This window comes from Populus trichocarpa, chromosome 6 (assembly GCF_000002775.5).
Source record: "Populus trichocarpa isolate Nisqually-1 chromosome 6, P.trichocarpa_v4.1, whole genome shotgun sequence".
NCBI lineage: Eukaryota > Viridiplantae > Streptophyta > Magnoliopsida > Malpighiales > Salicaceae > Populus > Populus trichocarpa.
The window spans coordinates 12,649,065-12,706,907 of record NC_037290.2 but is presented as its reverse complement, the minus strand read 5'-3'; the positions used below and the strand labels follow the sequence as shown (position 1 = coordinate 12,706,907).

Sequence of the window (57,843 nt, the reverse complement as noted above, 5' to 3'; positions counted from 1 at the left end):
GGGATTGGGTTTCGTGGTTTTTTTCTCTTTCCTTTTATATGAGTTTATCTCAATCTCATGTCTAGGGTTGTGGGCTTAGTGGGTTAACCCGGGTTGACTCGAGTCCGTTTTTTCGTTGCTTTGTTTTTAGATTGAATTTTTTTAATTTCACCCTTCAACATTGAGTTGTCTAAGATTTGAGCTTCGTTGTTTTATTCAATTTGTTTTTTATGAGATTATCCCGATCTCATAATTAGATTACATATTTGGCATGTTGACTCGGTGGACTTGCATCGATTTTTTTATCCTTTTCTTTATTTTTTTATCAATTTCATCTTTCAACATTTGATTTGTTAAAAATTGAGCTTCTAGTTTTTTTCATGTGTGTATATAGAGATTTTAAGGCGTCGAGACAATGTTTTGTCGCTCGATTAATTCCTGATTATGCAAAATAAATTTTAATTTAATTGATTTAAAATAATTTATGCATCAAGAACCAAATTTAAAGCTTAAAGAAATATTTAGTTTTTTTTTTCCAACATCATGAACTGATTTGCATAGTCAAGAGAGAAGTTCATGTCCCTTTGATCCCTCAACTTTTTTCAATTTGATCTATTTGCATTGGATTTATTTGAAATTTAACTTTATAATTTGTTTTGGTTACCTTGGTACGAGGATCTTGCAATATTGAGGGAAATTCTTGGCGCTTGGTTGGTTCTCGATTTTGCAAAATAAAACAAAATTCAACTAATATAAAATAATTATGTGTTAAGGGGCCAAAATTGAAAATAAGACAATTATTGGGACTTTGGTGAATGGATAGGGAAAATAGGCTAGTGTGTACAATACATGCGCTTGATGACGGGCGGTGTCAACAATATTCAAGCAGCGCATGATAAGTCTTTTGGCTGCCAAACTAAAGCGTTTGCAATGGCATTGAAAGCCTTGCAACCCACTCTTCCAAGTGGTACGCCACGTGTTGGTGGAGGCGCGACAGTTGGACTTTAACAAGCTTTTTCCTTCTCCTTTCTCATCTCCTTGAGAATTGTATTGGCCTAACAAAATTTTCATGTCATTTTTTTTTTGTATTGGTCATCATTTTTTTTATTGTTATTTATTTTGTTTTGAATTCTTCATTTGATTGATTTTTTTTTTCAATTTCATTCTTTAGCATTTGGTTTCATTTAATTCTTATATCAAAGTTGATGTTTATTTTTTTGATTGCTATTATTTTTTTTCTTTTTCAATTTCATCCCTAAGCATTTTGTTTTATTTTATTTTACTTTTATCAAATTTGATCATCGTTCTTTTGATTATAATTTGTTTTGTTTTTCATACTTTTTTTATTGAGATTTTTTCCAATCTCATCCCTCAATATTTTATTGAATAGGAATTTGGTTTCATGATTTTTTCAGGTGTGGTTTCTAAGGGGTTACTCACGGCCTTATGACCTGGATCATGAATTTTAAAGATTAGCATGGGGTGACTTTAGTATTTTTTAAATCTTTTTTAAAATTAATTTTTTAAAATTTTATATATAATATTAAAACTTATTTTAAAAGTAAATAAATATCAGCACTAAAAAACAATTAACATATCCAAATGAATTAAATCTCCCCCCCCCCCCTCTCTCTCTCTGTAGTGTCATGAATTATTGAGTGACTTATTTAGAAAATTTATAACGTATATAATGTAATTCTAACTTCCAAGAGGATAAAAATCCTTTTATTTAATTTGTAATTTTAGAAAAGAAATTCACAGACATTTAGATAGTCTTTCGTTTTCTTTTGTAGTCTTTGTAAAAAAACATAAACAAAGTGTTATTTTTAATTAAAATTAGGAAACATGCCACATAATGTCATATTGGTCTGAGAATAAAAATAAAAATAATAATAATAACACCATCTTCTTCTTCTTCTTCTTCTTATCGTGATGAATTCCAATGCCACTAATAATGGACTGAACCAAAGATTACATGGATAAGAACGCTGCTCAAGTTATTTATTATCTGATTGCAACCTAGGGACAGGGCGTACCTGTGGTAAGTGTTTTTGCTTTATGATTCATTCTCTATGCTAAGAGAGGTGGTGACTTGATTTAGGAGCAAAACAATCATTTTTTATTTATTTAAAGACTTTCAAATATTTAAATTAGTATTTTTATAGAAAGATTATGTAATAAATATGCAAAAAAATCATTAAATACTAAAAACAAGGTTATTTGTTCTTGTTTTGGAATGTAAGAAATGCTTTACAAGAGAAAATGATGTTATATATATATATATATATATATATATATATATTGAAAATGAAAAAATTATGAACTTTTTATATGAGTGGTTTAAGCAATACTTATACCTCTTGAGTATTGTCATTTTTCTTGAATAAAGAGGTTGAAAAACTATTTCGTCCTAGTAATATTAATAAGAAATAAATATTCTTTATATTTGCATTTATGAATGATAAATATTTCTTATACATGCATTAATGAAGGATAAATGTAGTAGACCATAAGAGACTTTTATACATCTCGGAGTATAACTAAGTATAAACTTGTCGAGTAAGTCCCTTAGCATTTTGGATTCAGGCTAAAAAGCACGTGCTAAGTAAAAAAATCTCAAAGAGTCAGGTGTTCAGCCTTGGCCCCAAGACTAGGCCCAAACAATGGCGAGAATGCACCCAAAGCACAACACATGGTCCAAGGGGCGCTAGGCCTTGCACTCAGGGCATCAGGCTACGTGTTCGATGCCTAGGCCTGGGTGCGCAGTATAGGCCCAAGAGGAGCCAAGCCCGATGCTTAGCATGCAGGGTAATAGACTGGTGTATGACAACTATGCCCACGCATATGGCTTGAGCCCAAACTTATTTGCAGACCCTTCTAAGAATATGACCATTATTAAAATAGGCTTTGACCAGCCAAAATTATTTTTTAAAAAATATTGATAAACCATGTTGCATTAATTTCCATTATATTATAAACTTACTAGTTTGAGTTTTTTTATATTATTATTAACACTAGTATTTAAAGCTTAGGACCCTCATTGCTATACTTATGTACCAATTAAAAAAACCTTACCAACTATTTTAACTTAAATTTAAAATAACAAATGTTGACTACAAATCAGTTCTTCCTTTTTAACCTTGATGTCAAATCAGTCCCTAGAGTTTGAAACGAATCCCTCTAGCTATATTTGGTACATAATGTAAGTCTTTATTTGAATAAGAGCTAGAGTAGTTCTAATCTTAAAAAAAGTGGTAAAATTGATTGATATTGTTTAGCAAAACAAAATGAAAATACTAGAGGCTTGAAAGCACAAATTTTGTTGTGTTCTTTCTGTTTGACACAAATTGAAGTGTTTATTTATCTAATTTTATCTAAAATTTGAGTATTTGAGATTTTTTTTTTTTATCAATTAGATGAACATTCTATGCACCAATTCTCAACTATGTCCCCGTACAAATGAGTTATCTTTCTCAATTAAAGTGTTTATTTATCTAATAAAAAAAAAACTTCCCTTTTTAAAAAATTTAGGTGGCATTTGATATAAATCATTCTTATATATTTTCTTGCAATGTGATTGTTGAAAATTAATATTTGTATTTGATTTAAAATAAAAAATTTCTTAAGAATTTATGAACAAATTTACCATTCAACTTTAAAACTCTCAGTATCTAAATTTGAAATTTTGTTTTTTTATTTAAACAAGTAAACATACATGTTGCAATGTAATTATAATCTAAATATCATGATTATAATATTATAATTAATAATTAATAATTAATAAACAAAACTAAACTAATATCTTTTTACTATTCAAAAAAGTACTATTCACCTCACTCATACAAACTTTGTTCATTCAATGTGCACTTTTATCTTATTTTATTTTTGTCTTTGTATTTTACAATGTTTCTCATTAGATCACTTGACTTTATTTCTTTTTTATTCCATCATTTCAAGTTATGTTTTGATGGTTTTTTTTATGTGCTTAAGGCCGTATTTGTTTCATGAAAAATAGTTTATTGAAAACTATTTTTTAAAATTTTTCATGTTTGTTTACCATTAGAAATATTGGTTAATGAAAAACAATTTTCAGACATAGAAAAATTTAACTTGGTTTCAAGAAAAATATTTTCCTTTTATTTTGGATGGAATACACTTTCAGAAAATTGTAAAAAATTCAAAAATATTATGTTATTTGTTGATTATATCAAATTTAATCCTTAATCTTTTAAATGCTATATATTTTGTTCTGGATTCTTTTTTTATTTTTTTATTATAAAAAAACTAAGGGTCATCAGTAAAACATTGTAAAGCAAGACTCATTGCACTGTAGATTGCTACAGTATAATGATGTTTTTGCCCTCCATGGTACAAGCCACGGAAGCATAAATTGGGGGGGTAAAATGATCTTTTCACAAGGTTCAATTGTTATTATCAAATTGAATGGGGGTACATCTGTCTCTTCACATTTTTGTTGCTTATTGAAATTACTATTTACCCTTAAAATAAGTTAAAAAAATAACTAGGTGCCAAAGGGCTTTTTTGACTTTTTCTTTTTTTTTGCACATTATAATACTTAACTACCTTTGAGATTTTATTTTCATAAACTTGCATCCTGGGATATTTTAGTCATTTCATTATGTTTTTTTTTTTGTAATTATCAAATAGACTCAAGAGCAATTAGGTATTTTAACATATATAAATTATATTTTAAAGGAAAAAGTCACGCGCCAAGGAGTTGGAGGAGCCCACGCCTTTCAAGTAGCACATGCGGGCTCATCCATCGGTCAAACATCGCTTTCCATGATGGTGTTAGGAGCGGCGCATTGAGATCTTACCAATGATGGGGTGCGTTCCGACGGAGGACCGACGGTGTGGCTCCGATCGACTTTTTTTATCCTCCCCCTTTTCTCTTTCTTCTTCTTGGTAAAATACAAAAAATTCATTTTATTTGTTTTTTATATACAATTTGGTTCTCATTCTTTTGGTTGTTACTTTTTTTTTTGTCTTTTATAAATTAGTTTTTCTCTTTAATTATGTCCCTCATCATTTGATTTCATTTGATTCTTATATCAAATTTAATCTTTATTTTTTTAATTTCTATTTATTTCATTTTTATCCTTTTTCTAATTGAATTTTGTTTTTAATTTCATTCCTCAACATTTGATTTTTATTTATTTTTATATCAAATTTGATCCTCTTTCTTTTTATTTATATTTTCATCCTTCTTTTTCTTTTCTTCTTTTCCATTTAATTCCTTATTATCTTGTGATTGAGAATTTTGTTTCATTATTTTTTCATGTTAGCCTTCTATGGAGTAGTTCTGGGCTCAGGATTAGGGTTACAAGTTTATAATATTAACACGGGTTGAGTTTGGTCTTTTTTATGTTCTTTATTATTTTTTTTTTCAATCTCATCCTTCAACATTTAATTTATTAGGAATTGATCTTCAAGCTTTTTGTTTTTCACTTTCCTCTCAATGGGGTTATCTCAGTCTTATGTTTACGTCGCGAGGTCAACGACATTACCTAGGCTGTAATAGATCTTTAATTTTTAGTTTTTTCTTAAATTGATTTTTTTTCGGTTTTTCTCTTCAACATTAGGTTATTTAATAATTGAGCTTCATTGGTTTCTTCAATTTTCTTTCGACGAGGTTACCCTGACATCACAATTCACAACCATGTCGCGGATTCAACATGCTAACCCTGATGGGCTCAAATTATTATTTTTTACCTTTTTTTAGTTTCACTATTGTCGTTGCATTTTTTATTCATATTATTAAAATTAAGCTAGTTTATTAAACCCAGTCAAATTAATAATCCAAGTCTCGATTTTTTTACTTCTTTAAGAACTCTTGCTTCTCCTTAGCATCCTTTTTTTACGATGGAAAGAATTTGGCTCGGCACGTAGCGTAGCGCGGGATACCTATCTACTACTCTTATAACATTTAGTTATAAGAAATATTACAATCTTATAAAAAATCAAACTAAAATTTGAATTGCATTTAAAAAAATAACATTCAAAATAAAATTTTAATTAATTGATTTTAATAAATCATAATTAAAATAAAAATAAAAATAAAAATAAAAAAAGCTGAAAAGAAGCCCGACGTCTAGGCCTGAGTAGGCTAGTGCACTTGGCCTATTATAAAAAAAAAAAAATAAGTGCATCAATTCTAATTTTCACATCCTTGAGTTAGATTACATTTTTACAAAGACTCGAGCTTATTCTTATTGTAATCTTCTCTTCTTATAAGGAGTAATCGTTCTCTTGTGAGAGAAATCAAGTTGTGAAAGTATAAGTGACACTTGAACTATTTTAGTATATTATTTGGTTGTGAGCCAAAAAGAGGTTTACAATCTTGAGTCTTGAAAAAGATTATGTGTAAGATTTTCTAGTCTTAAGCTAGTAAAAAGATTAGGTGATAGGTTTGATCCTTAACCCGTAAAGAAATTGGGTTTAATATTGAGCCTGAAAAAAATATTGGAATATATCTCAATTTACTTGTACATTGATTGATTGTGTATTATTGTTGCCAAATTTGAAGAGACGAAATTATTCCTAAATATTGTTTGTCTATTTAAACATTCTTGAAGTAATTAAAGATTGATATTTAAAGTGATATAATTTTGAATAAAGCCATAATTCACCCTTTTTTAGGCCTTTTTTTTTCCATGTCTTTCACAAATTAAGCAACAACAACAAGAATAATTAATCAAAGCACAAGAGAATCAAATCTTTCGGATTACACAATCTTTTTATAGATTCAAGATTTAAACCCAATTCCTTTACGGGTTTAGAATCAAATCTTTCACAATAATCTTTTTATTGATTCAAGATTTAAACCCAATCCATTTACGGGATAATGATCAGACCTAACTTAACAATCTTTTCAAGGAAAAGATTAGAGCCTCTTTTTAGCTCACAACCAAATAATTACCTAAGTAGTTTCAAGTGACACTTACATTTTCACAAATGGTTTATCTCTCACAAGAGAATAATCACACCTTACTCAAGAAAAGATTGCAAAGATTTAGCTCAAGTCTTTATAGGAATCTAACCTAACTCACAAATGTGAAAGATAGATTTGATGCAATGTAGGATTCAAAGTTTTATAAGAGAATACGAAGATGAATTAAAGTTTTTTAGAATAAAAGAAATTCAAAGCATCTTGTATATAAGATTGTACAAGATTAGGAGTATGCAAGAGTTCTTACATGAAATCAATTGGGTATTTATAGTGAAAAACCCATTATAACCGTTACACACACAAAGAAAAATGATAATTTTTTTTTTTGTGTTCTCTAATTAGAGAGAAACTGCTAAGACTTGTTTTTGAAAGAAAAGGAGTTTTTGGAAAAAGCATGCTAAAAAGGTAAGTTAAAATCTTAGGTATAAATAGTTCTTGAGTGTTTAGTCCATTTTTTAAAAATTACAACATTGCCACTTAACTAAAAATAGATAGTTTTTTAACAACAAGTGGACATTAAAAATATTTTAGAGGACAAGGGCACATACTAAAGATTATGCTTTTCATTTAATAGAAAGTATCAAAATATAGGATGAAATAATTTTTCATGAGGTATTTTTCACTATATAATTTTTTATGCACTTAAAATATATTTGGATGGAAATTCAGCAATAAAATATTTTATGATGAAAATCATTTTTGTGATGCCAAATTAATACTTATAAAGACTTGATTATATATATTGAACTTAGGCATCTTCAAGTTCATATAACATTCAAGGAGCCTATATAACATCCAAACCAGCCTATTATCATGAGCTACGTTGCATTTCATATTAGAGTTTTGAGCAAAAAAAAACAAGAAGATATCTAGGCATTGATAATGTGTCTTCTAAATTTTTTTGATTTAAACCATGAATTAAATGATATTATGATCTAATATTGAGATGAAAAAACATTTGATCCATTTTGGTTAACTTGGGTAAACCTGTGAAACTTACGAGGATAATCTTGAGAAAAAAATTTGGAAAGCTCAATCTTTAATTAATTCACTGTTGAATGATGAAATCAATTGAAAAAACATCTGATAAAAAAAAAGAATAAACTCGAGTCAACCAAGCAAACTCACAATGAATGTTATACACATTACCAGATTCAATAAATTTTTTATCCCAAATATTATTTTTCATTTAATCACACGACAATAAAGAACATGATTTTTTTATGTGTGAAACAATATATTTGTTTAAAAGTAAAAACAATCATGATAGGCACATGGGTCTAAAATAGTGAAGGTAAATAATTGAAAACAAAATGTGAAATTGCATTCTTTTAGGTTCGAGTTAAATAAAAAAATGCATCATCAATAACAAAGGGTGAAATTGTATTTTTTTAATTAAGGGACACAAAAAGCATTAAACAAAAAAAAAATAATACCCTGGATGCCACATATTAACCCCTTAAATTGCTACCGGATAATGGATTCAGGGTTCAATGATTTGTTTTATCAGTTTTCTTAAACCAAATATAAAATAGGAAAAAAAAAGGGCGAGCCCAACCTCGTGGACCTGGGCATAAAAAAACAGCCCAACTAGCGCAAATGTGCTTTTTTTTTTTTAATTTCTTAAAGGGATAGGCCATTTAAAAAAGACAACAGACAACGCATCACCTATTTTCTACAGTTTGTTGGAAAATCAAGGAATCAACTTTTTTCAATTTAAAACTCATTCTTGACTCAAAGTACACATAACACATTGTAAACACCTTGATAAATCTGTTTATGGCCACTAAAAAGCATCTCAACCAATCGAAATATATCCAAAGCCAAAATAATTCCTGTGGTTAGATCTACTTCCTCTAGCAAGGAGAAGAACAAAAAACCTATCCTTATGAAATGAAACCCATTAAGACCAAAATGACATTTAGGCCAGCCCATTATCCCGCCCTACAAAAAAAAAAGACCAAATGAAAAGAAAAATCTAGGTATTGGTAACATGTATTTAAAATAAATGAAAATATTTTATTCATAAATTTAAAAATAGTTGTATATTAGATGATATTTTTATCTAACATTGAGAAGGAAACACATTGGATCAATTAAGGTTATTCCGGGTTAACATGCGAAAGTTACGAGGATAATCTTGAAATAAAAAAAATTAGAACCTAATCTCAAATTAGTTCAATGTTGAAGGATAAAATTGATAAGAAAAAAAAACCCAATTTGTTTTTTGAGAAAAACCCAAGAGAACTTGAGTTCACCAACCAAACTTTTGAAGCAAGTTATGTACTTCATTGAATTCATTGTTTTTTTTAGAAAAACCCAAGAGAACTTGAGTTCACCAACCAAACTTTTGAAGCAAGTTATATACGTCATTGAATTCATTAAATTTTTTATTTCAAAGATTATCTTTTATTTAATAGATTTACATAATAATAAAGCAAATATGATATTTTCTAATGATATATTTTTGAAAAAGAAAACAAATACATGACAGACATGTGACTGAGATGGCGAAAGCAAATCGTTGATAACAAAGGATAAAACATCATTTTTTTTATTTTAAGTTAATTAAAAAAATAGATAATCAATAATAAAGAATGAAATTGCATTTTAAAAATAATAATTTGAGGTATTAAAAGTGCATTAAAAAAAAAACAATTGACTGGATATTATGACTTAACTTGTCAAACTTGCGATCCGTTTTATGGCACTAATCGGGTTAAATTTTTTTATGTATTTAAAAAAAAAGGCCAAAAAAGCCTAACAATGTTGGCCTATGGCCTAATGCACTAGGCCTCTAAAAGGAATAACCCAGGCATGTGGGCCTTTCAGCCGAGGCCCGTACACGTGGTCTTGTATTTTTTTCTTATTTATAGGGGTACATCGCCCCTTTTTATTTATTTTATTTAAAATATGAAGACAACACATCACCCATCAACGTCATCTCCCAGCCCAGATTTCATCCATTACTGTGGTGGCCGAAAAATGAGGGTTATGGGTTTTTAACTGACCAAACCCATTTCCCAACCCATTTAAAGCCGAAAACACCTGAAAATAAATCCTAGGACATGTAGAAACCAATTTAGCAACCTATTAAAGCCAAAAAAATAACTCAAATCACAAAACCAAACCGAATAAATTTTCTCTTCCTCGACTTAGATATGTTTTTAGGTAAAATAGGTGCTTAAAACAACCTCTATAAGACTCCCCTCACCAAATATAACTCATTGACACCAATTTCAACTATTTTGGTGGTCAAAATAAGTATAAACGGTGATTTTCTCTCTTTAAGCTAGAATATGATGAACTTTTTTTTTTCCTCTAACAGAAAAAAACTGAAAAATAAGATAAATGAACTTTGGTACCAAAATTGAATTTGTGAAAAGTAAAGGGACCGATCACCTATATGCCAAAAAATTAGGGACTATATTAAACTTCTTGTATGAAATTCATAGACACCACCTATATTACCCCCCTCACTTTAATCCTCTTATTTTTAATCCAACCCTTCCTCCAAAAAAAATATGCATTTGAGTACAAATTTAGGCTAAAAAGGCTCAATTATGAAAAAAAAAGTTTAAAGACCAAATTAATTTTTTTAAAAAATTGACTATTCCAATTCATTGTGATTTGTGAGAGAATGTGTAGTGAAAATGATTATAGTAAAAACCCCACATGTTTTATCTTTTTAGTTAATGATGTGTAGAAATTTCTACAATATTAAATACTTGGACAAGTATAATAAATTTATTAATTTTTTTTATTATCAAAACAAATAAGCCATGAGTGATTAAAGATCTTTGGGCTAGCATACAATGCACATTCGTTTGTTTATATATATATATATATATTTCATAGTAAGCCTATATATAATTATTAAAACATTCATAACAAATATAACAATAAAAGCTCTAATCTTATTTAAATAAAAAAATATATCATAATTTGATTTTAAATAGTATGGTAATCATTAATATAAAAAATAATTTTTTTAAAACTAAAAAAGTTTTTTGGCCTAGAAAACTAAACTCGCACGCTCAGCCTCTAAATAAGCCCTAGGCATATCTAGACTTGAACCAAGCCCACATGCCTAACACCTTTTTTGTTATAATGAGTGGACTATGCATCATCCACTCAATATTAAAATTACAGTAAATAATGTGTTGTCTATTGAAATAATTTTTCAACTATCTCTTGTAGTGACGAAAAGAACAAGTCCTAATTTCTTAACCCTCTAAGCTCTTTTTTCAGCCTATTTTGACTAGTAAATATCTCTAAAACAATACTTGAAACCTAAATTATCCATTCCAATTCACCCTAAAAATCAAAAATCAAAATGCAATCCTAAAACCTTTTAGGGACTTTATATGGCATGGTTAATGAGAAAAACTACTATCATTGAGCTTCCATATCAAAGACAAACTCATTTACACTGATATTGATCTTTTTTATGGCCAAAATGTGGTCGAGCAAATTCTCCGGTCAACGGAAAACACTTTCCGGTCAATGGAAAACACTTTCCAGTCAAAGAAAAATTTGACTTGGTTTCCAGGATAATGTTTTCCTTTTATTTTGGGCGGAGAACACTTTCTGGAAGTTGTGAAAAATTTAAAAATGTCATATTATTTGTTGATTATATCAAATTTAGTCCTCAAACTTTTGATTGCTATATATATATATATATTTTGTTTTGAATATTTTTTTTTCAATTTTATCCCTTAGAATTTAATTTTTCTATTAATTCTGGTCCTTATTTTTATAATTGTTATTTGCTTTTCCCTTATCATTTTTTAATTGAAATTTTTTATCTATCAAATTTGGTCCTCATTCTTTTGATTGTTGCTTATTTTATTTGAAATAATTTATGAAATGTTAATTATTATTATTATTTTAATTTCTTCATCTTTTAATTTTTTTTATTTTTTAGATTTGATCTCTATTATTTTGATTATTATTTATTTTATTTTAGATAATTTATGAAATTAATTTTTTTTCAATTTCATTCTCATTCAACTTTTTTAATTTGTAAGATTTGTTCCTCATTATTTTAATAAACTTGAAAAAAATAAAACATTAGCTCATTTTCCAGCTTATTTTCTATGACATAACCAAATACTGGAAAGTGTTTTCCAACTTATTTTTCATTACACTACCAAACATCGGAAAATAATTCACTTTTCCAGAATTCACTTTCCAAAAGAAAACTACTTTCCAGCAAACAAATGAGGCCTAAAACAATACTTGAAACCTAAATTATCCATTCCAGTTCACCCTAAAAATCAAAAATCAAAAATCAAAAATCAAAATTCAATCCTAAAACCTTTTAAGGACTTTATCTAGCATGGTTAATGGGAAAAACTACTATCATTGAACTTCCATATCAAAGACGAACTTATTGACACCGATATTGATCTTTTTTATGGTCAAAATGTGGTCGAGCAAATTCTCTCTCTCTCCTCTTCGTTTCTCTACGACTTTCTCTCTAATATCTCATAATATAAGGATTGAAACATAATGACAGTATATTCATAAAATCATAAAACTCTAGGGTCTAGATTGAAAAAATGAAAACTCTAGAGGCCAAAGTGAACTTTTACCACGATTCCCTTACAGTGATGTCCATATTGCGTTTGTGAGTAGAGGAACATGAAAAGTATATTTTATAATATAATTATAACCAGTGAAAAACTAATTCGTGGATAAAAATGTAAAATGTAAAAAAAAAAAAAAAAAAAACCCTCTAAGGTTATAAACCTCAAAAATATCATACACTGTATATATAGGTAGTCTTAATATTACTATCAAATAATTTCTTATTATTTTTAAAATATAAAAAATTCTCAATTAAAGTTTTTCATCATTTGAAAGATTTTCCATTCAAATTATATATTTTTTTATTTCTATAAAAAACAACAGTATTTGTAGCAATTTATAATAGCAGCAGCACTAATAAAATTATACAAGAACGTGTATGACCGAAGCCATTACCAAAAGCTTGTTGACTGTCCAATAAAAAGAGCGCAAAAAAAATAAGAATCCTAGTGTGAATATATTTATAATAGCAATGTCGTGTTTTTTGAACGAAAAACATTGCAAACTTGAGCTTTCCATGTTTGACCAAGCATATTGTAGCCATTACCAAAAGCTTGTCTCCCTTTCTGTTTGTTTTTTCAAACTTTCATACGTGATGGTGATCATGTTCGTGTAAAAGTCCCAGATGAGCACGAAGGGTAAGGTGAAGAAGAACAGGAGCCTCTAGCTATATATATAATGATGTGCAGAAACCAAAAGAGGAATGAAAAACGTCAAGCTTTGAATTCATCAAAGCACACGTGGTTGTTGACTTGAACTTCGAGATTAAAATAGTAACTAGCTTTGAATTTGAATGAATGAATGATATTTCTACCACGTTATTGATATTTCTATTCAAACCCCTTTAATCTCTTCTTGATTTTCTTCGGAGAATTCGACGACTGCTGTAACTTCTGAAGCTTGCTTCTACTGAATTTATTTATATATGACGTAAGAGCACGGGGGGGTCAAGAATGTCACACATAATATCCTGCAGTCGCAGCCTCACAGATCATGATAGCCTCCACTTTACTTTATTAAAATATTAGTGAGATTTGATGATATGTCTTTGCTTTTTTTAAAAAAAAAAATTAGATGGGATCGAGTATATATATGACTGTGAATGTTTGATTCTGTGAAGTGTCCCATTTTATGCAGCCTTCAGAAAGAGAACAAGTAGCGATCTAAAAGATCAAATATTTTCAATTTATTTCAATTTTATATTCAGAAACACTTTTCTGAATAACTTTGATCAGGTCCCAGATTGCCTTCGATCATAAAAGCAAAGTGCATCCATTGGTGTCTGACAGTGTATGGGTTTATCGCTTTCCTTGTTATCCTCAGCCTGGAAAGAGATTGTAAGGCACAGCATGTTTGCTTTGGCCTACGACATGTGTTTGAGCCCTAAACGTGATGGTGTAACTTCGAGATCACATAGCTTTAAGCTAATAAATACAGAAACCACGACCAAGCCGATAAAGTCTAATACGAATAACATTAAGAATTCAAGAAAGTTGAAGTACTGTGCACCTGTAACAGTATCGCTGGAGCAATCTTTGTCATTCAAGAGTTATCTAGTTCAAGACAAGGGGGAATTGGGTTTAAATAGTTTCAATGGAAGAGATGGATTGCTGCAGAAACAAGTGCCTGAATTTTATTTTTCACCGAGACCAGTAAGGGAGCTTGAAGCTGCTGCAGTTAAAGTTCAGAAGGTTTATAAGAGCTACCGGACTAGAAGAAATCTTGCAGATTGTGCGGTTGTGGTTGAGGAGCTCTGGTTAGTCCTTGGATAATCTGCAATTGCCAAGAAATTGCTTAAATCTTGATGTTTCTTGTTTTTGGTGGATGGTTGTAATTGGTTTGTTTGATACATTGCAGGTGGAAGGCCTTGGATTTTGCTGCTCTTGAGCGGAGTTCTGTGTCATTCTTTAATGATGAGAAACCAGAAACTGCTGTTTCAAGGTGGGCAAGGGCTAGAACAAGGGCTGCCAAGGTACCTTCTTACCATTTCTGGTTTCAACAGATTAATGTTTTATATTTCCATAGAGAAACTGAAACATTTCGTTTCTTTCTTCCGACAATCAAGTAGATATTTAAGGAAGTGATCTCTCATTGCAGGTGGGAAAAGGTTTATCAAAGGATGAGAAAGCTCAGAAGCTAGCCCTGCAACATTGGCTTGAAGCTGTAAGTTGTTTTCAACACTTCAATGTGAAACTGTAACAATGCCAAGTGGGCTTAATTGGAAACCATTCCTATCAACATTAAGCAGAAGCTTGGGCATTTCTTTTGCAACATGATAACAGTGGTCTAACGCAAATTTACTCTGCTTTTTGTTATGGATAATAGATTGATACACGCCATCGATATGGTCATAATCTGCACTTTTACTATGATGTCTGGTTCAAAAGCGAGAGCAGCCAACCTTTTTTCTACTGGTAAGTACTTTCTCAAACTGCTGTCTGGTAAAATTGATACTTGGAAGTTCGATATAAGATTAACAGAATTCGAAACAACGAATATTGTGGCTTTCAGAAAGTCCTTTCTGCAATGGGATAACTAATATCACACAACTACATTTCAGCCCTCTTTCTTCCTTTTTGACTGACAATGTCCTGTGCAATGAAATGAAGGTTGGATGTTGGAGACGGCAAAGAAGTAAATCTAGATAAATGTCCCAGGCCCACTCTACTCCTTCAATGCATCAAATATCTTGGACCGGTAAGCTACATGACAATTCCATACTAATCTTCAGCACACAAGATTCATTAATCTGATGTTCTTATGTTCCAGAAAGAAAGGCAAGCGTATGAAGTAATAGTTGAAAATGGGAAGCTTGTTTACAAGAAAAGCGGAATGCCAGTGGATACACATGAAGGTTCCAAGTGGATATTTGTGCTTAGCACGGCGAGGGCCTTGTATGTAGGGCAAAAGAAAAAGGGTAGGTTTCAACACTCTAGTTTTCTCGCCGGCGGCGCGACAACAGCCGCTGGAAGATTGGTTGCACACGATGGGATTCTTGAGGTAAATTTTCATTATTACCATGCTCGTACACACGCTTGTTGATTTAATTTGTATCTCCAGTCTCCGGCACTACTTTAATTAATTCGTCAAGGACCTGAACAAGCTCGTCTCTAATGTTACGCAGGCTATATGGCCATACAGTGGACATTACCACCCAACAGAAGAAAACTTCAAGGAATTCATAAGCTTTCTCCAGGAAAACCATGTCGATCTTACCAACGTTAAGGTATGCTGATGTTCCTGTATATTTGTCCACAACATTAGACACAGCTATCTTACATATGCGGCACATGTTCCTGTATATTTGGTTGAACATGTCTAATTTGTGCTTTGAAATTAGTTTCAGTACAGAATAGCTGATGAGTGGTGTTGTTCCCTCTTATCATTTTGTAAACAGAGGTGTGCAATTGATGACGACAGTCCTTCAATAAAGGCGACTGAAGAGGAACAGAAACCAGAGTCTATGTCGGGCCCCGCTGATGTCTCACAGTTGAACGATGCAAATGCAACCGATCATCTAGACGCTGCCGCCATCATAACCGTTGATCTAGCAGACAACACCATCACTAACAGTTCCAATCCACCGGCTACTGTGTTTGACTTGACCGAACGATTGTCATGCAATTGGACCACTGGGACTGGGGCCCGGATTGGGTGTGTGCGGGACTATCCCAAAGGACTACAATCGAGAGCACTTGAACAGGTCAACCTGTCGCCTCGTGTGGCTCCTGGGCATCTGGCTAACTATGGTCCGGTCCCTTCTCCACGCCCTAGCCCTAAGGTCAGGGTCTCACCTAGGCTTGCATACATGGGAATTCCCAGTCCAAGGACCCCAATTGCTGTAGCTAACTAGGGCCTCATTTCATGTTCACCGAAGAAGAAGATGACGGAGGGGATTGAGGGGCTAACCGTATTCTTTAGTCTCCAAGTTTTGGGGATTTAATCTTTCTTGATTTATTACTTCATTTTGTTCCCCCTTCTTCTTTGATGGCTTACTTGGGCCACGTTTTAAGTGTTTGGGTTTTGTATGTCTTGTAATCAAAGAGTTGGTGTAGTATTTTTCATTTTTTTTAGATGCATATAATCAATTCAATTTATGATTTATTTATTTATTTATTTTACTGTCTCGTTTGGCAGTGTTGTTGGTTTTTTACTATACAGGATAATTGTAACCATATCATGAGAAACCGCACCCTCCATTCCAATGATTCTGTTTGTTTTCACGGTTGCTTCTGTGTTTAAACCCAATTATAAAAACAAATGTTTGGTAACGGCTGAAAACTTAATTCATTGTGCATTAGCCCCATCAATATATACATTAAAAATATAGGATCATTGAAAGCAGCACAATATTGCTTTCAGCAGTTGAGAGTGACTCCACTGTTCACGTGAACAGTTGTGCATGTCTCTACTGTTCCGGCTGGACCGGATCCGGTCCAAAGCTAAATGCATTGAACCGGGTCCGACCCAGTAAAAAAAATTTATTTTATTTTTAATTTTTAATTGTGTTTTATTGATGAAGTAGTATTTGCACAATTTGATCGCAATCTCAATTTTGTTCCTGATTATATTTTACCTGATGTTGTTGCGCGCTTAAAAAACCAAGAAAACTGTAGTCCTTGTCGAATGTATTTCATACGTGATGGAATTGTAGATAGTTTAATTGAACAATACAAAATATTATATATAAAGTATTATTTATTTCATGATGTAATAGCAATAGTTAAATCTACAATAATTAAATTAAAAACCATTAATATTAATATATATTTTTTAAAATTATTTTATAACCTTAATTTCAAAAGCATTTTTATATAACTAAATATATTAAATTATTTTTTGATCAACCTCAATTTCAACTACAGTTTTAACCAAACATATATAAATATCAAACCAACCTCAACTAAAAGTACTTTTTAAAAAATAATTTTTTTCAAACCACAATCACAAAAGTTATCACAATACCAAACACATATTTTTAATATTTCCAATGTCGCTGTCAGTTTTTTTTATTATTATTTACAACTTTATATTTTTGTTTTTTCAGAAAATATAATTCATTAATATTAAAAAACAAATATGAATACATTATAATTTTCACAGGCCCCATACGGAAAACAACAAATATGAAAGTTAAGTCTATTAGTGGTATCTCGTGCTTATCGTTTCGTAGACTTCAAGGCTATTTGAATTTGCAGTGTAACCTGCATTTTATAATTTTTCCCTGTTTGGGAACGTGTATTTTAAATTAAAAAAAAATATTTTTAATTTTTTTAATATAATAATATTAAAAATACATTTTAAAAAATAAAAAAAATATTTTAATATATTTCTAAATAAAAAAAATCACCACCGTTAATATAATAAAAAACACTTTAAATTATTGTTTCGCTTTAAAAAACACAGATCACATATCATTTGTCACGTAACAGAAAAGATTGGCCGCCAGTGCTCTCAAACCTGCGACACTCGCCACGTGTTAATCAAGTCAGCTACGGAGATGTTATCAAATGATTAAAATAATAGCTTCGATGTTCGTATCAACAGTTAAGCAGACACAAATCTTTTTTATCTGTGTCGGACCCTCACAGTATTCATTCGCATGCTTTATTTCCTATATTAAGAAGATTGTAAAAGAGATGTTTTACTGTGGAGATGGGACTGTATAAGAGCGAGATGTTGCGGACAATATTCATATAAACATTTTATTAAGTGATCAAATAAATTTTTATAAAAAAACAAAAAAATAGAAATAAAAAAAATTATAACTAAATTAGAAAATATAATATATGAAAAATTAAGATTAAAAAATAAAATTAAAAACAAATAAAATATTTTAAAAAAATCAAGAATAAAAATTAAAATTAAAAAGAATAAGAACTAAATTTACAAAGAGAACCAAATTATTTTTTTAGGAATGAGGGAGGATCGAAAGGGAAAAAAAGCTCATCGACGACAAACCGACCAACCAACACTAACACACATCACTTAAAAGGAACCAATGTCTTTCACTTGTTGGCGTTGCCCACACATGCATCATCTACTTTTTATTTTTTTATGAAAAGACTTAATTGTTCTTTTGATAACCTAATAATAACAAAAAAAGCATTTATAAAAAGATAAAAGAATCCTTTAAGAGCATCTCCAACAGGGAAGGTAAAAGAACATGCAAAAGGAAAATATTGTACTTTTAGCTTTTTTATTTGTTTTTGTCCACTCCAACCGGTCAGCTAAATTGATAGTTAAAATAGTTGTTGAACACAGTAAATGCTATTTCTACATTTCTTTGTAGCAAAAGAAAAATGTAAATAACAGTGCTGGCTATCGTTTTTTTCTCTGTTGATTTATATCTGTTGGCCAATATCTTTATTTTGTATTCGTTGGCCAACGTTAATTTTTTTCATTTAAAAGCAGAACGAACAGAAGGAAGAAAACAACATTTAAGCAAAACAGAAGGAAAAAAACTTGCCTGCAAATTTCACCTTCTCTCTAATTTAGAAAAACAAGAATCAATTATTCTCCGGTTAATTAATAACATCGATTGTGTTAATTAGCTGAAATCAAAAGGTATGTTTGCTTAAAGACTTTTTTTTTGCATCTCTTGATTTTTATTTGCTATTTGTAATGATTTTTATTTCTTTGTTATTTTATGTTTTTGATATGGGTTAAGGAAGATAATTTTTATTTATATTGTTATCTTTGACAAAATTGAAAGGAAGTAATAATGGTAGCTGATATTGATAAAAACATGAAGTGACATATCTTAAATTTATTTTTGATTGCCTATTTTAATTTGAGGTCAATAATATTTTGTCTTGTTAAAAATACAACTAAACCAAGTTATTAGATTAATTGTATGATTAGATTAATGTTAGAACAAGTAGAAGACAATTTTTATTATTAATTCACATGTATGGAAACTACAAATTTGCTAGACAATGAATGTGAGCTTCGTTTACACCCTTTTATAAGGTTTTAACTTGAGTTTTTTTTTTTTTTTAATGTAGATGGATTCAAATTTTCCAAGCTCTTTTACCAACTTTCTTATAAGCGAGTCAGAAGATATTCTCTCTCAACCAAGTGATTCTAATCAATTAATTAATGACTTAACATACTCGAATTTAAATGTCCATACAATAAAAAAATCACAAAGAAGTAAAAACTTCTCACCAGAAGAAGATTGTTTACTTATCTCTGCATGGTTAAATACAAGTAAGGATCCAATTACAGAAATTGAACAACAAATAAAACAATTATGGGCTCGCGTACATGCTTACTTTGTAGAGAATGGAGGAAACTTGAATAATCGTTCCCAAATAAGCATCTCAAGTAGATGGCAAGAAATAAATAGAGAAGTCGGTAAATTTGTTGGATTTGTTACTCAAATTGAAAATCGTCAGCAAAGTGAAATGACCGAAGAATCAAGGGTAATTTTAATATTCATTTCCATGTTAAATTATTTAACACATATTTTAACATTATTGAATTTCTTTAATTTTTTACCAGATTAATTATGCTTGGCAAATGTATGCTTCTTGCGTTGGCAAACGATTTCAACTAGAATATTGTTGGGTTATCTTAAGAAAAGAACCCAAATGACAATTTGAGTGTGCAAGTCAACATCAAAGGTCAAACAAGAAACAAAAAAGTCATGTCAATGCAAGTCCGACTTCATTAACTCCATTTACCCCTGATGCTGTTTGTTTAGGAGAAGATAGTGAACCATTGATTTATCAAGATAGACCAATCAGTCAGAAGGCTGCAAAGGAATGACTTAAACGTAGACAAGGAAAAGATTAAGTTGGGGAGGTAACTGTAACAAATCTCTTACAACAATTCAGGGATACTCTAGTTGAAATTGAGGATTAGAAGAAACAGGACAGGAAAATTATGTTAGAGCAACAAGCCATGATGATTCAACAAAGTCAAGAGAAACAATAATTGGACAGGATTGAGAAAGAAGAACAAATTATGAAAATAAATATTTCTAATTTGGATCAAATTTCTGCAGCGTATTTTCAAAATAGAAAGTTAGAAATTATGCAAAAGAGGGGTTTTAATTTTTAATTAACTGACACGACCAAAAGATTGATGTCTTCTCCCAAGTGCAGGAGTGTCGAAGTAATAAATAACCCGGTAAGACCGGGGTCGAACCACAGGGAGGTTAATTGTATAAATTATAGACAACAACAACAACAACAATAACAACAATAATAATAATAGTGAAGAAGAAGAGGAAGAAGTTGATGAGGACTTTGAGATGGAAGATTAACGTAAGGATTAAACAATGATAACAACAAATGTCAAGGTTAGAGGATCCACTAATGGTATTTCAAACAAGTATAGTATAAACTTTTTTTATTCAATTGGAAACCACACACAAAGGAGGTTCCAATCAGATTATAAATTGTTAACATGATTACATTAGTTATCTTATTCGAATAATGCTAATACTTGTAAATGTTGTCAGGCATTCATGATTATAACTTATGTTAACAACAAATCATGTTCCTTTCATAGCTCAGGTGTCGGTTATACCATACAGTATGGGCTATGAAAGTGCCAAGTATTTGTTGTACCAAGTGTTATACAACATAAATCTAGATTAACCATTTAACAAGCAAAGTATTAAAAGTGAACAAGATAACAAATATAAAGCATGTTAGTATCCAACATTAAGGTCCATGTTAAGTTTATATTATACTTATTATTACACCATTAGTGTACCCTTTTCACCTTGACATAATTAACTTAGCAACACATAATGAAAGAAAGAAACATAAATAAACAAGGAAAGGAAATGAAAAGCATAAGCAAGAAATTAATATAAGCAAAACTTAAGCATTACAAAATATAAAGAGAGAGCAAGAGCATGATCTTGATCTAAACACCAAGATGCCTAAATACATGGCAAATGCCTCCTTTTATAGGCCAAAATTCGGAACTATTGATTTGTTGACTAATTGATGAGTGGGTGGCCACATCTTGACTTGGTGACAATTCTTATCTTCTTGTCTGCCAAAAACGTCATTGATGACGTCATAATTTGAACAAACTTAAATCATGAAAGTTCTAGGGTATTGTCTCATCTTTCCAGGATAAAAATTTGAGATCATTTGGACTTCTAGAACTCGAGATATGGGCTGAACACTGAACAGTGTCTGGGTTGCAGGACAGATTCGGGCTTCTTTATTGTTGCTACAATTTGGACTCGAAAACGGCCTTATTAAATCTTGGGCTCCGCATGAAAGTTGTAGGCCTATGTCTTACCTTTCCATCCATATAAAGTAGACCTAAATCCGAGATCTACAGCTCCAGATATAGCCCGATTACCGAACAATGTTCCAGTTTGGACTGCACCAACATCTCTTTTCTAAGTTTGGCCATCTCTTTGTCCTTTCAATTTCAGTACTTCAACTCATCAATCAATTCTTTCATTTATGTGATAGGCCTGCATTTAAGATGAACATTTACCATAAATTAAAGGTATCTTATATTATTAGATACGTTATTATAAAACATGCTTTAGTTAAGGAGTTATTGATACTTCAAGTGCAAAATAATGATATAAAACCTTGATAAAAATGCACTTTTAAGTACTAATCATTAACTTTGATTGATTTATTGTAATGTAATGTATTTTTAATTAAATATGTATAAAATTCTTGGTTATTTTAAATATATTGTTATGAAATTGATATCAATTCATAATACTTTTTTGAAGTTTATCTAACACTTAACAATAATAAGTATGATTAATTAATTTAAAAGATAACAACCATAATGAAAAAAAAAAACATAAAAAACTTGAAAATTATGATAACATAAGAAGTTCAAATCTAAAGATTCTACTCGTTGCCATATTGTTCCCACAAATGTTCAATCAAATCTTCTTGTAGTTGAGAGCTAGTGGCTTTATCCCTAATTCGATTATGATTTTGAAGAAAATCATGTAGCTCTGGTATTTCACCATGTGACACTGATATAAAGGAATTGACTTCATGTTCATGGTCAAATCCAAGGTTCATTGCTCCTTCATCCTCAATAATCATATTATGCAAGCTTTCATAATATTTGCAAGCGTTTCTTCATCCCAGTATCGAACAGGTCCACGTACAATTGCAAAATGAGATTGGAGCACCCCAAATGCTCACTCCACATCCTTTCTTGCAGACTCTTGCTTGCTTACAAAATATTTTCTCTTTGCTCCTAATGGTTTTGGGATTGTCTTAACAAAGGTTGACTAATTAGGATAAATCTCATCTGCTAAATAGTATCCCATTGTATATTCATGCCCATTAATCGTATAATTGACAGGAGCAGTACGACCTTCAGCAAGTGCAGCGAAAATAGGTGACTGATCAATAACATTAATATCATTTAATAATCCAGGCATTCAAAAAAGGGCATGCCATATCCAAAGATCTTGTGACGCCACCACCTCTAGAATTATAGTTGGTTCACGACGATGACCAATATACATCTCATGCCATGCAATTGGACATTTCTTCAATTTTCAATGCATACAATCAATGCTCCTTAACATCCCTGGAAATCCACGCTGCTCTCCAATTGATAATAATTGACAAATATCGGCCTCGTTTGGTGCCCTTAGATACCAATCACCAAAAACTTCTACGATTGCTTTGACGAAAGCTCTAAGACTTTATATCGCAGTGGTTTCTTCAATTCGAAGATATTCATCAGTAAGATCTGCAGGAATACCATATGCAAGTATTCTGTGAGCTGCGGTTACCTTTTGATGGCAAGATAAACCAAGAACACCAAGAGCATCTGTTCTTTGTTTGAAATATGGATTTATGAGCTTCCACTGTATTTGTGATCCGAAGAAAAAGACGACGACTCATCCTAAATCTTCTTCGAAATTGACTTTCAGTGAATTTAGAATTTTCAGCAAAATAATCATTATATAACCTTAACTCACCTTCCTTTCTATTACAATTGACAATATTGTGACCAAGAATAGAGCTACGATACCCTGTTCTCCGCCCTTGATTATTCGATTCTTCTTCAGCAACCACAACAATAACAACTTGAAAAGCGAACACATGAGTGTCATCATCAAAATCAAAAGCATCATAAAAATTAAAATTAGAATGATTCATGATGAATTTTAATAAAATATAACAAAGATTGGAGAGAAGAAAATGACGAGAAAAAATATTAAGGTATATGAGAATATTTATAGATGGATTATTTTTTAAAAATTTTAAACTCTTAAAATGTTGGTGGTAATTTTTTTAAAATTTGAAATTTTAAAATTTAAAATGTTGGCGGTCATTTTTTCAAAGCTTGAATTTGTTTTTTAAAAAATTGAAAATAAAAATTTGAAATATTGGCGGTTTTTTTCAAAGTTTGAATTTGAATTTACTTTTAAAAAATTAATTTTTTAACAATAACATATAAAACTGAAAATTAAAAATATTCATATAAATAAATTTTAAATTTAATTTTAAATTATATCTTTTAACTTTCATATTACTTCATTAATTTTATATTACTTTTATAAATTACTCATATTAATTATATAATTAATAACATCATAATTATATTATATATAAAATATCTAAATTAGTTATATAATTATATTAAAATTAATTTAACATGAAATATTTTAAAATATAATTGGCTTTTCTAAACAGTTTTTTACCATTGGAATGCACATAATCAAAAAAGCTATATTTACACTATTCAAAAAGCTATTTTATCAATTTACCTCTTTAATATATCATTTCCTATTGGAGATGCTCCAAGGCTATTTTTTTTACTTATAAAATCATTTTAGTCGTTTTACTATACGTGTTTTTTTTTTCTATGTCTAGTCAAACACCAAAGTGTTTCTTATCTGACATGATAGTTAAAAAAAACCTTTGTGAAAGTACCAAATTGCTTCTTTAAAGCTGTATTTAAAATTTTTGTTTTTAATGATATTTTAGTTATTCACTTTGTTTTTTTTTAAAAAAACTTATTTGTCTCTGATCAATTTAGTAATAACCAATGTATCTTGTGACAAGACTTTAATGCCTCCAATAATTGGTTTTAAGTTTTTTTTATGTAAAGAAATAACTTATAATTATACTGTTCTAATAAACAATATTTTTATGTTGTAGTTATAATGTTTTCCCATGACCTCTTAGATTTTATTAATGCTTTTTATTTAATTTAAAAATGAAAAGACCATTGTCCATAAAGTCTCATAACATAAATGTGTTTGTGCCAATAAAATAATGAAATTTATTTATTTTTATTATTTTAAAATTGATTTATTTTTAAAACTGAAGTAAAATATTCATAACCTTTATTCTTTCTTTCTTTATTATGATATTATCTACTTGTTCTAAAAACCATATTAGATAATAATTATATTATCTATTTAGGCTTTCATTTGTGTGTGTATTTTTTCTCCAAGGAATTCAATTTGATTTCCTAAAATTAAAGAAAATATGGCAACTGTTTTCAATCCTAAAATTTTCTTTAACAACATGAAATGTTGTTGTTGTTGTTATTGTTATTATTATTATTATTATTATTATTTAATTCTAATATTAAATATAAATTATTAAATTTTAGGAGAATATTTCATTTAACTTTGAAGTTGGAAGATTTTGAGTAGAAACTTCTTTACAAAATAAGTTCTTATACTATATTTATCTTTTCAATATTTATTATCACAAGTATTTTTGAAAATTATAAATAACACGAAGGATAACATCACTCAATATATATTAAAAATAATATTTTAAGGTTGTGTAAGCGTAAAAATTAATTTTGGAGAATTAAAAAAATTATTAAAAAAATATATTATAAAAAGAGAGAGTATATATATTTACTCTTTTTTTTTTAAAAAAAACAAAATAATTGATAAAGAACATGAGATAGACAAAAAGAAAAAACTAATTGATTAGTTTTTGAAACACAGAAGGACTATTCGATCCGTTTTGAAAACATAGAGGGACTAATTTATAATCTACTCCAAGTTGTCTTTTTTTTTTTTTTTGCCCCGAACACTTTGGTTTTGGATGATCAAAATTCAATTCAATTTCATTCAAAGCAACACAGAAAGAAGGGAAAGGAAAGATGATAGAGTGACAGACGCTATCTATCTAACCCTTTATTTTGTTTTTTCTAAATATTATTCGATTAGGAAGTTTGTTTGTTTGTTTTTGTAGATCTCCAATTCCGCCATTCTTGTATCGATTTACTGTTGGGTGTCGACTTTTGCCTGATATTTGTCGGTTAGGGTTTCGGCTTCTTTAATGGAGCCGCGTGTTGGTAACAAGTTCAGGCTCGGCCGAAAGATCGGCAGCGGCTCCTTTGGAGAGATCTATCTAGGTTTTTTTTTTTTTTTTTTTTTAATTTGATTTAAATAATATTTTTTAATTTTTTCTCATTGGCTTTTTGGATTGAATTAGGTACGAATATCCAGACTAATGAAGAAGTCGCCATTAAGCTCGTAAGTTTCCTTTTAACTAATGTGATTTTTCGTTTTGATTATTTTGTTCAATTCCTCTTCGTTTTTCCTTTTTTTATTTTATGTTGGATTCAGTTCAGTTAATTATTTAATTTGATTTTGCTATATAGGTGGTCTAATTAATGTTGTCACTAATTTCTTTTAGCTGCAGGGGAGGATTTGCTATATTTGGACTCCACCTATTTTTTTTATTTATGTTTGGTTTCAATTTTTAATCAAGAATTTAGTAGTGTTGTGAACTAAATTTTCTATTTCTTCTTACTGCACAACTTTACTAATGTTGGATTGCTTTTCAATCAATTAATTGTTTTGATGTGTTTTTAATTTAATGATTTTTCTTATTTAATTTTCTTTGTGGGTTTGAGCCGAAATGATTATATTCTTAGCTCTCTGTGATCCTTGAATTGTTCAGGAAAACGTCAAAACAAAGCATCCTCAGTTGCTATATGAATCCAAGTTATACAGAATCCTGCAGGGAGGAAGTAATGATATTTCCTGACATCTTTTTCATGATTTTTTTTCTGTTTATTTATTTTTTTTAAATTTATTTTTGTATGAGTGTGTTGTTGTTTGCGCATTCTTCTATTATTTTTTCTATCTTTTTTCTGATCATTTTCTATCTTGGCAGCTGGTATTCCAAATGTGAGGTGGTTCGGGGTTGAGGGAGACTATAATGTTCTGGTGATGGATTTGCTTGGACCTAGTCTTGAAGATCTCTTTAACTTCTGCAGTCGGAAACTCTCTTTGAAGTCAGTTCTTATGCTTGCTGATCAGATGGTGAGTTCCATCAAATTTTCCATTTTCAGTGTGAGTACTTATCTTTCAGAAATATTATCTATTTATGTTGTTGTGTCCTTTTCTTCTCTCAAGATCAACCGTGTCGAGTTTGTTCACTCGAAATCATTTCTTCATCGAGATATCAAGCCAGACAACTTTCTTATGGGCTTGGGAAGGCGTGCAAATCAGGTCTTGATATGAAGTATATGTTTTCTTTTTTATATATATATAGATATATTTCATCTCTCTCTCTTTTTTCTTTCAGGAAATCCATATAAATATTGTGTTGTTCACTTGTACATAGGTATACATCATTGACTTTGGTTTGGCAAAGAAATACAGAGATAGTTCAACCCATCAACACATTCCTTACAGGTGAATAGATTGTGTTTTGTGTGCATGTGCACATTGTACACACATTTGTGGGTGCTTGTGTTACCTTAAATATATTTTGATGCTCTTTTGCTCTGTTTGGGATTATATTAAATAAAACTGCATATGGAAATTCATGTCATCTGCCAATATCCTCAATAGTTGTAATATATATGCTGCTGTTATTTTTTTGGTACTTAATTGCATTGATAATTGGGTTCTGAAATACAGAATATTGGTGACTTGTCTTTGTTTTACTGTTGATGTGATTGTAGAAGTATTTCATTCAGCTATCTCATGTATACTCTTTTGTTTTTCACCTTTGGTATTTCTGTTGATAATATGTGGTAATTAAGTCATTACTGGAATTGACACACTACAGGGAAAATAAAAATTTGACTGGAACTGCTAGATATGCAAGCATGAACACTCACCTGGGCATTGGTATGTGCCTTGTCTTTTTTTGTGCGTGGTAATCTATTGGCCTTCCGTTTTGTGCCCTTTGTTTCATAACATTGATTGCTCTATTTTTGACTTGTTGGGCTGCACAGAGCAAAGCCGGAGGGATGATCTAGAATCTCTTGGTTATGTCCTTATGTACTTCCTGAGAGGAAGGTGATTCTCTTTGCCTGCCTACTTACCCTACCTTGCTGTGTATCCTCTTTTGCAAATTTGATCACTGATATGTTTGTCCATGTAGCCTTCCTTGGCAGGGACTAAAAGCTGGAACTAAGAAACAAAAGTATGAGAAAATTAGTGAAAAAAAGGTTTCTACTTCGATTGAGGTAAAGTGGTTCTAATTACCAAGGTTGCCTGCAAATTCTGTTGCCAAGTCTAATAATCTAACCTGAGATATGATGCTTCCTCAGGCACTGTCTCGGGGTTATCCAACTGAATTTGCCTCTTACTTTCATTACTGCCGTTCACTTCGATTTGATGATAAGCCAGATTATGCTTATTTGAAGAGAATATTCCGCGACCTCTTTATTCGCGAGGGTAAGGATGTTCTAGTAGTTAAATGCCTTCAAGTCCACATTGTCTGTACTAGTCTCTGTATTTCACTTCTATTGGCTTTGATAGAATAATAGAAGTGGCATTTGAATTCCTAATTGTACCTATTGATCTTATATTTCAGGCTTCCAGTTTGATTATGTCTTTGACTGGACAATATTGAAGTATCAGCAATCACAGCTGGCTAATCCTCCAACTCGCGGCCTTGTAAGTGTTCGTGGAACATTTTACTTCTTTTAGTTATTGGTGTGGAATAGATTTGAATTTTTCTTGTTTCTGTTAGGGCCTCGGTGTTGGAACCAGTTCTGGAATGCCACCTCCTATTGTCAGTGCGGATAGACAAACAGGTAGTTTATGTTGAGTTTTTAAATTGGTTCCAAGTATTCCTTCACATAATGGTTTCTTCATTTCATAAACTGTCTTTTCTATAGTGATGGTCTCTTGTTGTAAGATTTTTTATTACTTTTATTTAGTCATTCTCCAATTTAATTTCAGTCTTTTAATTTGCCAGTACTCTCTCTCTCTCTCTCTCTCTCTGTGTTATGGATCTAGAATCTAGCTAAATACTGCCTACATGTTCCCACTTGGGCGAATACCAAATAGCAGTTAATTGATGAAGAATAAACTCTAAAGAGAAGGTGAATCATTATCCCTTAACATATGCTTGGGTTTAATACCTTTTCTTTCTTCAATGCAGGTGGAGAAGAAGTGCGAGCAGCTGGCCAAACAATGGAATCCTCTCGCCGGAGGCTATCAGGACAGATCATAAATGCTGGAAGTTCTTCAAAGCAGAAAAGTCTAGTTGCTAACGAATCTCCAATTACAAAGGATGCCATGGTAAGTTGCTTGGATTTGTTTTTTCTTTTTCTGCCCCAAATTGTGCAAAGCTTCCTATTGTCTTATAATGCATGATCAAGCTTTAAGTATGGCCTGATGCATGTTGAATATTAAGCGTTCTATTTTTCATATAAATGTTTGCAACTTGTTCTTTTAACTTGCATTTGGTAAATCCCATCAATCCTGCCCCTTAAAATCTTGGCCGGTTTCTGGGCTCACTGACAGTCAAACTCCTACTAGCATAGTATCATCAGGCCATGGCCTCCAAGTTGCTTTGTGTATTCATCATTGCTGGCTAACCTGAGTGTTTGTGGCTATGCATTATCTTCTGTTCATGCAGTTGGTTAAAAAATTTTACCCTACATATGCAGTGTTCTGTTAACTTGCATGTGTGAAATTCTCCCTTTATTGTATGTTGTTTAATATCTTTCCTGGATTGATATTGATTTTCTTTGTTCTTGCTTTCTCTGCTATTGATGTTAGCTAATCTTTTATATCATGAAGATTTCACATACATACTGATAGTCCGCAATTAGTTTTCTTCCCCCGCATTTGTGTTTCAGATCTAAACTGCATTATAATTGGCTGCTGCAGTTACCCAACTCCACTTTTTTGGGCCGATCAAGTGGATCCTCAAGGCGAGCTGCAGCTGTTTCCAGCAGCCGTGATGTATTTGTTGGAAGCGAGTCTGATCCCCAACGGTCTTGCACAACTGAGGCTAGCCCTGGAGCAATACATAAAATTTCTAGCGGGCAAAGAAGTCCTCCTCTTGGATCTTCAGACCCAAGGCGCACTTCATCAAGTAGAAACACCTCTCACATGAAGACATATGAGACCACCCTTAAAGGATTTGAGAGTCTGAATTTTGACAGTGATGAGAAGGCTCATCATTAGGAGCTCAGCACTGTGCATTGTTGTAAATCATGAATGTACTGGTGTGCTGTTACACTCGAAGCAGGGTTGTTTTTTCTCATTGAGCTGAGAAGAGTTTGGAAGTAGTGGCTCCGAGCCTGGATGAACTCTAGATTTCAATGTATGCAGTAAAAGTGTCAGCTGATTAAATGGAAACAGACAGGCCTGAGAAGCTGAATTCAATTGCAGCAAAAAGCTTGGTCCACAACTGCTCTGGGTGTATTCAATCAGATGTACTTATTCAAATCTCTCCACTACCTTGACCCGTATCCCTCCCCTCTTGTTCCATCTATAAATTGGATTTTTTTTCTTAATGTTTCTTTGACCCAGATTTAAAACTTGATGGCAGTGAAAAATGGCCGCTGTATTCTTGTTCAGCTCACAAGATTTTAGAACCACTCAAGGCTCAGGCTTGGGGTTCAAATATTTTCCTGGGGTGCTATGTTGTAGCTTGATTTTGCCTTGCCATTTTATTTTTTTTTATTAGTTAGTGAATATCAACTAGTAATATCGGACATGTTTCCCTCTTTCAAGGGAACTACAACGTTGAGTATTTTAGTAAGAAATGTTATTGTGGTCGCTGTGTTTTCTAATAAATGATTTCCGTTTGACGTTAGGACTCAGCGTGGGCGGATTGGTCAATTTCTATTTCCCAAAAGTCAAAAAAGAAAGGGAGCGTCACATGTTTTGAAACGTGTTTATTGATTGAGGAGCCAGCCATCCTCTCACCACGCCGTTGTAATAAATAAAGGGCTTTTCGTTGATTGGCAATGGCGTCTTGATATTTTACTAAGAAAATAAATAAATTATCACGGGCTTCATTCTTAACAAAAATCTAAAAACAAATTCTAGAAATTTAATACAAGTTATGGCCAAATTTTATTTTTATTTTTTTTAAATCCTTGACGTGGTTCTCTAATTTAATGCCCAATCATGTTAGATATTACTAGATTTTTTTGTTGTTCTCGGATCAAAAAAAATTTAAAATTAAATAAAATATATAAAAGCATTGTTAACGTGTTCTTTAGTACAAAAAAAATTAACTATTAATAAAAAATAAATAAAACATATTAGACTATAAATACTGAACATTTTTTTTTAAAAATAGATGGAGATATTTTGAATCGACCCAACCCAACCCTGATTCACTTGCAAAATTCACGACTCAAGTCATGGAACCAAGATAACCTCATGAACAACAAGTCAAAATAAATTACGAAACTTGATTCCCAATAAACCTAATATTAAAGGGTGAATATGATAAAAAAAAAAATAACTCGAGTAAACTAGGATAAACATGTCAAACTTGTGATTTAGATCATAAGAACGAGAAAACCCGATGATAAACAAATAAAATAAATAAATTATGAAGGCTAATTCATAATCAACTCAATGTTGAAGGAAGAGATTGAGAAAAATAAATAACGTTTAGAAAAAAAAATAATAACTCGAGTCAATCCGGGTTAAACTGTCAAACACGAGACTAAGGTCATAAGAAGAGGATAATTCCATAGAAAGAAAAAAAAACATTCAATCCATAGCTAATCCAATGTTGAATGTTGAATTAAAAAAATTACTTAAAAAAAACAAAAAATCCAACCCAGGTCAACCCGAAGCAAAATCAATTTTTCTTACAATCAAATTCTTAATAAACTCAATTAAACCTTTAATAAATTTAATTGATTTCAATAAACATTTGATTTTGAACATTTCTTCCTCAAATTGAATTTTTTTTGTTAGTCGAGCTCATTAGTCAACAATATACAATCAAATTTCAATTCTTGTATTTTTAAACCTCCTCAACCAATTTTTTAGTTATTTTCTGGATGTTTTGGCATCCTCTTCCCACAGTTATTATTTTTTTTGGATTTTGTTTTTTTTAGTCTGAATATATATTTTGATTTTTGGAAGAGAAAAATTGAATTTGGGGAATAACACAAAAATAGGTTATGACACTAATGTTGAAGGGTAAAATTGAAAAACAAATTAATAAAAAAAAACTTGAGTTAACCCGAGCTAACCAACCAACCAAATATTGGAGAAAATTGATTTTTTTTTAAAAAAAAATGATCTAAAAAAATTGACATCAACCCAAGCTAACTTTTCAGGCCCGTGACTCAGGTCATGAGACTGTAATTACCTTATAGAATGCAAATTGAAAATCTAACAACATTAAATGCTAGATTGAGCCTTGAAGTCAAGAAAACAGGGTCATGTTTTTTTTTTCTACACTTAATGTCAGTGATCCATGTTGGCATTTTAATCTCATGGTTAAATTTGAATTGTTATTTAATGCATTCATATACATTATAGAAATCACACAATTATGATTTGTGTTTCTAATTTCTACTAAAATTTCAGCAGAGCCTTCTCTATTCAAGTTATTAAATAGTTCTTTACTTCTCTTAAAAACCTACATAATGATTAAAGGGAGTTCCAAATCCCATACACAACAATTCATATCCAAGTATTGGGCCTCATGTCATTTAATCAATTCATAATAGTACACACGAACTAAAATTTACCGAGTACATTTAAACAATTTAAGCTTAACTTTTCATCAAAAGAGCATTTTATTACAAGAAAAATATTATAAATATTTATTCATATTACAATTTCCATCCATTTGAATTACAATATAATATTAAAAATCTACCTAATACTGTAACAAAGAAAATCAAAGCCCTGTCAAAACATATGGTATTCCATATTATGAACCTGCAAAAAATATAAATATTACAACACAATTAAGGTATGACATATACAACATGTTCATGATTCTTCATGGAACAAACATCCATAATTTCTTTTGATATATATCACAACACAATTAAGGTATGTCATATACAACATGTACATGATTCTTCATGGAACAAACCTCTATGATTTCTTTTGATAATAACATAATTGACTCCTTTACCATAATCTCTATTAACCTTGAGTATTGTATAATCACCTCGTCAAGGTAATTCCAAGCTTTATCTTTCCATCCAGAAGTTACACCTTATTTGGAAATCCATCTCGGTATCTTTATCCATCGAAACTAACCCTAAAGTTTTATTGATGGTAAAGGTCTGTTCCACTCATCTTACCCTAAACCATATGTTTATCAATGATAAATTATCCTCTGTACTATTTATTCTATATGTTCTCTGAGAAATCTAACCCTTTATCGGTATTACCCTACAATTTCAAATAAGTAAAACCAATAATTTATTGATTTTTATTTTCCATAACGAATCTTTAACATTGATTCAGTTTGAGCCAACACATCATTAGTTGTTCATCTTACAACAACTTTTATAAACACAGGTCCTCGCATGCATCAATACACTTATCCATCTCTTAGATTTACTATCATATCACTTGAAATATGCAAACATAGATGCCCATATTCTTGTTCTATTAGGCCATCAAAACAATTCTCAAATCTCTTACCATACAATACCCGAATCGACCTGTATTTAGGCCTTTATATACGATTAAACATCCACCTTTTTCTTCACAAGAACAACATTAAAACTACATTCATTCAACCACACTGCATTGTTCAAATCAACCCTTTGTTAAAACCCATTTTACTATCATTATAATCCTTAGAGTTCTCATGCATACATTGTCCGAAACAACATTTGAAATGCTTCTCATTGTTGTTCCCCTAACAACTCTCTAACTCATATAATATGTTGACAAAATAGACTACAAATTACACCCTAATATAGACCAAAACACAACACATTTAGTATCATTAGTCAACACCCTCGTGACTAACTACCCAATAAGTTCTAATATCGTTATCATCTAATACTACTAGTCTTTTTTCTTGCCACAAACATAAAAAAAAGATATCATATATCCCATCAAATGACATATTAATCAAATCAAGCTCAATCCTCACAAATCATCGATTTCTCTGGCCCTCACTTTAAGGTTAACTCGTCAACCTTTTCCATTCTTGCGGTTAGTTATAAAACTTTTATCCAACCCATTCTATATTCTATATTTCTTTTTTTTTTCTCCATTTTTCCTTAATTCTCAATGCAACCTACATCTATTGCATTTCCAACAATTATATTCTGAATACTAACAATCTTACTTTTCATCTATGCTTTTCAATTATCTAGTCCACTTTGAATGATCATCATCGTTGATGCTAAATTACTCTCAACCATCCAACATGACAGCTAATTATTTTCAGCTATCCCTCACGGACGCTAATAAATCTGGATAACCCTTATGGTTGCCAACAACTTTGGTTATCCTTTATAGATGCCAATAAATATTGTTAACCCTTGTACTTGCCAACAACCCCGTTTATCCCTTACGGACTCCAATAAATCTTGCTAACCCTTACTGTTGCCAACAACTCCAACTATCCTTCATAGACGCCAATAAATCCGATTAACCCTTATGGTTATCTATCTCTTAAGGATGTCAATAAATCCGGCTAATCTTTACAGTTTCCAATAACTCTAGCTATCCATCACGGATGTCAATAAATCCAGCTAACCCTTATGATTGCCAATAACTCTAGCTATCCCACTTAGATGCTAATCATTATGGCGATCCCTTTCAGATGCCAATCAATTCGTCAGACCTCAACGTTTATTGATTTACACGTACTAATCTCACAAAACTCTTGAGAAAATCACTTAATTTTACAAGAAAAATAAAAAACCTCTCTTTCTTTCTATTCAACTATTGGTTGGAGTTTTAAAGAGGAAAAGGGCGACACTGTTCAATTTATTTATAAGTTTGCCATTCATTTATATCTCTTTAGATTTCTCACGTAGACTACTTGGTTTTGCGCTTAAATCGAGAGCCCTTTAAAGCCTCTGTTTGACTTAAAATTTTAACCCAAGGTAGAAAAACATGTCAGGAGAATTGATGCAAAATTTTAGCTTAATTCAATAATCGGGTTAAAAGTTATGCTTGAAGATATAAAACTAGTTGGTAGGTGGTTTTACGCTAAAAATCCAGATTTTCTTGTTAAATACCTGCATAAATCATACCAATTATTCTAATAAATCCCTAAGAACATTTTATTATTCCAAAATGTATTTATTTGGCCTTTTCACAATTTTTAAAATTTACAGACTTTTTACTGTTTCACGGTAACGTTACTGAATTTTGAATTTTTGACTCGTGCTCACAACATTACTTTTCCCTTTTTGTAGTGTCCTCTCTTAAAGTTTATTCTTTATGACCATACTAATTCTTTGAGTTTGTTGTCTTATTTGTTTTTATTCTTTTATCCATCAAAACAAGTTACTAGTCTCATCAATGTTATGAGTTTTAATCTAAAATTCAGAATTCTTATTTCAATTTCAACAATACCTTTAAATTTATTTATTGAGGTCATCCTTCCCATGATATATCACAATTATTATTATCTCCATCATTTTCCACCTTTTTTCATCCCGAACTTTCATTGCTCGTCAAGACTTTATTATAGGCGATCATATTTTTATGTAGAAGTTTATAATTACAAAGTTTATTTTCCAATTAATTTATTGTTAATGGATTAAATTAAAAAAAATTCAATTAAAAAATAACCAAAACAAAACAAATACTAATAAAAAGAATCTAAAGAATCGAAATTAAAAAATCTAAAGGAGAAAAAGAATGCATAATATTTCCCCTCCTGTGCCACGGCACTTTTGCTACAAGTTCTTTTTATTTTTTTGGGTGATTGTAATTGAAATGTAATGTCCGACGCCCCCTTATTTCTAACATTAACAATCATCGATTGTTATACATGGGCTTGTTTAAAAATAAAATAACAATAATAAGAAAACACTTCCTCGTTATTACTAAATCTTTTAAGCAATTACTAATACTCGACTGCTGCTAACCATAGCTTGTTGGAAGTAGGAACAAGCCATCATCATATGGAATTTCAGAGATTTGAAGTGTGGAGTTCCAGCCGCAGTCCATGGAATATTTCCAAGGAAACAAAGCATTTAGCCTTCACTTGGTTCTGTAGGAAGGAAAGAAATGCAAGAGGTAGATTACCTTACCTGCCTGAATATCCCATCCACCTATGAACCATCAAGGATTGGCTTAGAAACTCAGAATCAAGTTCAAAAATGAAGGTGCGCACAAAAGCATCATAGGATGAGGGGAATTGTTAGTATGACCCCAACAGTCTTGTCTTCCTACACCATAAGACACGACAGAAATCTGAAGCAGAAGACATGACCTCTAAGGTCAACATGTCTTAGTTTATCCGAACTTATGGATGCCTCGTGCATCAATCATATCACCACCAACCTCCTCCTCGATGCGGCAACAGCTCCCAAGGAATGGCTGCCACTGTCCCTTCTCCACAACAGTTGTTATTAATCATCCGAAGAACCCCCAAAGGCATGCTTCTTCTGGAACCACAGAAGAAGTAAATACATACAAGATCAACAAATTCATGCACCAAAAAAAACCAAATGCCAGAAACATGTAAAAACTCCGAGCCACAACCTCCAAACCTGACTCTCAACAATGGTATCCCAAATTAGGAGCCAGAAACTATGAATAAGCACAATCAATTTAAGAAGTTTTAAACTATAAAACAATCATTTACTCGGAACAGAAATACAGGGAAAAATAAACAATAAAAAAAGAAGCATGGTGATGATTATGATCATTGACCCCTCATCATATATCACCCAATTAATCATTACTATATATCTATCTACTACTGCTACTACTTCCAGTTGCCATTAACAACTTTACTACACCTTTCTTTAATCCACCTAAAACTCTTCTTTAAAGACCCTTTAACTTTTCCTTCAACAGCATAAACCTTATAGCTAGCAACTCTCCTTTTCCTTTGTAACTCAGGATCATTGAAGCTCCATCTTTTAGAAGTTGACCCATTTGTTGACTTTCCTTTCTTGAATTTGACATCACTAGTTCCAATCTGGGCTTGTGTTTGGTAGACAGAGGTTGCATAGGAAGCACTGTAGCACCTGAGATCTTGCATGCTTGTGATGGCATATGAAGTAGGTGCTCCTCCTCCTCCATTACTGGCACCGTTGTAGCTTTGAATTTGGTACCTTCCATCTGCGTATGATTTGGATCTGTAGTTTTCCATTGAAGAGAAGAGAAGAAAACACAGGATCTTGATCTGCTATTTCTAATTTCTCTTGTCTAGAGAAGACTACGAAGAGAGGGGCTCTATGATCATCGCTCCTTTAAAAGGACCTTGGCATGGCGTCTTTGGAGCGTGCCCTACAAAAATAATTCTCAACAGCTGCCTTTTGGTCATTGGGTGTGGAAGCCACCACGGTTTTTCTTTGACCGCTCCACCTAAAATATATATATATTTTTTCTATTGCTGTTATTTAATTTTATAATTAGCAAGGTTATTAAAAAAACAAAAAACTAGAAGGTACGGTAAAATACTATTTTCCTAATACATTACACTGTGAAAAAGAATAGTATTTTTATCGTCTTGCTATTAAAAAAAAAAAACAAAAAACACATAAGCAGGCGGTTGAAGATAAAAGTGTTTTTAGCTGGAGGATTATTTTAGTATTTTAAAATTAATTAAAGACAAGATATGAATTTTATTTTTTAATTTTACAATGAAATAACATTAATGCCCTTGTGAGGTTGCCATAAAGGGTTATTTATGTAATTTCATATAAAAATCATAGCCGTACATCCGATTTGTCTCTATGTTTTCTTCATGACTCAGAAACGCATGTATTGAAAGGAACTCTTGTTTAACGTAGACGACCATTTATTTTTCTTCTTTTTTTTTTTTTTACTCTTACTCGGTGTTTATATCCTACTCTTTAATTTTCAAATCAGCCCCTCAACTTTTTTTTTTTATTTAGTCCATGTTCTTTTTGTTATTATTTTTTTATCAGCTTTATATTTTCTATGTTTTATCCTTTATTTTTTTTTTTATTTGATTGAGTTATTTTGAGTCTTCTTATTTATTATTTTTTGTTAAATTTATATTTTAAAAATAAATTATGACCACAAATTAAATAAAATTAATTCATTGAATAGGATCTCTACTCGTACGTACCAAATCAATCATGGTAATGCGGCTTTTTATTCCACTAACCACTGATCATCAATGTTAACTTCTTGATTGTCTAGTAACTGATTATGAATTGCGGGATCTTATAATAATAAAAAAATCACATCGAACTGGCTTAAAATCCAACCAATATTTAATATTTATATATTTATTTTAAAACAAATTGAATTGAGTAGTATTATAATGATGATGTACTCATTATCAAAAATTAAAAATATACACGTCAAAATCATATTTGCTCTTGAAGACTTTTCCTAATTAAGTCCAGAATTATATTGAAAGCTGAATTAAATAAATAAATAAATAATTAATTAATTAATGGTGTCAACTTTGTCATGCCAGAAAAATTGAACGGAACGACTTTTTGTTGCTTTGATCAAAATACAAAACGCCTTGCACGGCGGAGTGAGAAGGGGGTTGCTTTTTCTTCCCCTTACGGTCTGGTCTCATTCATTGGGAAGGAGAGGATTCAAACCAGACCAAAGGCCAAGTCGTATTTAGTTAGCTAGTTCACTATATTGCGTGTGTGGCTACAAGAAATCTACATTTATTTTTATTATTTTTTTAATTATTCGATCTTTTAATATCATCCTTCTATCAAATGTCACGGCTGGATATAATTAAAAAATTGCTCTTTTTTTTAAAATAAAATAAAAATAAAGGTCAAGGGTATTAAAATATTAAATTATATTCTTGTGAAGGTCTAGGATTCAAGTTGACAAAGAAGTTTCCTATAAAAGCCGTATAAATCAGCTGAGACGAAGGTGACGGGAAAAGCCTCAGTTCCCTGCCAATTTTGAACGAAACATTTCTTCAAAACAGGGCTTGAATTACTATTAATTCAATCAAACACTAATACATATAATAATACAAAGACAAAGACAATGAATGAAACTGTCCCCACCCCCACCCAAAATGCTAGACATTAGTTAATTAACTAACTACAACAGTGCTTTGGTTTTTTTTTTTTTATATTAGATTAACTATAAATTAGATTTTATAATTTATTTTAATTTGTTTTTTTACGGAATTATCTCAATCTAATGACTAGGATCATGGGTTTAGCGTATCAAACTTATATATATAAAAAAAGAGCATAAACTAGATTGTTTAGTTTATCATAACAAAATTATACATGTGAAAACATATATATAGATTCTAGTATGCATACTAAGCATAAATCGACTTGCAATTAATATCAAAACAAAATCTTAGCATGCATACTAATTAAACAATATATTTATATTTAAATTAAAATAATTAAATGTATTTATTTGTTGAAACACTTTAAATAGTGAAACTTTTGTTGTTTTCAAGGATGAATCTTTTGATCTTAAGACTTTATTGCTAATCTCTTAGTGCAAAGGTTGTTTGCAATAAACCTCTCAAGATTTCAAAAACACTAACTTTGTTTATATACACTTCTAAATAAGGCCTTTGAACCAAAATAGATGGACTTAGTAATCTTTCAACAAAATAAACATAAGCTCTAGATTTGGAAAGAATATAAAAGCTTAAAAAATAAAGGAAAAAACACTAAAATTTGAGGTAAGGACAAGTATGTAAAATTAGGAAAAAAACTTCTTTTAAACTCTTCCTTCACCCCCCCTCCTTTTTTATAGATGAGTATTAACTAGAATTATTTTTCACATTATCCACTTTTGATTAACCACCAAAAATCCATAATAAAGCCTGAACATTATGGTCATAAAATAATGTCTTCTGAGTTGAAAGAACTTGCTCAGGTTCTGTTGAAAACATGTTGAAAAACTGATTAAATTCTTCATTCATGGGTTGGACAGAATAGTGGGCTAGGCTCGAAGAAATAATTATCCATGGACCAAATCCAAGCCTAAATTTAAGTTGGAAAACAAATAATTTTTTATGGCTAAGAAAATTATTTCACAATGAACCCAAGCCCAGGCTTGAGCACCAGCCAGACCGGTGCACGCGTGAGTGGGCTAAATCCCGAAGGCCACTTTACTTAGCTTCTCTCACCTCTAAAAACCCGGGTGTCCTTTGGGCTCAATCTTAACTCTTCAACTATCCTTTATATAAACACTCGGAAAATCTTGTTTCTTTTTAGTATGAGATATAGTTTTTTAGAGGGTTTTGGATTTCATCAAAACATGTCAACCAATGATTCTTTGAGATCAATTTCTCATTCATATATAATTTATTTAAATCATGTTAATGTTTTATGTTAAAAAGTATATGTTAGAGATTAAATTCTAATGAAGTTTTAACCCCAAAAGTGAGTGGACACCTATTTGGAATTTGACCTCAAATGTGCCTATTGACCATTATCTATAAACAAATTCCCAACAATCCCCATGTATAGAAATCATCTCACCAATTTTAAAACGACTCGAAGATTTGTTAAGAGATATTGATTTGGTGGATCATTACATCAGGATAGGTAACTTTTGACTTTGAGCCTTCTTTGATGAAATACTATCGGATTTACTTGGTTAAATAGTGAACGCGATGCAATATCTTGAAATATCTAGTCTTTTATGTAAATCGAGACAATAATACTCATATAGTTCTCTACCTAGAGATTTTTTTTAGTTCTCAATATTATGTTTATTTTGGCTTTAAACAACTCTTGGATTCATGAGTTCTTTATAAAATTCAACCTTTATTGAAACTCTTAAACAAACTATCTTGTTTCTCACTTTTATAAGTAATCTTTCATTAAAAGTATTCTACTATACTCCACTTAGTATATCAAGATATGAAAATCATTAAAAGTATTGCTTAACTTTTATCACGTTGCAGCTAAAACTTATTTTATCATAGGAATAAGCAGGAAACAATAATTTCTATATACTATCAAGAATGTTATATAAGTTAGTTTTTTATTTGAACCTAAATCTTGAGATCTTCAATCAACTATGTATGGTTACCATCATTACACTATTTTATTTTTAAATACTTTTTAAGCCCATTCCTCATGATAAATTATACATATGCTCTTTTATCAAACCTTTGGTTAACGGATTTGTAAAATTTTTCTTTGACTTTACATAGTCAATGGAAATAATTTTATTTGAGAGCAAGTGTTTAATGGTATTATATCTATCATGTATATATCTAAACTTACCATTCTAAGAATTCACCTATGTTAAATTAATAAATCTGGAATTTTGCATGAAATGGTTGACCATTTATGATTACCAAATAAACCGGTTGACCACTTATTAATCAATGATAAACGCCTAGGAGTTCTGCAGGAACAGGTTGACCAATTGACTTGACTAATCTAAACTAGTTGGCCGTTTTAGTTGTCAGTGGGACTGTAACGGCTATCAACAACTAGTTTTTCTTAGAAACATATATATATAACTTGTCTAATTGTAAAAATAGAAAGAGAATTTGAACATATATGATATACAAGCTATTTTAAGCGTAAAACAACATCAAAATCATTAATCATTAATCATTCTCTAGTTTATTCTATTAAACCTTTATATTCTAGAATAAAGAGTATTTAATCTCATTGTCACTACATTTGAGCACCTTCATATTTTATAAGTGTTATCTAGTGGAGTATAGAGATATTAGAACTTCAAATTATTATATCCATTCTATCGAGAGAGTTTGTTGTGAAAATAAAATCATCATTGCAAACCTTTAAGAGTTAGGTAAAAACTCTTGGTATTGGTGATAGAATTTCACCAAATAAAAAAATCTCGAAGATGATATATCTTCAAGTTAAAAAAATCTTGAAGTAGGGTTTTCTTCAATTAGTGTAAAAAGTTTGGTATGGATTCATCAAGTAGAATTGTACTCTTGAACTTGGACTAGTGAAAGAATACATTATTAAAATACAGTTTGGTACTTGAGGCATGGATGTAGGCTTGTCGAATCATGTTAAAACGAGTACTTTGCAAATTCTCTTCATTAAATTTTTACTTTAATACTTTAATTATATTGTTAGTTATTGCATTTACTTGAAGTAATTTGTTTTAATTATAAAATTTAGTGCAACATGTTTAGTAGAATGACTATCATTACAAATAGTTTACATGCACTTGGTTGAACATACACTAATGCTAAAATTGTGAGCAAAATTCTTAGGTTTCTACCAAAAACTTAGAAAGCAAAGGTGATAAAAATTCAAGAAGTCAAAGATCTCACCAAACTTTCATTAGAGGAGCTTATTAGTTCTTTGATGACTAATGAGTTCACTATGGATAAGCAAAAACAAGACGAAAAGCCAAAGAGAAACTTGAATTTCAAAATCATTCATCACATTGACGACGATGATGATGATGATGATGATTGCCTTAATCACAAAGCATTTCCAAAGTTTCCTAAAGAAGAAGCAAGGGAAGAAAAAATTCTCAAACTATAAGAAAGATGGGAACAAGAAAGATTCAAGCAAAGAACTCCTAAGATGCTACAAATACAACAAAACAAGTCACATCAAAGTAGATTGTCCACTTCTTTAAAATAATAATAATAAAAAAAAGTCATCATCACAAGAAGACAATTAAAACTACTACTTAGAGTAATGATTCAGATTCAAGCTCAAGTGACATATGCTTTATAACAGTTGAAAGGGAAAATAAGGTACAATCTTTGGATGATGAATCTGACCCTACATATGATGAATTACATGATGTATTTGAATCACTATATGATGAGTTTAAGAAATTAGGTTCAAAATACAGTACTTTGAAAAAGAATTGTGCATACTTACTTGTAGAGAAAGAAACTTTAGAAAAGAAAGCTTGCATTGTGATTGGAAGTGTTTTGGTCTGTCTCTATCATAACAGTTCTTTCACTCTCTTTTTTTTGTTGGAAAAGTTGTCGTTTGAGAGAGGAATAACTAAGGTAGAACCTTAGCAAAAGCTGAAGCAAGATGTTTTATGATAAATTCTGGTTAGACCATAGTTTTCAATGGGTCTAACACTCTAAAATTGTGTTTTAATTGGCAACCAAACAATTAATTTTGGTGTTTTGGATGAAATGCAACAACAAGCACACAATCAAACATGGTCTAAATAGTGAATCCTTCGTTATTATCGATGATGAATTCTTTGTCTTTAAGATTTTATTGGTCATCTTTTAGTGCAAATGTTGTTTACAATAAGCCTTCCAAGATTCCAATAATGTCACCTTAGTTTAGATACACTTTAAACAAGGTTTTTATGGACCAAATCCAAGCTCAAATTTAAGTTGGAAAAACATAATTTTTTGTGGCCAAAAAAATTATTTTACAATGAACCCAGGCCCGAGCACGAGTCGAGCCAACGCACTTGTGTGTGGTTTAAGCCTAAATGACACTTTGCTTAGGTACTTTCCCCTATAAAAATTTAGATGCCCTTTTGAGCTTAATTTTAACTCTTCAACTGCCCATTATATAAACACTATAAAAGTTTTTTTTTTCAATATGGGATAGAGTTTTTTAGAAGGTTTTGGCCTTAAATGTGTCAATTAATCATGTTTTTTAATCAGATTTCTAACAAAACCATGTCAACTTGGATTTTTTTTGTTCTTTTGTAATTAATTTTTTTTATTCTATTATTTAACGTTGAATTTATTGAGAATTGAGCTTTATAATTTTTTTTGATTTACTTTCTATAAGATTATTTCGATCTCATAACCAGGGTCACAGGTTTAGAGAGTTAATTCGTGTTGACTCATTTTTTTTCCCTTTTTAATTGATTTTTTTTTTCATTGTCATCCTTTAATATTAGATTGATTGAGAATTGTGTTTCATGATTTTGGTTAATTAAGAATTGTGCTTCATAATTTACTCTAATTTTTTTTTTCTATGAGATTATCTTAGTATCATAACCTGAGTCGTAGGTTTGGTTAGGGGTGAGCAAAAAAACCGAAAAACCGATTAAACCGAGAAAACAAAAAAAAATAACCTAAAAAACCGAACCGAATCGAACCCAAACCGAAAAAACAGAAAAAAAACCGAGTCAAACTGGAAAAAACCGAGCCAAAACCGAGCCAAACCGGTTTGAACCGGTTTTTGTCCTAAAAAACCAAACCGAAACCGGTCGGTTTGAACCGGTTTTGGTTTTTTTTTAAAGAAAACTTTCGTTTTGGTTACCGAACCGAATCGAAAATGATCACCCCTGGGTTTGGTATGTTAACTTGAATAAACTCATGTTATTTTTTCTTTTTTTAATTGATTTTTTTTTCAATTTTATTCTTCAATATTACATTGATTTAAATTTTATAATTTATTTTCTATTAAATTATCATAATCTCATTACTCAAATTGTAAATATAAGTTAAATAACCTGAATCATGAATATAGCAAATTAACCTAAGCTAACTAGAATGAACCTATCTTAATACTTCTTTTAAAATACCACATTGAGATTGTTTTTTTAGTCTTTAACAGTTATGTAGATTACTTTTAAACTTGTTAGGTAAATTGAATTACATTAATTACATCTCGACATTGCTGTCACGTTAAAAAAAAAAAAAAATTAATACAACCATCAGCATAGTCAACGATGTAGTTACTACTACCAAACAAAAAACTGTCATCAGTTGTGGAGGACCTTGAACGCAGTCACAACAGGATATGAATTTGAAAAGCCAAACCATGGAACAGGAACCATTAACATTTTTCTAGAAATGACTAACCAAACCAACCAACATAAAAAAAAAAAAAAAAAAAAACCAGTGTCACTTTGGCATTTTAATTCCCAGTGCCTGTACTACCAAAATTGCGTGTACATCAAAGACATTCAAAAATAATAAATAAAAAAGACATCTCGATATAACACGGCTCAACACCATTTCTCCTGCAGAACACATGGGAAAAAGCACTTCCATAACCATGCTTTTTGTTGATCTTGGCAAGCTCTACCACGCTCGTGTCACCTTGATTCAGTTTTCCCCTTCCGATTCATCAAGTCATGGTAATACAGAAGCACACACATTGGTTGACCAAGAATGCTGAAAAACAACCAGAAGATCATGTTTCCCACCTGTCATGAAAAGAATTGCATTCTGTCATGGACTAGAACAGGCTGCTGCTCATCGGGGTTTGATTTTGTACTCCATGGCCATCTACCATGGCGGACTACACTTTGCATGATGGAATAGAGCGGGGTTTGGAAGTCTGCTATTTATCAGATGTTCCAGATTTTAACCTCTCTGCTTGGGAGATGAAGAGGTGAAGAAATGGACATACCATGGAGCTTCTGAACTTATTTTGGAGAAATTTTGTGATCACCACTAAGGGAACCTGATCCAAACGAGAAAGAGGAAGCCATGTTTCCATTAGCTAATTCAACACACTTAAAAGATGATACTTTTCCTTCTTCCCTTTTCTTCTCTTAGGGAGTGGGGGGAGCAAGCATAAAACTGGTTTTAAAACTGTCAGTTGAAAACGAACTTCTGGCAGTCTCTGGTCAGAATCATCTTACCTGTAACATAATTCCAATAAATGCCCAGAGCTTGAACACGTGGCAGGGAACAGCAATGCACAGCTGCAGGATAATTAACATCAAATGCCACCACAAGTACATGGCTGTAATTGAAACTATTGAATAGAGCCAGTGGTGCATCAATTCAAAAATTCTAGTGCAAGCAATGACTACAGAATCTCAAAGTGTTGGTCTATAACTCTATCGCAATCACTGCATTCCAAGAGTTCACCCTCCGTGAAGAGTTGAAGAGACGGTTCGTCAGCATCATCCTCAACTAAGCCCTCATCCCAACCCAGTTGGATCGGCCTACCAGTTATTCTGTAATTTCTTGATGTTTAGATCTCTTCTGTTTCCGAACCTATCAATCCATGTTATCAATGTGCCAAACTAAGCAGGTAACTTGGTGTGTCTAACTTTCAGATTTGGTTGCTACCATTATTTTTACCATTGACATAGCATAAAGCAAAGTCCCCAGCACTGTGTGGTTCCTAGACAAAGATAAGATTAGATTTTCATGACACTGTCACTGTGCAATTTGTCGCTCATGTCAAGTTCATCTCATCCAAAGCTGATCTTTTAATAGTTGAAATTAATTCACATTAAGTTGAACACAAAATCACTCCACCCATCAAGACTGGAGAAAAAAAAGAGAGAGTGATGAGTCCCTAAGCAAAATCCTTGATTTCGCATCAAGTGTGTGTACGAGTACAATTCAAAATCTCTCATGTAATCCAATTGGGCACATATCCAATACTATACTTGACCTGGTACGCCTCCAATACAAATCGGATACTAGCCAAATAAAAACTAATGAATAATAAATATTATTTCAAATGCTTGGGGATACTTTAAAAATGCTTTCATAGATGTATCCAAAACCCCATGGATACATCATTACTACAATTTTGGTTGCAAATTGAATTTTACTAATTAGTTTTTGCACATTTTCATTTTATAATATCAAATTAATATAATAATCCCTCCATCCCAAAGAGATTGTATGGTTTTCTATTTTGTTCATCACAAACTGATTTTCTGATCAAAACATTGAGTCATGTATTTTCCTAAAATACCCCTAGTTAAACCCACTTTGTAAGAGGCATACAATAGAGGGTGTTTTAGAAAAGTGTGATAAAGAATGGTGATATGACATGTGTCAATTAATGATTGTAGAAAGTCAAACATGACAATCCTTTTAGGACAGAGAGTATGATTTATATAGATAATAAATGATTTTTTTTTTTTTGAAATGGATAATAATTGATGAATATTGTCAAAGTGACAAATGCAATCTTAACATCGTTATTATTGGTGTTATTCAAACTAATTTATGGTTTCCCATCTTGTAAATAGTTTGACATATTTTGAATTAATTTCTAGAATAAAAACGAGAAACTACATAAAAAATGTAAAAGTAGAACATATTTGTTTTTAGCTTAATAACACATTGATAAATAACATAATCATCCTGACCATCCCATCCTTTAAAAAGAAAAATAAATACATAAATTTAAAATAAATATCTTTTTATATTAAAAAAAACTATTTTATATATTATAATACCAAACCAACATAATTTCATTTTATCCAAAAATTTGGCATTATATATTTTTAATAAAGTATCCATGACATCTTGTATCATATCCTAAATTTAAAAAATTGAAATATTGACATCTGCATCATATTGTATTCATATCCTTGTTGATACTTCCTAAAACAGATACTTCTATAACTAACAAATAAACATGCAAAAATTTGATCTTCTATGTGAACATATAAGCCAGCTATGAGATGAACTAGTCAAGATAAAAGTCATCGAATAACAAAAATAAAAAATCAACCCAATAATACCTCGTGAAATACAGCTGAAACTAAGAAGGCAATAAGTATAGCTAACCCCTGCAATGATATGGGAAAAAACAACAAAGAAAAATTGTGAGAAACTGCCAAGAGAGTATCTCTATTAAGTTTTTGTCTAACAAAATATAAAATCACCAGGACATGCTTGGTTAATAATACACAGCCCTAAATAAGAATAAACCTAAGACAACCCCCTTCATATTCCATGCATCATCCTTCTTCCAAAAGTTGCTGTCAACAATTGTCATAAATAGGAGTTTAAAGTTTATACTTGTAATTTTGATTTCTTTGTGGAATTAGCAGAAAAATAAAAAGAAAGTTGGAAAGAAGATTCAATAGAAAAAAAAATTGCAAGATAAACCAAATTATAGCATGTCTTGTAATCCATAGGTCACATTATAAAGCTTCCATCATAGAACAAGAAAATGAAAATCTGTGATGACAAAAGCAGAGATAAAAATACAGCAAGAAGAAATGTTCATTTACTTTCTAACGAATCAAGTGTAGTTTACAGTCCACGGAGAGAAAGGGAAGTTACCTTCGGTATTTTATTCCGTAGGCATGGAAAATAGATATGGCGAACCATCCACTTATGAACTGGCTGTAGACGGTTAGGATTCAATTAGAGGTATGCTTGACCAACCAGTCTCTGTGTGCGTGTGTGTTCGTAAGCAGCACATCTTATGTTCGTTATAATAACTACAACATTACAATAAGAATGCAAATGATATATAAAAGCACCGGATGAACACACTTGTAAGCAACTAACTGGCTTAAACATTTTTCCCTTGTATTTGTCTCAGTTCTTTAAAATTTCCCCTATGTTGGTAATTTATTTAATAACACTTTGTGTTTGTAAAATTGGCTCAATTAGGTTCAATGGTTAATTGTCATCCAATTGCTCAATTAATTGGGTATGACAACAAATAATTTCCACACGTGATGAAAATTGAACTCATATACCATGTAAATGATGTCATGTGACCTACATGTGATCGATCAAAACAAAAAAAAAATCTCTCACCTGAGCTGTAAGCTGCTCAAGTGCCTCTCTTTATTATTTATGAAACGCAGCCACTGTCAACCCAAAATCTAAATTCTAGCTTCTTCCCTAAAATAATTAGAAACCCTTCCAAATCTTGATCAAATCACATGCGAATCTTTTTGTTTTTATGGATCTCTAGGCCATTTCAACTTAGTTCATTAAACATCATTCATTTGATATGGGGATCCAATTTTCATCCTATATAGAAATTGTTTGTCCATGGCATACCTAATTAATGGAACAAACGGAAAGGAAGTTAACTATTGCCCACAATTGAACCAATTTTACAAACATATAGTTACTGAACAAATTAACACATGGATAATTTTGAATAATTGGGACAAACACAAGGGCAAAATGATAGGTTATACAGCAACTAATTACCATGGTATTGCTGACAATTGCATCAACAAATAAAATCTTTTCCACGACATGGACAAAAGATTGAATAGAAATTGAAGAGTTTCAATCTAATATCCTTATCTTGACACAACTTTCATTCGAATAGAATGATTTGCAACTAATAGAAGTACCTTATTGTCCAGTCATAATGTTGATCCACAACAAAATTCAAACAGCACATGGTAACCATGGCCAGGATTTCAATAAGAAGATATAGCAACTTTTATACCTTCATGATCCAATAGCCAACTAGGAAACTACATAACAAGAATTCATATAGATCAAATATTCATTTTTTTCCAATTCCATAGTTCCCTGACATTTTCCATTTTCTACCTTAAATGGGAATAGCATTTATCCTCTTGAGACTCCCGAATCAATTAAACATCTATGAAAACAATTTCTAGGGAGGCACATGTTAGAATTCCCACACCATTCATGTTATAGATTTAAAACAAGAATGTATTCCGGAACACATGACTGCTAAAACACACAAAGTTTATGATTGACCATATTGATCCATCACATAAAATTTTGAAGGTGTTCCCATAATTTATTGACTTTCTAATGTTTGGAGGAACTTTAGACAACTAGTCAACATAATTCATTTTCCGATAAAAAAAATAGAAGCTTTAAAAGAGGAAGCTTTTTTCTGGTTTGAAAGAGTTGGAACACATTCATTAGGGCTCACGAACTATAATCACATACTACTTCATTATTCTTCCATAATACATGTATTATACTTGTATTAATACTCTATATATTGTATTAAAAAAGACAATGTATTGACAAATTACAAAAATCTATATAATATTTTATAGGAAATTAAAATATAAATATACATATATAATATATCGATATTGAATACAAGGGATTTGCTAGCCTACCCTGCCCATCCTTCGAGCATGTTAGCATTGTCCCTTTTTTTTTTTTAACATAATGTACCCTTAATTTAAAGCTTTATTGATCTCTTGTGACTGGCATAGTACTGCCATCTGGTACCCTTGCTTTTTTTCTTTTCTTTTTCTTTTTTTGTTATTTGCTCTCTCTCTCTCTCTCCCATCTTTCTTTCTCCTTGATTTATTATTTTCCTTTATCATCATTCTCTAATAGCCACTGCAAAGGCAATGAGGAAGGTTTTTATATCAAATCCATTTCTGAGAATTAATGATTGCAAAGAGATAAATACAAGATAGGGAGTATGGGATAGCCATTGCGTTGCTGGATGAAGAGAAAAAACGAGAGAGATTAACAGCTTGAGAAAGTGAAGATAGTGCTTCTTTACAGAAAGATCGGAATAGTATTTCCTTAATTCTTTAAATTTGAAATCCTACAGAAGCACTGAACAAAGCAATCAAGATTTAGCAGTTAGGCCACTTTAGAGTCCATTTCTAACTACAATTTCTGTAGCAAAACTTGAAGTGATGATGATGTGTTATTGCTCATGCTTTATTCAGACTATAAAAGAAAAAAAAAGGAAGAAAGAATGGGGAGGGGAGGAGAGAATAAACTGGGCCCCAATGTTTGATAATTAAAGTCGGGGTTACTGAAATGACAATATTATCTCTATTAGAGATGATTAAGAAAAGCCCATAATTATAATACATAATGTCCAAAAAATTTGGGCACATTGCTAGTCCGCCTAAAGAGTGAGTGGGTTAGCAAATCCCTATATATAATACATTTACACATAATATATAGATAAGAAAATACTTTTTGTTAGAAAATATACAACATGTCATATTATAACAATAATTAAAAATAGAATGTTATTATGAAAAATGGATAACAAAGGCAAGAAAGTCATTTTCATTGCACAATAAGCATTGGAAAATATTTTCAACCTCATTTTCCATGGTAGAGCTAAACATCCAAAAATAATCCATTTTCCTAGAATTCATTTTCCATGGAATTCATTTTACAAAAACAAAATATTAATTTACCAATAAACAATCAAGCCTCAGAATCTAAGATAAAATAAAGAATTTCAAGTATAGAAACATACCATATTCCACATTCTCCAATACTGTTGAAAGCCACAAATCCAAAATCACGTTTGCAAATGTAAAGATGATAAGCAAGGAATTTTTTATCGATATATCAAGAGGAAAACATTTTCCAGAAGATGAGTTCTTACTTCTTCAACAGTTCTTGCATTCCACCAATCCTTGTAGAACTCCCGATCACCAAAGCAAAGGAGCTCGGCAAGTATATTTAACCTACATTTGCAAAACATTATTCAACTCAAACTAAAGAGATGAACCTGGTCCTACAATTCCCCCTTTATGGGAGGGAAGAAACCTAGTGTAAATTTCTAGGAATATGCCAAGCTTCAGGAATCATGCTAGGTGAATAAAATTATGCATTAAACAAAACTTATAAGCACACTTTATAAAAATTACTCCCACTTCAACAGAATCTGCACACAATTTGAAATGCAAGTTGTTACTTGTTGGACAAGTTATAAGAAAAACATTTTCAAGGGAATGCAGTCAATAGTTGTTGAAGTAAATGTGTCCAATGGAGGATTCTTACAACTCCACTACAACTAAATGAAACTACACATAACACTATTGATCTAAAAAAATTTCCACTAAACAATCTTCACTTGACACCATTGAAGCAAACTAACTACAGCTATAACAAGCTTCATGGTATTAATGAAAAAAAAAATGAAGAAAATTTTGGCAATTATTGGAATTTCTTTAACAAAGAGGAAACTATTCATTAAAACGCGAAAGAAAAGTTCACTCACCACAGGTGGAAAAAGCAGTAGAACATGCAAAGCCATACATATAAATTAGGAACTGAGAGCTTCAAGACCCTCTCAATGGCATACAAGAGATTTCCTTTAAAAGGGTGCTGTGAATTCTTAACAATAGGATTGATATACTGCAGAATTATGCCCACCAAACATGTCAGGAATGCATGCCTTTATTTTTTTAAAAAAAAGAGAGAGCACTCATAACTGGTTTAAATGTGAAATTCTACTTACTTGTTCTATGATAAATCCCATGAATCCAGTAAATATTATTAACTTGACAAATTGTTGAACCACCCATCCCTTTCGAACAGATTCAGTGCGAGGATAGCTTGACTACAATGACAATGCATCAAGGCAAAGATTAGAGAATCCGATAACAAAGACAAGACATGGCAGCCACAAAATAGTGACAGAAGTCCTATTTACAAGCTATAGCCACACAAACACAATGCAAGAGCTATTTATAAAGTCAGACCACAAAACACAGCATAACCAGAATAGAGACCCCTACATTAATACTAGTCTTAAGAAATTTATGACAACATAAAAGTTAGATTCTATTTACAAATCCACGTCCCCTGTTATATGTGTATCATTTGTATTATGTGTCATGGTATTTGGGAGACAAGTAGTTATTTCTTTACGCATTAAGTGATAGCATGGCATATGTAGCTCAGGGTATGGGTAATTACTGCCAATCCTGCATGGTCCCAAGACCCAAGTGTTTCAAGATTGTGTGAGCAAAACGTTTGTAAATTTGGTCAATTAGAACAGAGTCAAAATTCAAGGTCTTTATCCATTGTCTTCTATCCAGACATGGAAAAGAATTGTTCTTTATGAAATGCTGGGCATTAAGCCCCAACCCTCGAGACCAGGAAAGAATAATAAAATGCGCCGAAGGATAAAACTGCTTGGATGTATCTAAAATCATAAGAATTGATGGAAATGAGACAAAATGACCGATCTATGCAACTAGGACACTCAGAACACATCCAGTCCCATACACAGAGATAACATAAGAACATTTGTCTACCATTAGGTAATGTGGGAATATCACACAACTCAAGTTTAAAAAGGTACTCTACACCAATAATTCCATGTACAGGAGTATAACCTGATTGTTATAGCAGGAGTCCTCTCATTCCATGCATGCAGGGTGACTTTCAACATATATATCCTAGTAAGTTCATTCTTTCTTTTATTCTCTTGTAAGTAAAAAAAAAGACTTTTCATTGCAATGTATCCTCTAGAATTTTTGGAAATAAATCAAATATCATTAGGTAATACAAGATGAACCAATAAAAGTTTATAAAAAGCTGAAAATGCATATAGTTGTTCATATATGGGCTGAAGAAACATGACTGATTACCTGGTAACATAATGTGGGAGCCACCATGAAGTAGACCAAACTCTTAAAGTAAGTATCATAAGGATTACCCACATAAGGAGAAATGGATGGGACATCTTCCTGAAATTAAACAGGACCTCGGTGAATAATGACTGAGAGAAACCAATTGATTAAATTTGATAGAGAGAAATATTGAATGTGTAATGATAATGATAATGGGAAGATAAGAGAGAGAGAGAGAAATGATAACACATCTACTTGATGCTTCTAGCACATATTTTCTCAATTCTTCAATTTACAATCTTATGTAGGACGCAATGCAACAGCTTTCACATGAAAAACCACGCACCTGCTGAGCTTTTTCAAATATACTTACCCTATCTATTGACTTGGCAATTGCTCTCAAATCAGAGTTTGTATGAGCATAAGATACCAATTTTAGCCACACAATGCAAGAAAAGAGCATCAACGTGACACCAGATAGAAAAGCAGAATCACACCTGCACAAATTAGCCAAGAATATTTAAGTGTCTTTGTTAACATCTAATGACTAAGGCATGCTAACGTCCTACAAGATCTAACAAGATATTAAGACATTTAGCTTATCAATTCCACTCCGAGAGAGAAAAATCAGCTTCAAAGAACTCATTTTTTATGCCTGTACAATAAATTATCCGCATGATAATTCTGACATGTTAAAGTTTTATGTCATCTAAAGTTTGTGTTAGAGAGAGAGCGCGGGGGGGGGGGGGTACTTGATGAAATGGAACTGCAGAGTTTACGAACTTGCACAGATTCTGATGCTTGAGGGTTGGGAACTCGGAAACTTCAATCAATTGTAGGTAATAATTTCAGTTACCAAAATGTAATTCCAAGATTTTAACTGCTTTTTTCACCAATATATGGTTACAAACATGGAAAATAAGCATCCACCATTTTGACAATACAAAGACCACAAGATCAAATCCAAATCAAAAGGGTTCTCTAGTCCTCTTGACTATAAGATGAAGGTACTGCTATGCACATCCCAGAAGCAGTGATTTATAAGGTGTCCAAGAAAACTTATGTCCCACAATGATCACTGTAAGAGGCAATGATCTCCTAAGATTTCAGAATCCTGCCCCAACCAACTAGAACATGCTCTATATCACCCCAAATATAACACATCCCAAAGGCTCTTACGATCCTTTACATCCATAAAAGATAAAGAACACTTGAATGATTCAACCAGGCTCTCTTTGAAAAATGGCTTTGGAGGTTCATGGTGGAATGATAACTTGTGCAGATTGATCACTGAAGATATTCATGAAGTGGATTTTAGGGGCAAATTTTCTAGAGAGGAACATTTCTTATCCTAGTTTTTCAATATCTATTAAAAAGGTTGGGTCATTTTTCTTCTCTTGTCAGTTTTGACTAGGGAAGAAGGCATCCTATTTTGCATGGCATGATAAATGGGATATGGAAGAAGCATTCAGATCCAGTTTCCTAAACCTTTTGTGTTAGCTTAAGATAAACATGCTCTCCAAGCCATTGTTTCAACATAGATGAAGACAATATAATTTTGGCACGCGTGGCAATATTGGCAGATTCATGTTTAAATGAGCAAAAGTGTGTGGCAATGGTGTATTGAACTATCTTTTCCATTGGGATATGGTTAATTTAGTCGGTCGACAGCTTAATACTTGGGATACATTGTGGTTTGTAGAAGCAGCGAATCAAAAGACTCTATCAGAGATAAGAGTCTAATGCTAACTCTTTTGAATGATTTTTGCATAAAACTACATTCTTATCAAGTTAGATAAATGTTTTCACCGAGGAATGTAAGAATGTAAAAACTATACATTCCAGGTGCCTGGACAAATGAAGAATTCCAGATATAAAGTCTCCCCGCCCTCAATACATATAAAACGAGTATTAGGTGAGACTCATGAAGACTTTCAATTAATCTATATCTGAAATCTATATGAAAGCAGGGGCCTGCATTTGTTCTGATGTCATCGAAAAAGTTAAATGCTGTGTTACACAGCATGATAAATGATAAAGTTAATAACTTCATCAAAATGAGAGAAATAATGAGGAAATGCAAAAGGACAGATACAGAACATACATGAATTGTTGGCAACATTGCTTCCAAAAGCTAGAGAAAAAAGCCTTGCGGAAATATGACAACTAAATTTGTTAACTCAAATTTATTCACCACAAACTCACTACAAATTTATCAACCACTGATCAGAGAACTAAAAAATCTACAGACAGATCAATTGCCACAAAGATGATTTGAACAACCAAAAGTAAACTCAACACCTACAGTTAGATAGACAGCCTAGTGCTTGTGCAATTTAAACTGCATTTTTCTCTTATCTAAAGGAAACTTGACCGTTTTCATGCTCTAATGTTATCAATTGTTTTGTATTATTTTTCAAATCAATTGTTTGACAATGTTAGACCATAATCTGTGCAAACTGCAAGTCATAAGCTAGTTATCAATATCTTTCAATCCTCACTGTGAGTTTCCAACAATAGTGTTTCCTTTTGCATTCATCTTTGATATCACCACCGAATTCTATCAACGAAGGCTACACCATAACCAAGATTGATGATTGAATTGAAGTTTATCATGGAACCTGACAATTCTGCCTCTCATGAAACCTAAAGAGTCATATAGAATCTTCCTAAACGTGAACTCCACTTTTTTAGCACATCTGATTTTCAATTGGCATGCAATTTTCAAATGGAGTAAAAGTATTACACTTTATGTTTCAACAATCTAATTCATTGAGCAACATAGAGGCTATTAATTTCCAAATTTGATAAACTAACAGTTATACATCACTAAACTTCGCAATAGATAACTAAAAAGAAAATGGAAAACTAAATAAAATCAACCTGAGAATTACTAAAACTGGATATAAAAGTGATCCTGTGGTGATGATTGTATGAAGGAAAACAACAACCTGCAATTTTAAACTTAAAGTTAGCTTCAAACTAAACAGGCTCCACAATGAGCCGTGAGTTATTTATTTGAGCAATTATAATAAGCCGGCTCTATTAATGGCAAGATGCAGAATAATCAGCATTTTAGCACTTACAAGTTGAGGTAAATAATTTTGATATGCCAACTTCTCAACAAGATAGGCCGCGAAAGGGAATGCTGGAAGGCTAAGACTGTAATATAAGCAATAATCCATAACAAATTTCTTGTCAAGGAAAAAAAAAGTAACAATAATTCAGATTTGAAACCAAACGAAAAAAAAAAGAACATTCTTCGTCAGTCAGATAGAATAAATTGGAAAACAAAATATTACCAGCACATAAACAGGGGCCAGTCTCTTAATGATTTTGAACTAAACCAAAATCCACCGTTAATTAACCAACCATACTGCAAAAAAAAAAAAAAAAAAAAAACTCTTAACATTATTTTATTTTAAATTTTGAGAGAGCATGCCACAAGATTTTTATTGTTACAGGAAAAAAAAAAGGAAGAAGAAGAAAATAGCACTAACCTTGATTATATTTTCAATGATAAGCCTGCTGTTTATAGCCACAAGCACAACTATACAGAGATTGAAGAGACCTGCATGACTCTGCAGCCACAAAATTGTAGTAAAGACAAAATTATTGAAATCTATCCATCCATAAAACGCAAATTAAAATGAATTTAAACGATCCATACTTGTTTAAAAATAGCATCAGAACTAAGAGGACTCTCTCTAACACCACGATGAGCAGGCATTGAAGGCCGATAATTGAATTTAATATCCGATCGATTCTCATTCGTAACCTTATCGCATTCTTTACCATTACTTTTCAAATCCTCCGATTCCATCATCTCCGTCGAAGGCGAATCCGTGACAGTAGTAGACCTCCGTCGAACGGAGAAGTTAAGATCCGACGTCGTCGATGATGATGTTGTTGCCGTTGATGTTGCAGTTGCCTTTATATGATTCTCCGGAGACTCTAACGCCGCCATGATTTTTTGATACACTGAAATGCAGTGTATCAAAAATAAAAATTATAAAAGTTAGAAGCCTGTAATTTATACATATAAAAAAAAAAGAGTTAATAAGAGGTTGATAGTAAATGCGAGTAATTTATAAATAGAAGGAAGCGTCGGGTGATGGAAATTTTGAATGTTTAATTTTATTTTATTTTGGAAAGAAAATCGAGATTTAGAGTCAGTTAGGTTTTTTTTTTTCTTTATTCATGGAAGTGAGGATACGCTGCTAACCAGACAGGCAGGAAGGCAGGGACCAGGATAGGTTTCAGCTCTTCTTCTTCTTCTTCTTCTTCTGTTTCTTTGAAGTTCATGTGTGTATGCACCTTTATTATGGCCTTCTGGATAGATTGTTATTTTTACTATTATTTTGGGATATTAATAGCATGTAATATTATTTTAATGTTATTTTTAAAAGTATTTTTTATTTAAAAATATATTAAAATAATATTTTTTTATTTTTAAAAAAATATATTAGTATATTAAAACAATTTAAAAATATTTAAAAAAGTTAATTGAAAGCAAAAACAAATCTCAATCTTTTTTTAAATATTTTTAAAAAACAAAAACAAATATATTCTAATTTATTTTCTAAGAAAGTCATTGATTGGCATATTTTATTAGCCTTAGCAATGGCTTTCTTTTGATTATTTTTTTAAATGAGCTCAATAATTTAAAATTTTTTGATGAAATAATATTATTCAAAACATTTTGGTGAAATAATATAGTTTTATCTTATCATGTTTCAGAAACATAATATTTATTAAATATCGTTATTTTTAAAAGTGATAATAAGGTTATCGTGCTTCAAAACAGTAACAATTTGGCATAGCGTGTTTTAGAAGCGTGGCAACTTAACATGTCGTGTTTTAGAAGCGTAATATGTCGTGAAATTTAATCCATTCCATATCAAAGAACATAAACAGACATGACCCACCTCTCTCTAAAAAAACTCATTAATTACTTGTTTTTTCGCCCTTAAAACTCATCTTAGTCTTCGAGTATTCTAGGACTTTTTCTATTCAAAAT

The 57,843-nt window shown here is 31.3% G+C and overlaps 4 protein-coding genes across 14 annotated transcripts; 2 read left to right on the top strand and 2 right to left on the bottom strand.

The window, feature by feature from the left end:
- Positions 1-13,661: 13,661 nt before the first annotated feature.
- Positions 13,662-16,668, top strand: LOC7484660 (IQ domain-containing protein IQM1). Of its 2 annotated transcripts, none has more exons than XM_002309177.3 (8): positions 13,662-14,297; positions 14,399-14,513; positions 14,639-14,704; positions 14,867-14,955; positions 15,151-15,238; positions 15,311-15,541; positions 15,666-15,767; positions 15,939-16,668. In XM_002309177.3, exons 1-8 carry the CDS (start codon positions 13,834-13,836, stop codon positions 16,392-16,394), a joined length of 1,611 nt encoding a protein of 536 aa, XP_002309213.1. In that variant the 5' UTR covers positions 13,662-13,833; the 3' UTR covers positions 16,395-16,668. The 2 variants fall into 2 exon arrangements, with proteins under 2 accessions (XP_002309213.1, XP_024459178.1); XM_024603410.2 differs by having other exon boundaries at positions 15,882-16,668.
- Positions 16,669-25,573: 8,905 nt separating this feature from the next.
- Positions 25,574-30,558, top strand: LOC7497603 (casein kinase 1-like protein 1). The gene is made up of 14 exons (XM_002309176.4): positions 25,574-25,894; positions 25,975-26,015; positions 26,446-26,515; positions 26,662-26,810; positions 26,904-26,999; positions 27,115-27,185; positions 27,565-27,626; positions 27,734-27,797; positions 27,883-27,967; positions 28,052-28,178; positions 28,318-28,400; positions 28,477-28,540; positions 28,891-29,030; positions 29,625-30,558. Exons 1-14 carry the CDS (start codon positions 25,819-25,821, stop codon positions 29,922-29,924), a joined length of 1,428 nt encoding a protein of 475 aa, XP_002309212.1. The 5' UTR covers positions 25,574-25,818; the 3' UTR covers positions 29,925-30,558.
- Positions 30,559-36,465: 5,907 nt separating this feature from the next.
- On the bottom strand, positions 36,466-37,197 carry LOC127905424 (uncharacterized). Its single transcript, XM_052453618.1, has one exon. The coding sequence runs from the start codon at positions 37,030-37,032 to the stop codon at positions 36,643-36,645; it is 390 nt and encodes a 129-aa protein (XP_052309578.1). The 5' UTR covers positions 37,033-37,197; the 3' UTR covers positions 36,466-36,642.
- A 7,329-nt stretch (positions 37,198-44,526) lies between these two features.
- Positions 44,527-57,177, bottom strand: LOC7484659 (diacylglycerol O-acyltransferase 1). Of its 10 annotated transcripts, none has more exons than XM_024604115.2 (17): positions 57,049-57,177; positions 56,494-56,804; positions 56,324-56,404; positions 56,126-56,199; positions 55,910-55,985; positions 55,707-55,774; positions 53,170-53,320; positions 52,842-52,940; positions 51,704-51,805; positions 51,464-51,600; positions 50,846-50,927; positions 50,714-50,734; positions 47,800-47,862; positions 47,253-47,300; positions 45,399-45,461; positions 45,164-45,217; positions 44,527-44,957 (listed from the first exon to the last, which is right to left on the bottom strand). In XM_024604115.2, the coding sequence occupies exons 2-17, from the start codon at positions 56,788-56,790 to the stop codon at positions 44,847-44,849; spliced, it is 1,527 nt and encodes a 508-aa protein (XP_024459883.1). In that variant the 5' UTR covers positions 56,791-56,804; positions 57,049-57,177; the 3' UTR covers positions 44,527-44,846. The 10 variants fall into 10 exon arrangements, 9 of the variants coding, with proteins under 9 accessions (XP_024459883.1, XP_024459882.1, XP_024459885.1 ...); XM_024604114.2 differs by having other exon boundaries at positions 56,494-56,849; positions 57,049-57,151; XM_024604117.2 differs by having other exon boundaries at positions 53,197-53,320; positions 56,494-56,849; positions 57,049-57,151.
- Between the last annotated feature and the right edge of the window lie 666 nt (positions 57,178-57,843).

Bases quoted from the DNA above. Each gene is read 5' to 3' on its own strand.
- LOC7484660 (XM_024603410.2), top strand. From the start codon at position 13,834: ATGGGTTTATCGCTTTCCTTGTTATCCTCAGCCTGGAAAGAGATTGTA. The intron at 14,705-14,866 runs GTAAGTTGTTTT...TATGGATAATAG, and splicing joins TGCAACATTGGCTTGAAGCT to ATTGATACACGCCATCGATA. The intron at 14,956-15,150 runs GTAAGTACTTTC...AATGAAATGAAG, and splicing joins AGCCAACCTTTTTTCTACTG to GTTGGATGTTGGAGACGGCA.
- LOC7497603 (XM_002309176.4), top strand. From the start codon at position 25,819: ATGGAGCCGCGTGTTGGTAACAAGTTCAGGCTCGGCCGAAAGATCGGC. The intron at 26,516-26,661 runs GTAATGATATTT...CTATCTTGGCAG, and splicing joins CAGAATCCTGCAGGGAGGAA to CTGGTATTCCAAATGTGAGG. The intron at 26,811-26,903 runs GTGAGTTCCATC...TCTTCTCTCAAG, and splicing joins TTATGCTTGCTGATCAGATG to ATCAACCGTGTCGAGTTTGT.
- LOC127905424 (XM_052453618.1), bottom strand. From the start codon at position 37,032: ATGGAAAACTACAGATCCAAATCATACGCAGATGGAAGGTACCAAATT.
- LOC7484659 (XM_024604115.2), bottom strand. From the start codon at position 56,790: ATGGCGGCGTTAGAGTCTCCGGAGAATCATATAAAGGCAACTGCAACA. The intron at 50,928-51,463 runs GTGAGTGAACTT...TTGCAAATGTAG, and splicing joins TACTGCTTTTTCCACCTGTG to GTTAAATATACTTGCCGAGC. The intron at 45,462-47,252 runs GTATTATTGGGT...ATTATCCTGCAG, and splicing joins TTTCAGCTGTATTTCACGAG to CTGTGCATTGCTGTTCCCTG.